This window comes from Lampetra fluviatilis, chromosome 25, assembly GCF_964198595.1.
Source record: "Lampetra fluviatilis chromosome 25, kcLamFluv1.1, whole genome shotgun sequence".
Taxonomy (NCBI): domain Eukaryota; kingdom Metazoa; phylum Chordata; class Hyperoartia; order Petromyzontiformes; family Petromyzontidae; genus Lampetra; species Lampetra fluviatilis.
Window position 1 is genome coordinate 12004752 of NC_136299.1, and position 60948 is coordinate 12065699.

General features: G+C 44.8%; 2 protein-coding genes across 2 annotated transcripts; one reads left to right on the top strand and one right to left on the bottom strand.

The window, feature by feature from the left end:
• The first annotated feature begins 13851 nt into the window (after positions 1–13851).
• Positions 13852–28290, top strand: CRNKL1 (crooked neck pre-mRNA splicing factor 1). The gene is made up of 14 exons (XM_078868283.1): positions 13852–14090; positions 14717–14869; positions 15500–15591; positions 15760–15918; positions 16392–16558; positions 17442–17620; positions 18073–18243; positions 18973–19164; positions 19810–19869; positions 19964–20044; positions 20556–20795; positions 23368–23469; positions 26056–26304; positions 27316–28290. Exons 1-14 carry the CDS (start codon positions 14043–14045, stop codon positions 27838–27840), a joined length of 2418 nt encoding a protein of 805 aa, XP_078724409.1. The 5' UTR covers positions 13852–14042; the 3' UTR covers positions 27841–28290.
• Positions 28291–29335: 1045 nt separating this feature from the next.
• LOC144941914 (ras and Rab interactor 2-like) lies at positions 29336–59112 on the bottom strand. The gene is made up of 13 exons (XM_078868416.1): positions 59102–59112; positions 45468–45647; positions 42645–42733; positions 40695–40899; positions 39000–39114; positions 37180–37252; positions 36695–36786; positions 35393–35962; positions 34036–34353; positions 32835–33149; positions 31767–31889; positions 30673–30836; positions 29336–29833 (listed from the first exon to the last, which is right to left on the bottom strand). The coding sequence occupies exons 1-13, from the start codon at positions 59102–59104 to the stop codon at positions 29336–29338; spliced, it is 2745 nt and encodes a 914-aa protein (XP_078724542.1). The 5' UTR covers positions 59105–59112.
• Between the last annotated feature and the right edge of the window lie 1836 nt (positions 59113–60948).

The window sequence follows — 60948 nt, forward strand, 5'->3', positions numbered from 1 at the left end:
TACCGCTGCTCCCCGCGTGTTTGGGGAGGCGCGTCTCGGGAGGCCTCCTGCTGTGCTTTCAAGCTGTCGGTGGCCAGCTTCTTCTCGCAACGTTTTGCCGTTTGCACATTGCAACGGGGTTAACCCAAAGGTTAAGAGCGTAAACTTGCAACGGCGTTTTTTTGGGAAATCCAGTGTGTAATATAACGTAAGACAGGGCAGCACCCCAACATTTCAGCGTGGGCATTTGGAATCCCATATCTCTGCGGCTCTCACCCCAGGGATTGTGAGCCTAACGAGGCCATGTTTTGTATCATGTAAAAAAACACGCAGAGATGCTTACGTACCACTTTTCGGCACATTTAACAGACTTTGTGCGTACCGCACCAACTCGTGCTCTGTAGTATTTTCTATTGATCCCTTTTCAGGTGCCACTTTTATTTTTCATGTTTTGGTCTCCGGAGCAAAGCGGTTGCGATTATACACTTGGTCAGACAGGGGAAATAAACAGCCTGGTGTCGAATGGCTCCAACTTCTCCCCAATAACCACTGCCAACCGAGCTACCGCCCACTTTCCCACACCCCTTCCAATTCTATATTCAGCCGATCTACAATGCGTATGTTAACCAAATTAGGTCACTCATCCAGCTCACAGATAGCCTCTTCGCAGCTGTGCTGTACAGCTCTCTGTTTTCCTGTTGTGCGGCATTAAGTTCGACGTTTCGCTTCACATGCTGAGAGCCTCAGGGACTGAACAATGCCGTTCAGAAAATCATGGAGCCCAATGTTCAAGAATAACCAAACCAAGGTGTGCCGTTTCCTGGATATGTTTTGCAAAGTAATACATACCAACCAACGTTACAGCTTGCCTCGTCTCCTTTATTATGCATTCTTGATAATTTGTTTCGATATTCTAGATAATACGGTAGTTCAGCGTATGTAGGTCTACTTTTAGATACATTGAGCACTTTAAAATTAACTGCTGGTCAAATGATTGTATAGTTGTGGGGTAATACACTTTCCTTCACACAAAGTTTAATGAATGTACTGAGAATTCAGTGCTTGAAACACGTACAGAAGTGTAATTACTTCATGTATTGCCCCCTTATTTATCTGAGTCTGATTAATAAATGGGCAAATACATTTTATTTTTTATATTCTAAGCCCATACTTTATAAAATACACTTGCCACACGAATATTCTTAATACGATGCCGAACTGCAGCAAAACAATTCACGGTACAAAGATCCAGTTGTTGTTGACAACGAATTCAGTATACCTTGTAATGCTGTCAGGAATAAGGGGATTCAGAGGAACTGCCTGAGGCTTAGAGGGACAAACCAAGGCACCCTAACAAGACAAAATGACAACACTCCATGATGCAATAAAACAGATCACAAAGTTCAAATGCATCCGAACAAATATTGTGCCACTGCCTACAGGTCTATTGCTCACATACGGCATAGACGATATAATCTATGTATATGTGCTCATATAGTTACTATATATACAGGCACTTTATATGCGCTTGTATAGGTATATAAAAAATAAAAATTGCCAGAGGCACGTGCCAAGCCACGTACAAACTCCACACGCAGAAACTATAAAGCAGCCAGCAGTGATGCGCCTTTTGTATTCGGCATACCGGAGGTTGCCTAGAGCTAAGGATTTGTGGTGAGTTGTTCTGTTTAAAAACATGTCGGAAGTAGATGAGAGCTTAAGGGAAATATTAAAAAGGAGGAGAGACAGGTGTGACAGGGTGTGGTAAGTCTCAGAAATGTCAGGTAGGGTGAGCGTTGCGTGGAATAATGATTGTTCTGAAATGTCAAAACACATTTTTGGTTGTCATGCGCAGTTTGTGTCACGTTGACACTGCTTCTGGCGTCCGTTATTTTTATACTTTTTACACTTTTTAGATTATGTTTTTTTTGTTAGAATGGTACCGTGGCCATATTAAGTTAGGGTAGGAAGAAGTGGTGCAATGCACTGCGCTATCAGCCGAGGAATCCAAGATCGGTTCCTGGCCACGTCTGAGATCAGTGGCGAGCGAGATCTGAAACAATCCTCCCATTCCCTTCACTTAACTGAACCTGCACTGATCACACCATGTGTGGAGGCCTTCATCCAGCAGTGGATTGACAGAGAGCTATAAGTGTGTATTCACATGACATACGCACAATACCGCCTTCACCAAAAATTGAGGCCATCGTTTGATGTCATGCGGTTTGCATCTGCTGCAGGGAATGTGAGCTATAATTTCAAATAAACGTTGGCCCTTCTTTACGGGCCTGGAAATTGCTGACACTGACACTAGACTGGTGAGGTGGATGTGTTACTGTTCTTTTCCTTTGGGAAGCCATGCGATGCTGAAACAAGTTTCCGTCCCTGGTATGAGTCCACCCATATGGAGCCAGAAAATGTATCACTATCCACCATAAAACCGTCCAATCAAATTTATGCGTACTGCAGGGTGCAGCATTAAAATTAGGTGCGAAAACAACTAATTCTGGGGCATGCGGTGCCATTTTATGAGACAGTAACACGAGACAGAATGCCAAAGGACAGCCATCCCCGCACAGAAATAAAACAAAGAATGAACGTGCCTTGCTTCACTTTGTAATGCCTGCGCATTTTATGTGGACGCTGTCCCATGACCTCACACGTGCTGGCTCATATGTGTGAGATTAACTCTTTCACTTCCAGACAAAACATGTGGCTCAGGGAAAGAAAAAAATCTATCCATCCATCAAATTAATTCTTAGACCGTTTCACATTGCAACATTCCCACAAACACTCGCGTCCTTTTGTGCGTTTTTATGCCAGTTATTTGTACCGAAAAAACGTGATTTTTATCTGAGCAGTGCATGCCATATGGGTTTTGATTTACATTTGAAAAAACTGCATGCATTTAGAATAGTACGAGTTTGCCCAGAGGGACAGCAGCAGGAAAGTAAAAATACGTTTTCAGTGAGCGAAAAATAATTATTACGCTTACAAAAATGTATTGTTTACTGTGGAAGGCTTTTTACACAAATAGTTTCCAAAACGCGTTGTGTACAGTACATTAAAGACCGTTTGGTTTCTTTGAACTCGTTCACAATGGACGGGAAAGTGACGGTCAACAACTCGTATGAAATGTCCCTCGTGGTAATACAACACTAATGTTGAGAAGGTGCTAACTTGCCAGTGTATAAACATTGACTTTTCTGGGAGCTTACAGCTGGCCACGCTTTCTTGACTCAGCAAGCTACACGGACCCGTTTGGCCATTGTCACAATTATTGGTAAGAAGATGTAAAGGTGCAGCCCTGGAATTGCCTGCTGACGCCACTGCTGGGAGCCGCGGTGGCGAGCTGTTTACCCCCTCGCCTGGTATGCAGGAGGTCGTGGGTTCGATCCCGACCCCGGCGGCTGTATATTTGAAATTTGCATGTTCTCCTCGTGGTGGTGTAGATATTTTCTCCGGGTCCTTCGGTTTTTCCCCCACATTTAGAAAAATGATATTAAAGTATTTGACTGATACACATTTCCACACGATTCGCCACGTATTTGAGCTATCATTTGCGGTCCGGTCGCTTCTGAAAAAGAGCTATATAGCTCAGTGAGCCGCTGATCATAGGAGTTTTAACCGACCCTACAACTCCCGAGAGAAATAGTCGCGTGAGTAATATGGCAAGAGATAAGAACAGTTCTGTACAGAACCAAGATCGAAAAACGAGCAGCTGGCATGTTTATAATAGAGCAAATAAATATATAGATGTGGGTTTTGGTGGGAACAAAAATCTACCCTTTAATGTGTTCTGCTTTGTGGTGAATGGGCTCAAAACTGTACAACACATCTTACATTGGTAGAATGGACCATAACAAAAACATCTTGAAGAAACATGTAAATTGTGACAAATAAATTGCTGAATTATGTATCGAACAGCCATTGACACACAATGAACTTCCCCATGGCACAATGTAGGCTCTTCCGACATGTCTTGTTTCAAAGAATATGTAAGTTCGAATTATCCTGACCTGTGATCACTTTTTGTTATTGCATTTTTATTACAGCCATTTTTACGATGCCACCAGACAATGCTCCACTGTCGATGGAAGCAATCAACCGAACAAACTCGAGATGCATGAGCGCTTGCATGCCACAAATGTCGTGTTTCCAGAGCACTATCATCTCCGGCAGTCGCACAGCGGAAACTCTTTTGCCTTTTACGAAGATGGCTGCCAGCCATGGAGTGAGCAGCACTGTTTTGTTATGGCCAATAGGGAACCATTTTTTTCTTCAATATGGAAAAAAAGCATCCTTTATAAATGCTCTCACCACCTGCAATGTGTCCGCAGCACAAAGCGGCTTAGGAAATCCACCAATTGCCCAGCGTACATCTTAAAAACAACCACGTAAATCAGCTCACAGTAGGTCCACTCATGTTCACGGGGTGCTTCCAGCGGTGTACTCGGGAAGCTGCCATCGTGTAATGGTTCGCGTACCAGTTATCCTATCCCGGAGTTGCCAATTTGGTTTCCTGGTGCAGCAGTTAAATTAATGGGCAAAGGTTTTTTTTTATTAAATTCCCACACCTCTGTCCACCAAACATTAAAAGGTCATGCGTGGTGGGATGAAGTGTGGGTATTCCTCCAACTTAATCCAAGACATCTTGCCAGCATGGAAGAGCTATAGGGGTTCTCTGGAGCTCGCTCTAGTGGCGGTCCTTCTGCCAGCAGTGGCGTGAGCAAGAATTGCAGGAGTGGGAAAAGCAATAACAACATTTTCCACGTCAATTCATTTTGCCATTTGAATGTCATTCAGTAGCATGCGTACTTTGCTGTTTTTGAATATATATACTGTATACAGACATATAAGGCACGATGCTTGAATGTTATTCACAGATTGCAGGCAAACTCGGAATTGGTGATAATATATTGGCATTTAATTGTTGATGAAAACATGATTATGCTTCCTTTGGCGATCATTCAAAATTAAACTGCACAATTAGTTCTTACCCTACTTTTCAAGATATTCCCCCTGCTGTAGGCACACATTTGTCCAATCAGCGTTGCATGCATCAATGCCAGAAGCATAGAAGTGTTAAGGACTTCCACAGCCATGTCAAGAAATCACACAATTAGCTCATGTAAAGTGTATCTGGAGTGACGCTTCTCTTCACCGTAAACGTCTTTACACAATGCGCCACCATCTTGGATATATCCCAGACTCCTCCTTGCGGCCATGATATCACTTCGCACTTTCTGCCATCTGTCATTCTATTACAATTCTCGAGAATGATAATGGTAGGTTAACCTTGAAGCACCTTTGCAGTTACACTTTGCATCCAGTTAAAATGTGTAATCGCTGTATAATTTTTCGTAACATTTTCAGTTTTTTTTAATGTTCTATGGCGAATGAATTTAAATATATTCATACAGACAGCAATCATGCAGAGATGAACAGGCATGATTACTGGACATGCATTAGCATCTATAATAATAAACAAAACACATTCGCAAAGACGTCACACATGTGCTATGAAGGACTGTTTCCTGAAACATTACCTGTTATATATATGTATGTGTCATTTTACAGTAGGTTTGTTGATAAACGTGGTGAGTTTTGTGCCCTTTTATGATTGTCCACCACTGCCAATGCAGTTTCACCAAATATTTTGCATGCAGGAGGATATCCAATCGAACTCATAGGATGACAAACATTCAAGCCTATAGCTGTGCCGTGTCTTATCAGGTTATAACGCATGTTGTTCGACACAGTGTCCGACGTTTCACTCTATGTCCTGGGATCTTCTTCAACGTGCCCGGAGCAAAACGTCGAACATGCCCAACAACTATACAGTACAACCGCGAAAGCCTACTCAGGTTAGCAAAGTAGTGAAAGACATCATTCCACATGGACGCTCACAGAGGATATATTGTGTGATGCACACACAAGAACTAAATTATAATAGCCCAGCAGAATATTTCACGTACAGATTATACAAAAGACCACATTGTGGGGTAAAACCCTATGGAAAATATTCAAATTCGCGACGATGGTAGTGAGACCTTCAAACAACCATGCTAAATGATGACAAGTGCCAAATTGTTTATAGACTGCAGCAATAAGAGATGTTTTTAAATTGCTATTTGTTTTTATAACCTTTGCTGGATGGAAAGTAAGGTGTCATTTTTTTCCCTGCATTATTTAAGAGCAATGCAAGGCATTTTTAGAGGCCAAATATTTGAAATAGAGGGCATGAAAAATATCAGGTGATGCCACAGCCACAGCCTATCATTCAAAATGCAAAACCAAATTGCAGGCTGTTAAGAAGCGCTGCTCTCCTATGTTATTTTTCACCACATTAAACCCGATCTGTCTACTTACCCCACAAAGTTTATTTTTTATTATTTATTTCTGCCTTGGCTATGTTCAGATCGTCTATCCAATTGAGCTCAGTTCAATCTGATAAAGAATGCAACAAATTGCCATTGTGCTCTATAATGTCCCACCGTGAGTAGGATGGAAAAACCCTTGCAGGTGACAGCAGAGTACAGTCTTTTTTTTAAGAGGGATAATCACAACTGCTTTTGTGCTGATTCCTTGGGCAAAATATGTCATTGCCAGCATGTCGCCAATTGATTATATCAAGCGGAATTCCACGTGGGAATTAATATCAAAGTGCCTCATTATAAGACTATAGGTAGTCATTTCATCCTTTTTCTCTCAATTGTTGCAGCATATGTTAATGTAAACATATTGACACTGCGGTATTTTGGGGAGGGGGTGGGTTTCTGCAATCTGGTGAACAAAGCAAAGTGAATTAGGTTGACTCGCATCTGAAGTGATATAATGTAGTTTGATCATGATTTTCTTTCAAGGTTTGCGGTGTATTGTCAAGGTAATGCATGTAATTGAATGTGAATTTTTGCTGTTTTAAATTAATTAGCAATGTGAGCATTGCATGCAGTTATTTTGAGGCAATTCAAAATAATCAAAAGTTAACATTAAACATGAATAGATTTACTATATTCGCATCTGTGTTCAAGATTTGGCAGTTGAGACTGCCATCGTGGCTCCCGTGATATCGAGGTGGGCTTATTACCAAACAGGCATTCTGTTTGCGGATGGACGTTCAAAGATTCCACGTTCGCTCTTAGCAAGAGGGATTTAAAAAAAATCTGTTTCAATGGCCAAGTTGGCGAACCCTATTCAGAAATGTTTTTTTTCTCTCTCCAAAGCAAACGACACACTGAATAAGGATATTACACGATTCGCAGTTCACCAGCAATTGTCCAAGCATGCCAAACGCCTGCTGATCAGACACCGCATGTTGGAATCGGTCTAGGGTTTGCTAGTGTTGAACCAATGCTGCTGAAAATTTGCACTTCCTTTTATTATCTATGTGGAGGGACAGATATGCGAAGGAGATAATGTATCTGCTTGCTTATTTTGTTACCTATATTCTCTGCAACCCCACTAATTGTTATGTTGTGTTACACGATTGGGTTGGACGGACAACCAAGCCAGAATCTGTGGTTGGATACTCTGACATGACGGTGATTAGTGGCTGCATCATACCTTTATAGAGCTATCATGGCTCATGCATTTGGCATATGCAGCATATCGTGCTCTTGCGGCGATAGTGCGAAAGCTCGTGCATTTCTGGAGCATGTGTAGGAGTTGTTTTGACCATACTTCACCATGTTAGTCCATTGGGTTGGGGGTGGAGGGGCTGGAACCCAGGACCTGTTCAGATATTGATCATCACTAATGGTAGCCGTTTCTATTAATCAACTTCACGTCGTTGGATTAAGTAATGCAGTGCGCTATTCACTGCACCACTGCTCCATACGGACTATGTAAATCGTAATAAATGGCAAACACCTGCATTTCTATATGCCCGAGTTTTAAACTCCTTCAATTTCAGCCCACTGATGGTGAAATCACTCTCTTCCACCACTGGCACTGTTCGATCAAATGGATGTCACGCAGAGGTTGCTGGCCCGTTGGCAAACTTCATGCATCGCATCTTCACGTCTGAGAGCTCTGGGGTAGTCACATGACTTCTACATTTCATACATTTGTCTATAACACTGCCCAAAAGAGGAAAATGTATATCATAGGTGGCATTTCTGTCATTGGCCATTAGTCATAGCAAAGAGTTTCCAACAATACAGGATATTGAGAAGTATAAAAAGAAGGGCCCATTGCCCATAACGTCGCCGATTATAATATATTATTCCCTCTTTAGTAATAGGCAACGTTTCGGGCAATGGCACTTCTTCATAGTAATTCGTTGCTAAGAAGAAGGGCCGCTAATCGAAATGTCTCTTATTATATAACTCTTCCGCTTATGGACAGTGCAATTGACAAATGTGTTGAGGATCGTTATTTTGCTCTTGTGCACCACTGCCAAATGTGATCGCAGTTTTTTTTCTACTTTCACATTGTTCGGCGAACCCAGCAGATTATTATGTGGAGCTGCCACCTAGTGGAGACAATCCATGGCACAATTGCTGTTCGACTTAGGACTGAACCGTTGGCCTAATTAAGTACAAGCACACGACACATTCATGATGCAGCACAGTTATGATACCGTCAAATAATATTTTTTTCACTTCTAACAGTGATCAATCGTGTACTTTGCATCGACTCGTACTTGATAGTTGTGGTATGCCAAGTAACCTCAGACCAAATATGTGTCATTTTTAAACCTCCACCGCTAAAACATTACGTGTACAAGTGTTAGGTGTACAATAACTTCATCTCACAGGAAAAAAAGTTGGAAGATTAATTATCAGAGCCAAAGTAGCAGTTTGATATTATTTTTTCTTTGAAATTATGTCAAATATCATCAGGACAATATCCAAGAAGTTGCAATAACAATTCACAAAGTCAGTACGTATGGTTATTCTGATCCTGTCCTGATGATGTTTGCTGTAGTTTTCAATGAAACGTCATGTCTAAGTGCTGAACTTGGTTGTGATAATTGTTCTTTTAATTTACGTTTGTACACGTAACAATTAAATGTTGCTGTTTCCAGTGGTGGAGGATGTTGATGACACAAACTTGGTCAGATCTTACGTGGCCTACCCAAAAATATAATTATAATTCATAATACAGTATTGGGTGTATAAACCAACATGTTCAGTTATTTTCATTGCTAAAAATGTATTTAGTTTTAGTATGAATATTAATTGCAAATGAGTAAATTAAAGCACCGAAGCTCTCAGTGCAACATTAGTTATCCTCTCAATGATGAACACAAAGCAGAATTAAACAATTCAAGACAACTTTCAATCGTAATTACTGTTCCTCTTCACATAATCTGCAGTTTTATTCCAATAAAATATTTAACAATAAAGATTCAGTACTTGTAAAGAGTGCTTTGTCCTTTAGGTTTGTAATCGTGTTCGAGCGTATGACCTTGGAAGCACAGTCGGTGATTCAGACATCATTATTCTGAAGAGAAAAATGCATCCATGGGGTGGGATTTTCTTCCTGATTTCTGAGCTGGTATTTACCCAACAAGTCTGTGTTTAGTGTGGACACTGCTAATGCAACCCCGTGCACTTTTTCACATATTGGCAAAGAGTCGCAGCGGTGTAGTTACAATCTGGAGGGCGAAATCCCACCTAATCCTTCCAAGTCCCCACTTTTAATTAAGTCAGGTGTGTGTTTCCAGGAATTATGGGACTTTCGGGTGTGTATGTCTGGATTAGTCCTTTGTTTCAGCTGTGACCAACTTCACATGCCTAAAAATAAGCCGCGTAAATTAAAATCAGCTTGCCTTTTCAGTCGTAACGTTGGCCCATTTTTATTCAGCTCATGTGTACTTCTTGTAACATTGCACAAACATTTTAAATGAGTTTTAGTAAGATGGTAAATACTGTATTTAAGATATTTATTCGGCTTGGCTTCATTTTACAATCGCAGTGCTGCCCTGTATTACAAATTTTAGACAGGTGACAATCATTACATTAGAATACATACATTTGTATACTGTAATTCATGCAAATGATCAGATTCAGAGAGTGCTATGCTGCCTTCATAATGCAATGTCATAACTTATGTTTCATCAAATTGTAAATTGCTTACTCAAAGATAACCTAATTGTTATCCAGTGTACTGCTTTTTAGTTTGGTATTTAACACAGCACTGTGTTGTATTTGGATGGTTTAACCATGACTTTCACAGTGGAGCAGTTTCACAAATCTCACTTGGGTTTTTTTTTATCTACAAATATGACAGTATTCATCATATCACTCAAGATTGACAGCACTTGATTCTTTTGGCACTATGCTCACAATCTGGCAACAAGACAGAGATTAGATGTAGAAAATCTGATGATCTTGGACTAGACGGCACGGGTCCCACCTGCAGAAGGAAGAACGTGTTTGTCACATACCCTGCTGTGTGTGTGTGTGCACATGTGAGGTTCCATTGAATTTGGAAAGGGTGTCCTCTTTCAGCCGCTGAGGTGGCCCGCTTCCCAGCATCCATGCCCCTGCTCTAAACTAACAAAAAAGCTTCTTTTATTTCTGCATACTCCACCCCCACGTAAGATCCCCCACATCTGCTCTCCAGCTCCAGCCCTAAGACAAAGGGAAACTAGAAAATGAATCTGCGAATGAATTCCAATGCTCTGACCATCCTAGGATAAGCATAATCTGTATTTGTGGAAATGTGAGAATGCATTGTCAAGTTACAAGGGGTTACCCGGGGCAGGAAATGTCACTGGCCATGGCCATCCCTTGTGACAGTGAACATTTTTCCTTGACAACGTGCTCAATTCTGCAGGAGTCTAAGTATGCATTGAGCTCCAATGATTTATGAAGAGCGAGACACAGTGGCACTGATCGTGCCCTTGATTGCTGCTGAATAGCAGATACTCGCTCAGTGTATTGAACTTAAAGTTTGATGAAACGTTGATTACTCGATCGATTTTGAAGTTTAAAATATATGCATCGAATCACGTTTGTAAGCAAACAATCTATTAATTCGTATGTTGTATTAAGAGTTCTTGGATGAGTGTAAGAACAATGCTTTTGTATGGGTTAACATAACCCCTCCAGACACTAGAGGCCGCTACATTCACCACAACATATAACTAAATAAATCTAAACAAAAACCTCGAATCACAACATGTCAAGTGCGCGCTTCTGCGCGTCATATCACCACCGATGCTCGCATCAGTTGCACTCAACACTATGTCCTGAATAAACACCGTCGCCTAACGGACATCCTGTCGCACACAAATCGCCATCGAGCTTTCAACGAGCAGTGTAAAATGTAATCCTAACACTGCGCATGACTCGACTCCCGGCGAGAGCAATGTGTCACTCCTTCAACATTCTACTCACGAGCACAGGACCCTTCAGTGCACATTTCAACCTCAATTTCCAGCCATGATTATGACCCAAGAAAACCCCCACCCGATCACTGCTAATGCATTATGCACTGTATAATGACAGTACTTATGAAAATTACTATTATTTTGTAACTAAGTATGACTTTCTCGTGTTGAAATGTGATGGGCCTGTAATGGAAGTTGCAAAGAAAGTGATGCCTCAGGGTTGATGAACAATGCCCACCTATGGGCCTGAGCTCTGGGTGAATCAAGTTCAAGCTGGATCAACTGTGAGATGCATTTTTCCTTCAGAGATGTATTCGCATCGTATAGCTTGATTTCCATGCCAAGAAAAAAAATATCATGAATAATAATAAAAAAACTCAACACATTCATCAGATTATATAATAGGTGACGTTTTGGGCAATTGCCGCTCCTTGGTAGCACAGTGAGACGAGACAACTAGAGTGGATGAGAATTGGACGCTGCGCTTTCCACCAAGGGGCCTGGTACGAATAAAATAAAAGTTTCCTAATGATTATATTTTTTTATTGACATGCTATCCGCTATTTTTTTTATGATTCAGTTAGCCAAGCATTTGAGCACCCTCATGTACCTGAGTGAAATGTAATTCAGCAATGGACAGCATGCATTAGGTCTGGTTTCATGACATAAAACAGTAAACCTTTAAGGCATGCATACAAATTTCTGTTAATTTACAACATTATTTCAATCTCGATTTAAAGCTTTCGTGACTGCAGGGATTCATCTTCTTGGTTCTTTCGGTAAAGTCACGTAGAAGGGAAGTAATAAAATAATAAAAAATAAAACATAATAAAATAATTCTCACGAAGTTTCGGCCACAACGCAAGCAGCCGTCCTCAAGGGAAGACCAGGTCTGTCGGGGAGACAGCGTCTGCATTTCATTCAGACGTGACTTTACCGAAAGAACCAAGAAGATTATTTCAATCGTCAATGATCGATCATTCGGTATTTGGACATCCACTTTGTGCAGTGAAATCAGTTTTTACTATACTACAACGTCGCATATCCGCACAACACATATCGGCCCTTACCAATTGCCCACACTCAGTGCAGTATTTTTTTCCCAATCAGATATGCGACGTTGTAATGTACATGCACATCCGTTTGTCAATTACTGTTGGATGAGGACTTCTCATGGATAGCATGCACTGCGGGTCACGGGTGTTATTTGACCATACTTCACCACGGTGGTCATTGCAGCTTGTTGAACACAGAGGATTGAGCGTAGTTCAGACTACTAATGAGTTATGCGGCACTGCCCTTTGCTCGCAACAAGCTGGAACTAATGCCCCTATCTACTGACATAATCAATTGGTGAAGCCTATGACAGAATATGGAACGCTCTTGCCAATAATGTCTGCTCAATCATATTGGTCCGGACAGCCAATATGCTGATGAGACTTAGAATGGGGTCTTATATTCGTACAGCTGGTGGTACAGCAAATTCTAAAAGCATAATCTTAATAATGACCAGCCATGCTGGATGAATGCCTGTCCGTGATGTCTCAACCTCTCACAATCCTGCCGTGGAATAACAACCGCCGTTCTCACAATCCTGGCGGCGACGTCACCACGGCGCTTGTGCCAAGCTCGGTGCACTTTCAGGCCACGTGAAGTGTCGAAGGTTCGCTGACAAGTCACGGAACAGACCCCATGTGCCATGGGTTGACTGAGATGACCATAGCGGTCAACCCATGAAGGTTTACCCGTTTTCTTGTACAGGGAAATTGAGTTGTCAGCTCCATACGGCGTACAGCCGTTTCAATACGGGCAATACATGTTTATTTGTTTGTGTTTCTCCCTTGTGATTGGACTTTGTATGATGCACGTTGAGATGTATAAGGGCACGGGGCAACCAACGAGTTCTGAATTGGTCTGTAATGAGGTAGGAGGGACTGATAAGGGGTTGACAAGTATGGATGACTGGCAGATGCACCAGCTTTGCAATTGGTGAACGTCTGCAATTTGAAATTACAGTATATACCTAATCATTTTTTTTTATTTTAGTGATTTACTTAGCTTTCCTATGATTTGCAACTTTCTGACCCACCTCTACTGGAAAGCTGTGAAAAAGAGCTTCATAGCTCATCAGATTTCTCCAGGATACATGAAGGTGCTGATACACTCTGGAAACAGCGACTTATGTCGCTCTTGAAGTATCTACCCCAGGTCTCATTCACTCGCAAAGAAACAGAGGTCGCGGTCCACTCTGATAACAATGACTTATGTCTCACTTGAAGTCTCTTCCACAGGTCTCATTCACTCGCAAAGAAACAGAGGTCGCGGTCCACTCTGAAAACAGCGGCTTATGTCTCTCTTGAAGTATCTTCACCATGTCTCTTTCACTCGCAGAGAAACAGAGGTCGCGGTCCACTCTGAAAACAATGACTTATGTCTCACTTGAAGTCTCTTCCCCGAGGTCTCATTCACTCGAAGAGAGACGTAGGTCGCGGTCCACTGCCAACCCAACCCGCCGGCGCTGTGCACGCCGGGAAGGGAGGAGGGGGGCGTGGTCACGTGGTGGTGAGGCCTGGTGCTTTCGCGTTATTTGGGGCCTGTCCGCGCTTTTTGAGATCGGAGGATTTTTTTCTTTAAATTATCTCAAACACACGGCAACTCGGACGTTCAGGAGGCGCGCGCATCAAATTTCCGCGTGCGGTAGTCAAACGACAACGCAAACATGGCTTCGACGGCCGCAGGGAAGCAGCGAATCCCGAAGGTTGCGAAGGTGAGCGTCATACGGGGCCTCCTCGGCTAGACGGAGCCTTCGGCTTGAAGGAGCTCATCGTGTTGAGACGTATAACTCGTTCATCATTATAATAACAATAATAACAACGTTAAAATGTAGTATAGTATATGACGAGATGAGGTCGTGCGCAGATGCTAGATACGTTGCATCGCAGGACCGTGTTATGGGTGGTAACGGCTTGAGAAGGCCTTGAGTGATCATGGGTGATGATAGTATTTGTACAATAATAACGACGATAGTCGAATGTGAATAATAGTCTAAAGGGTGAGTGTGAAACATAACCAAGTTATGTTGTTGTACGGCTGGTCTGTTATTGGGCGAGTGTGTGGGCTGTATGAGGCAACTCTTAAGATGTTGTAGGGCACGGCATGGGGAGGCACTCATCCAGCAGTGGATTGACAATCACCACGGCGCTTGTGCCAGGCTATGTGCACGTTGAGGCCACGTGAAGTGTCAAACGCCCACTGGCAGGACGGTCACGGGGCAGACCCAGGTGTCCATGGGTCGACTGACTGAGATGACTGACCAATGCACCACCTGGGCCCCTATACACACATCCACAGTACCTGCCGCTGACCAGCTGTTGACGCATGTGACGTTTGCAGGTGAAGAACAAAGCACCGGCCGACCTGCAGATCACAGCGGAGCAGCTGCTTCGCGAGGCCAAGGAGCGAGAGCTTGAGCTCCTGCCGCCACCGCCGCGCCAGAAGATATCCGACGAAGAGGAGCTTGCAGATTACAAGCTGCGCAAGCGCAAGGTTTGGCACTGCTTTGAGGCCTCAGGGTTTGCAGGATCCTGCGGAATAAGCGCTTGTCAACGCGTAATCATTGGTGGCAGTCGTCTTCGCTCATTTTTAGGGGGAGGCCAGCTTTCGCCGATAAGACGTCAGTCTGAGGGCCGCCACACACTTGAAACCATTGGGGTTTGACATCACGATTGGGGGTTTTTCACATTGTGTATTGTCGGGGGCCGCAATCAGGGGCCGCACTAAAGGCGACCAGGGGCCTCCCGTGGCCCACGAGCCTTGCAATGAGAACACTGGTTTACGCCGACAGTATCACGCGTATCCAATTGTCTCCAGTTTATGCATGTGTGTACTGTCAAAAATTGTAAACTGTTTAGAAGTAGTTTTTTTTCCTATTGACACATCCATTCTTAAAATACACCGTTTAATGTAGGTATATATTTTTGTAGCATCCCACATTTCACGTTAGCCTTCCATAATATACAGTTTGTCTCAAAATAACCCATTAAAGAGCATCATCATTTTAAAATGCAAGTTGTGAAACATTTCTAACTTGTGTGTTAATGACCGTACCTTTTTGTAAATATATTTTGATATGATTTTTGGCAATTATATAAGCTGTTTGTATGAATGTGTGTGCAGACATTTGAGGATAATATCAGGAAGAATCGGACAGTGGTCACAAATTGGATAAAGTACGCACAATGGGAGGAGAGCTTGAAAGAAATCCAAAGGTAAAAGTGCATAAAATACCACAATCTACCAAAATGATACACTCCACATAACAATTCAGACTGTGATTTTAATGCATTTTCGCAATGCTTCAAAACCTGTTAAATAAGCTTTTGAAAGTATCCATCCGTATGAACATGGGTTTGTGGGGTTGTGTGTTTGTGTTAAAGAGCACGCTCTTTATACGAGCGTGCCCTGGATGTGGATCACCGCAACGTGACACTCTGGCTGAAGTATGCCGAGATGGAGATGAAGAACCGGCAAGTGAACCATGCGCGCAACATCTGGGATCGTGCGGTCACCATCCTGCCACGAATCAACGCATTCTGGTAGGTGGCTACTGTGGTTTATCACTGGTTACATAGGTTTTTTTTCCACAAGATCCAGCAATCTGCCTCCAAGCACCAGGAATCACCAGTATATGTCCTCGTTACATCTCATGTCCTGCAAATACTTTATGATAATGTTCCTTGAGAACACCATTGAACCTGGGTACCCATGTCAGATTTGTATCCACTCCGTTAAGAACAAAATTTTAATAATCAAACTATATGCTGAAGATAAGTGTTTGTTCTGTAACTTCTTATTTCTTTGTAATATCAATTAAATGACTGCATCTCTTGGACCTTTTGCTAACATTTATGGTGGTAATTTTGTATTCTCCATGTAGTCTATATTTCAAGGACCTATATCCACTCTGAGGCTGCAACAGATTCAAATAATATATGATATGCGCTTAATAAAATTACATTTATTATAACCATTATAAATCAATGTGCATGCGTTGTCTTGCTCCTGTTAGGTACAAGTACACATACATGGAGGAGATGCTGAGTAACGTGGCAGGCTGCCGGCAAGTGTTTGAACGCTGGATGGAGTGGGAGCCGGAGGAACAGGCCTGGCATTCTTACATCAACTTTGAGCTCCGCTACAAGGAGGTGGACGCAGCCCGTGCTGTCTACGAGAAATATATCCTTGGCGCCAGCGTAACTTCCAGAAAAGCGATGGATGCATTTTCAAATCATAGTCTAGATAACTTGGGCATTCAACTTAAGTGACTTGTATAGGAAAAACAACGTTGAGTATGTATGTATCTATGTTGAACCTCTTTCGCACTATACATAGACAACCGTGATAATCGGAGGTGAGTACTCCACACCCTCATGCAAGACCCTCCTAAAAACGATTCTTGAAACTCATTCAGGCTTTCCTGGTTAAGTAAATGACAATTTTGTTGCATGGACTTGTTCACTAAACTACTTTAGTGTTTTGTGTGAGCACCATTTTACTTAACAGCTATATGTAACAATTGCAGCATGAGAGCTGCATTCATAAGTTTTTTGTAGATACATTTTATAATTATGATTGCATTCATTAATACATGTGTCTTGACAACATAATATATTTTAACAGATCGTTAAAATAGATTTTTCCTTTGACTGCCACTTCATTGTAATTTTAGACGACAGGTCGCCATCCCTTCTAAGCAACGTGTCCAGCACAAGCCAATTTTTATTGAGTTTATGATGTCTTTAACTTCCATATATTCTCTAATCCTTGTCATCCTCTTTACGTCCCATCGTAATTCCAAGCATGTTCCACTCATTGCTTCTTTGTGCACATTTCAGCTTTTTAAAAAAAAAATTTGGTCAATGTCTAAGTTACCGATCCATTTTCTCAGCAGATGAGGAGTTTTACATTTTTACTTTAGACATGACCTCTGTCGTCTAGATCGAATGTGATGACGTAGACTTTTAGCCCAGTATAGGCGTGATTGCAAATACAAAAATAAAGTTGGTGCTGTACACCCGCAGCCACTCCCTTTCCTTGACAGCTCGCTCTCTCGATGCACTTGTCATGGTGCATCCCGAGATAAAGAACTGGATCAAGTATGCCCGTTTCGAGGACCGGCACGGCTACACGGCACACGCACGCCGCGTGTACGAGCGGGCCGTCGAGTTCTACGGCGAGGAGCACATGAAGGAGCCGCTTTTTGTTGCCTTCGCCCGCTTCGAAGAAGCCCAGAAAGAGGTAGCGCCGCAAAGAAATACGAGTCGAACAATCTTCTTTTTACCCGCCGTTTCACATTCTGTGGATGCTGCATTTATTTTATTCTGGTAAAACTTGTTGCTTTATATAGTGTTGCAGTTCTGTTCAGTCTTATGCACATGAGTGCAAGTATTTGGCCAGCAAATGCAATCTGATAATATTTAATTGATATCTATCCCTAAACAAATTTGGTTAAGCTTAGAAATGTTTTTTTCTGTATATGCCAATGATCCTTTAACCACGTTCAGTACACGGCAGTGTTATCACTTGAATCTGCCTACTCTTGCCTGCTAATATTTTGGTTACTGCCATAAGGAATTACTGGAGATGATGGCTACCACATATAGTACGTGGTTTTGTTATATCTTCTGTTATTTTCGCGCGGAATTTTTTTACATAATTTTGACAATACTACATTTATTTTTCTCTTGCAGTTTGATCGCGTGCGCGTGATATACAAGTATGCCTTGGATCGTATACCGAAGCAGTCATCTCAGGAGCTCTTCAAGAACTACACCATGTTTGAGAAGAAGTACGGCGACCGCCGCGGTATTGAGGACGTCATCGTCAGCAAGCGCCGCTTCCAGTACGAAGAGGAGGTCAAGGTAAGGTCAGGTCATGCGCGTCAGTGCATTTGATTGGTTTTGAGAGCCTCCTTGTCTGCTTTGATTGTGCTAAACAGTTCCAGAGTTGCATGCAACATAAGATTTATATTGACTTTTATACATTTTACAAACTGCACGTCTGGTTAAATGAAAGGCAATGTGTTTTCATATGGCTGTTGATATTAAGGGTATCAATGGTGTGTATATTTTTACAGTTAAGTTTGAATCTAACACAACCTCATTGCTTAAGGTAATTTGGTTTAAGTGGACCAAATTGCCAATGTCTCTTTGGAATAAAGTTTACTATATGCATTATATTGAGCTCTAATTGTCTAGTTATCGATAAGATTGTATTCAACTAATTTCCCTTCTAGGTTATGTTAGGTTCTGATATCCCTTCACATTGCTCTCTAGTGTTTGGCCACAAGCTTTCCAACATTTCACATAAATCTAGCAAGCCCTTAATTGTTAGTGGATCGTCATCATTGTTTTGCCTTTCCACGTGAAGAATCCACATATAACATAACAAAGAACACGCACAAAAATGTATTAATATCAAAACAACTTGAACCACCTCCATAAAATATCACCAAATATCCATGTGAATGCAATGAATGTTAAATTTCGATTTTAATTTCGATTTAAAGCTTTCGTGACTGCAGGGATTCATCTTCTTGGTTCTTTCGGTAAAGTCACGTAGAATGTTGTCGTCGCTTCTGGCATCATCAGGCAAACCCGCACAACTACGACGCCTGGTTTGACTACCTGCGCCTGGTGGAGAGCGACTGCGAGGCGGAGTCCGTGCGCGAGGTGTACGAGCGAGCCATCGCCAACGTCCCTCTGCTGCCAGAGAAGCGCCACTGGCGCCGCTACATTTACCTGTGGATCAACTTCGCGCTGTTCGAGGAGCTGGAGATGAAGGCAAGCCAGCTGCCCTCATGGAAACGCACTCACGAATGGCAGCACTTTACACGCCTCTCATGTGCGCAGTGGATTGTTTTGGATGTTTAATGTGAGTGGATGTTTTTGTATGTTTTACTCCCAAATATTAAACGTGAGCTATTTGAGCGTTACAAATTTTTTTATGGCTAATGTGCGATGCCAGCAAAGCTCCAACATCGCCATGGAGAATTTGAAGCAAATTGTAGGCATGAACAAGATGGTATACATAAAAAAATGTAGCTCAGCTGGTAGGGGACTTTAAACTTGTTTTAAGCAACAGATTAAACTCCCTTGTGAAGCAAAATAATGAATGCATGTAACCAATTTATATAATGAGAACTTGCATTTAAGATGTGCAGTGTAGTGATAGTGGGGGCATACATTTATAAAAGAACAGGTCGTATTCTTGGTTCTTTTGGTAAAGTAATGTAAATAGAAAAAAAAAAAAATAATAATAATAAATTTCTAATTATAAAACCAAAAAACCCACGACGTTTCGATCGCAGCACAATATGAAACCAGTTGAGGGTCATAGTTCATGATGATTAATCTTTTATGCCCATTGGGTGAGTGATTTGAATGGGCTGACAGTTGTCCGCATGTGCATTGTCTTTTTGTCTTAAGGATCCAGATAGAACAAGACAAGTTTACCAAGGCTGTCTAGAGCTTATTCCACACAAAAAGGTAAATAAATTGAGTTTGGCATAACTATCATAATTATACTTGCGTGTGTTTATCATTGCAAACCCACTCACGTCAAATATTCTTCATTCTCTAGTTCACCTTCAGCAAGATCTGGCTGCTGTTTGCACAGTTCGAGATTCGGCAAAAGAACCTCACAGCTGCTCGCAAAGTCCTCGTAAGTATCTGTTGTATACCATTCATGTGGAACTACACTCATACCTCGCAATTAATATCCACGCTTGCTGTTCAGCTAAATTTGAGAGAGCTTTTAAGGGCACACCAAAAATCCATTATTTGCTCATAGCCACATACATTATAATCATCTTCAGCCATGATGAATCTACTTAGCTGGATAAAGCCCCCTCCTCAAGCCGCCACCATGCATTATTGTCCTGCTATCCAACAATCCAGGATGGCCGGAAACATAAAAAAAAATTGCATTTACAATCACATATATACGTTTAAAATTAGTGTTTAAAAAAACATTTTATCGAAAAAAACCCATCAATATTGAAAATAATGATTCCATTTATAAAATCAAAGGATTACTGAGTTTTAAAACTGTTTATTTACTTTTTGTGCGAAACTCAAAAATGTCTTTGCCATCGTTAATTTATAAACCAACACAATTTAATCCACAAATCTCGAGTCTTGCGGTTGTCCCCCTGTTGTCGTTCCTCCGGCAGGGCATGTCGATTGGCAAGTGCCCCAAGAACAAGCTGTTTAAGGGCTACATTGAGCTGGAACTGCAACTGCGGGAGTTTGACCGTTGCCGAAAGCTCTACGAGAAGTTCTTGGAGTTTGCACCGGAGAACTGCACGACGTGGATGAAGTTCGCGGAGCTGGAGACCATCCTGGGAGACGTGGAGCGCTCACGAGCAATCTATGAGCTGGCAGTCGGGCAGCCACGCCTCGACATGCCCGAGGTGAGCGTTGTGCAGATCATCATCATTGTCGTCGTCACTCAATATTCATACTGCACCTCAATGCAGCGCATCTCCTGTCCCCGTGAGGCGTAATGTGACGGGCCCTGGCCGAAAAATTTTGCATCACTTTACCTGCGGTATCAGCCAGGGTGGCCTCCGAGCGCAAAGCATGAATCTGTGCAAAAAGCTGCAAATGTGGGACTGCTGGGTCATATGTCTAGACCGTCTGGCATGGGGATAAATAAATCAGTTAATATGTGATTGAGCGATAAATAAAACCAATAGCTATTGGTTTTATTTATCGCTCATTCACGTATTCGCTTCATAAATTCAAATTAATATTTTTCAAATAATTTACATGATACTTTGTGTTCCAAAATGTTGTAATGACTGCAACACTTGAGTTCCCCCCCGCAGTTCCATGTAATTTGACTGCAGTTTTCCATGGGCGGCCATAGTTGGTGAGCATTTTTTTTCTCAAACCTTGGCCATGCACTGCAGAGTTGAAATGCCCGCAGTTGAACTCGCCTCCTGCAGGTGGCTGCAGCAGCGCGTGTCAAAGCTTGAAAGAAAAAAGATGTTCAATGCGCAACCCTACCCGGAAAACCACGCTTGAAGTTAAGCTGAACTTTAAAGTTCCGTGACTGCGCCCACATGTGCAATGCCCAGAGGTCATTGGCTTGATCAGTCCACACAAAATTGGTCAATTCATCATGACAACCCAGCTGCTCACGGCAAGTCTTTAACATCAAACACATCTTTTTTTTACTACGGTTATAATTTTGCATAATCGTGGCTGAAATCTCCATTACACTGCTCCCATTACTTACAACTTCAGAAACTAGGTTTGTGCTTTTTTGTGCCTATTGTGTGTAGTCAAGCATAACAGTGTTTTTCACAAAGACATTATCTTACCTATAAACGTAATTTTTTGTCTGTCTGTCTGCATGTGTGTGGACGCAGTTTGTAACGCTTTTAACTCGCAAACTGTGGGTTGTACGTTTTAACAAAGTACCCATATACCACATGATAAGCCCCGGGGTGAGCCAGCACTATTCGTATTTCACATCTGTCAACTTTAAAGTAGTTAAATTAACAATTGATTACTATTAATTATATTACTAAGCTGAGCACGCATCTGCACATGTGGTAGAACGCTGACCCGTGGTTGCCCTAGCAACGCACACACGCGATCGGTGGGGAACGGGGAAAAATGATTATTCGCGTTTCAAAGAAAATACACAACCCTGAGGTAAATTCTTCAGTGTGATGTCCCCCCCCCCACCCTAATGTGTGCAGTTACTACTATAGAGTCGGTAGATGCTACTACTATAATCCGTAGATTCTACTGTAGAGCGGACGGGGGGATCGTGGGAGGGGGGTAGCAGCCTAGCCCCAGCCTGCCAAGGTGCCACCTCGGCCAGCTGGGAAATCTTGGCGAGGCCGAGGGCTCCGCACGGGACTAGGCCTCACCACGGCACTGTTAAGTTAGTAGTTAACTGCTATAGAGTAGATAGATACTATTATAGAGTCGGTATATACGACTATAGAGTAGGTAGATACTACTGTAGAGTCGGGAGAGACTACTGCAGAGTCGGTAGATGCTACTGTAGAGTCAGTGGATACTGCTATAGAGTAAGCAGATACTGCAATAGAGTAAGCAGATGCTATAGAGTTAGTAGTTACTACTACAGTCACTAGATACTACTATAGAGTCTGTATATAATACTGAAGTCAGTAGATACCACTATAGTCAGTATATACTGGTGCAGAGTCAGCAGATACAGCTATAATCAGCAGATACTGCTATAGTCAACAGATACTACTATAAAGTCAGCAGAAACTACTATAGAGCTAGTAGTTACTACTATACAGTCAGTAGCATCTACTGAGCTCAGTATATGCTACTGTACAGTCAGATAAAACTACAGAGTCAGTAGATACTACTGTAGAGCCACAAAATACCACTCTATTGTATGTAGGGTGTGTAGGTATATATGCCTATGTGGAGGTAAAAACATTTTTGGAGGATGGGGGGGTTGTAGTCGACAATTTTTTTGAAACCTTTTAGATCAACTATTTACCCCCCACTTTCTCTAGCTATTTGGACTTCTGCAAGCCTCTTATCATTTTGTTGATTGACGAATGGACAAAAGGCATGCGGGGCTTTAACATTAGCTTGTATTTTTTAGAGAAGTTTTTAAATATATTTTTCCCCCGGGCAACGCCGGGTACTTCCGCGAGTGTGCTATAAATGTAATGTTACAATATATTAATATACCCTTTTGCCATGCAATGCTAAATTTAAACTCTTATCCTGCATTTCCATGAATAGTTCACTTTAAAAATGTGACTTTATCTTTCATATGCATGAATTGGCAACTTTCTAGGGGGGAGAGTTGGCGAGTCACATTTAATTAATGCACCTTCAATTTTCTGACGAATAGCCCCTGGATATTCCCGTGATTCTTACATAAGCACCACGCCAGAGCCACGGGTCGCCAGCTTTGAACGACAGAAGCTGTGAGCGCGTGTGCGCACGCGTGTTTTTTTTTTTCTCTCCCGTTCCCAGGTGCTGTGGAAGTCCTACATCGACTTTGAGATCGAACAAGAGGAGTGTTCCAGGACACGGAATCTGTACCGCCGCCTCTTGCAGCGCACGCAGCACGTCAAGGCGAGCCTTGTCCCCCGCACCTCTCGCCAGTCCCTTTGCTTGAATCGTCAAATGTCCTCGAGCCAGACCTGGATTCGACGAGTTGTAATCGTGTAATTGTGTAATGAATTCCAGTCGTGATGTTAATGTCCGTGAACAATGATTGCTGAAATCTTAATTATTATTGACCCCCAGGTCTGCTTTAAAATAGCAATTACTTCCATGCATTCTTTGTTACCCAATTTGATTAATATAGTTTAGATTTTATAATAACAAGTTCATATCAGCTCGAATAATGTAACTCTTTTCACAATATTACCAATCTCCATGTCCAGTAACCTGCCTGTGGTAGTCACCCTTAGCAGATATTTCTACAATCTTTGAAGACATTTTAACATGCCTTCAAGTGCAGAATTACTGGGGGGGGGGTTGTTTATTCATACATTCAACCACGGTTTTTCCAGTCTCTATTTTTTAAAATTGTCTCTCTTTCGCAACCGAACTTTTCAAAATTCTATATTTAGCCCTGTGAGCCGTTCAACTGCTTGCAGATTAATAATGGCAAACATTGTTATTCTTGAGTTCCAAAGAATACCCAGTGAATATTTACTGATATTGATGTGAGCTATTAGTTTATGAAAGCTCAATAGCGCCTCAATATAACTCTGCTCGTGAGAATCCATATTGGGAATTTGGGCCAATTTCTTACTGAATATAAATTTTTGGAATAAACCCAAATACCCACAGGAAACCCCATGCACTTGAAGGGGGATAACACCAAACATCCATAAAGATAAATAGTAAAGCAACCTGCTTGCTCTATTGTCACACACTTGGTCACCTTGTAGCTCATGATTTGATTTCAGCCTGTGACAAGACGTAGATTGTATGATTTTAAAAAGTCCAATGCAGCTAGGCTTTTCCCTCCAAGAGGCAGGCTGTTGTTGCATGTATTTCAATGCGTGCTGAAGAAACTCGGTTGCTGGAGGTGGATTGTTCCGTTGAAGAGTCACGGGAAATTGACACGGCACAGTTGTGAACAGGAATCATGCCTGGTTCCAAGGTGACTCCAATTTCCTTGTGGTGATCTTCTAAATAAGGTTACTTAGCTCATCAACTGCAATCTTCAGCTGTGCCGCTGCAGGCAATAGGCGGGGCTGTGTCGAGTCCCTCGGCGTAGGCAGGCAAGTGATTGATGTAGGGCACATTGCTTCAGAAATCACAAGACATGCCTCGTTTATCTTGACGTCAACCTTTGGCTGTGTGCCGGATTTTGCGCAGGGCCCCAGGCTACTGGTGGCCCCTGGTAGCCTTTAGTGCGGCCTCTGACGTGCGTCCCCCGACAATACACAAATGTGAATAATCCCCTGGCAGGCGGAGTGGCGGCACTCCACACTGATGTCGTATCGGTAAAAGAGGCACGCCTCTGAAAATGAGTGAAGAACACTGCACTAGTCCATGCATAGTGCTCTGATGTAGGGTTAGACAATGCAAATGTTTGTATTGTTGAGATTTTCTTGAAGGCGTTCGCAGATATTAACAACAAGATAGCTAACTTACCCACTTGGCAGTTAATGATGCTAATGTTGGGCTTAACTTTCCAGTCTTAACTAGTTTAATCTCTCGACTATTAATCTGGCATTGTATGTTTATTTGCAGTCGAAAACTCAATGTTCTGTAGTTGGCTGCATTTTCTCTTTAACCTACACGTGTTTTTTTTTTCCATCGTATGGAGTTCGTATTGCATAATCTTGCATCAAATGGTTATTGATGTAAACAAAAACACGACATACAGCATGAAAACGTTTATAAAAAATGCTCATATTGTCAGAGGTATTGTTTTATGAAGGACCATCATTTGATAACATATTTATTCTGACAATGTGGCTGGGTGTTAAAAAAAATCTGGTTGCAAGTAAAAATTCTCGTCTTAAGTCAGCTCAGCCCCATCATTCCTTCGGGGTTGATAAAACAAGTACACGTACATACATGTACAGTCCTTTTTGTAAGTCCACTGATGAGTGCCTTCCCACACAGTTAGAGAAGTGGGGGCTATTTCACTTCCACATGCAGGTCGGGGGCGTGTGCTGATCAAGGTGGGGAATTACATTGGGAGCACAATGGATTTTGCAGCACTGCCCTCTGCTGAAACATGGCCCCATAGCAGCCTGCACGCTTGTCGTGCATCCACTTATCCAGCCTCAACTCTGCTCGCTTCCAAGATCTGACATAATTGAGCACATTCCTGGAGATGTTTATTTTGTTTTTTTTTTAGATTCATTTATATCAGCACCAAGGGCCCAATGAGCTGATAGGCTCCATTTCATGATCACCGTCAGCCTTCCCCCGCACCTCTGATTAGCACAGTTGGCCACGTACGATGCGAAAGAAGTCCATGATGCAAACGTACCACTGTGCAAATTCAACGTTGGTTACTCTGTGTAGGGACTGGTTTCTTGTTTATCGCTGGAATTTCCACCACTGGCTCAGTGCCACCTCACAGAGATGGATGCTGCTCCAGTGCTCGTTTGAGCGTGGAGACACGGGCTTTTTGAATTACATTTACGATGTTTTATATTGATTACCTTGGCTTGTCCATCTTTCCAGGTATGGATAAGCTTCGCCAAGTTTGAGCTGTCGGTGGAGGGCAAAGAACGCGTCTCGCGTTGCCGGCGTGTGTACGAGGAAGGCAACCGCTCGCTGCGCAGCTGCGAGGAGAAGGAAGAGCGAGTGATGCTGCTGGAGGCATGGCGCGACTTCGAAGATCCGTTCGGCAATGAAGACAGCCGCGAGCGGGTGCAGAAGCTGATGCCCAGCCGTGTCAAGAAACGCAGAAAGGTTCAGACGGATGACGGGGTATGTACTCTTGGCTTCCCGAGGCTCCAGCCGCTGGCTTTCCCTTGGACTGCTCCATTGTCGCTGACTTTGAACTTTAGTTTCATGAATTTGCATTCAATACGAAAACTTTTTTTTTTGGGCTTAAAAGTTTCAAGTTATTGCTTTTCAACTACAGTTGAAAGCGTTAATAAAAATACATCAGCTATTTCTATATGTGAAATAAATCTCCATATATTTCAACGGCAAAGTTGTGAATATGTGTGTCTGTTCAAAATGTTTAGCGTACTTCCCGACATGCAACAAACTGGAAATTTGCCATATGGGTACTTTCCAGACTGTACACCATGCAAAAATTATAAAAATACACTTTTGGTTGTTTTCTTTGGTGGGGGGAGCTCAATAATGCAGATATTTTTTGCACGGCAAGTGAGCTGTGACGTCAAATCTGTCACGTGACCCGCGCATGTGGAAGTGTGACGCATTGTAGTGTAGCGGTTAGCGCACTGCGCTACGAACCCGGCGAGCCGAGTTAGATTCCCGCTCATGGCCACCACCGGTGACGATTATTTTAACCGGTCCTGGGCCTCCCCTAGGTCGACTCAGCCTCAAACAATTAACTGGTTTGGTGTGTGAACATCGCCACTGGGGGGACAAAGGCGGCCGGGCGTAGTGAATCCAAGTCCCGGGCGAAGCCGGGTAGTACAGCTAGTATTAGTATAAAGTTGTGTTGCTAAAAAGGACTTCCCTACCAAATTGATGAAAGGGTTGCCACAAACTTGACGACAGTGTAAATAGGGTTGTCCATGCTGGACAGTGTGGTAACGGCACACGTAATGCGCTGTGTTACTTAATTGTGTGATTTGGGACGTAACAACATTATTGTTTAGAAATGACTGAGGATAATTGGCGTGTTACGGAAGCCATGCAAATGCATGCTTCATATGAAGACATTGCTTTAATGAGCTCTAAGTTACTGGATGCAAAGTGAAAGTTTATGCCCAGGCATAATGTTGTCTTGTCTCTTTGCAGTCGGATGCTGGCTGGGAGGAGTATTACGACTACATCTTCCCTGAAGACTCGGCCAACCAGCCCAATCTTAAGCTGTTGTCCATGGCCAAGATGTGGAAGCAACAGCAGTACATGGAGGCTCATGGCATAGCATCTACTGCCCAGGGGGCACCACAGTGGGTAGATGAACCAATGGAAGAGGATGAGCAACGAGAGAGCGATGCGCAGACAAGTGTCCAACGACAGCCAGGAAATGAGAAAGGTACCGTGACAGCTCGGGATAAAAGTGACGACGATGATGGTGGTGATGGTCGTGAAGAAAGGGGAGAAGGCGTTGCCACTGGTGAAGGAGACTCTGGTAGCGTCAACGAAGGGGAAGGCGAGTCCTCAGGAGAGACGAGCAAGAAAACGCCAGTCGAGATGGAAGTGGGTGGTGGTGGTGGCGGTGATGATGAATTGGTCTCCACAAAAGCAATAAAGAAGGAGCAGGAGAACATTGGTGGCAGAGACCCAGACAAAGACCGGGATGAGACGGAGGACTCGTGATAAGGCTGCCTCCTCCTCTTTGCTGCCATTCATCTGTTTTACCCACAGTCTTAAGTGGGTTCTAGGCAGCCACTATATGGATGGATATCTTCAATTTGTAGTAAAAAAAAGGCCATTAGCAGTGGGGGGATGTACAAGGAAATGTATTTTTAAAAACGTACCATATTTGTCATTAACACCTACATATAACTGAAAAGATATAGCAGACTAATTTTTTGGTAATGTAGAATTTTTGATACTATTAATGGCAAAGGTGGTGAAGTTTTGATTTCCTGGCCAAATGGCAAAGCTTGGAGTTAGATCAGCCCTTTGAAAATAATTATTAGAATTGTGTGATGTATTGTGTACTTCGCACCGACAAACACCAATAAATCCAAACATTTGTAATTAGGTCTTACTGCTGATGGGTTACATCGTTTTATTTTGGTTAATAAAAAAAATGTGACACTGTCCAATGTCTGGCTCTTATGTAATTATGACATTCCTAAACCGCATCCGTACAAACCATGGCAGATGCAGATACCTGATACACAAATGCAATATAAAAAAACTCTCCAGTGTGCAACTGTGGTCATCCAGAACAGACCATACAACATAAAACGCAATGCCCGATACACAAATACGAAGGAGACATCAGCGATACACTCTGCTACTGCCCCTGACGCGGTTGTTATCTGGTTATTGCTCTGCATCTACATCAGCAGCCATACGAAAGAAGATTACATGAGTATAAATGGCATCATTTATGTAAGCGAACTGCTGAATTTGCAATAGATTTTATTACAAATAAAACCTGAAAAGTTTAGATGTCTGATTGTTTTGTGAGTTCCTACTGTCTTAATACAACTTGATATTAGCACGATTATACACTCGTAACAATAAATAATGAAAGTATGTACTTATATTATTTTCAGGATTATTCATAGCTGGAGGGGCAAAAATGCTAATATGTACAACTGCTTAAAATACATTTTTTCTACTTTTTAACAGCTAAAATAGAACTTCAAATGTTGTTCGATACAAACACATTAATACTCGACGCAAACTTATAACATCTGTAATAAATATGTACATTGAATACTGGCATGACATAACATAAATAAAACGTATTAACATCTGCACAAATGCAGCTACTTTATTTAAGCTGTCTTTCTAACAGCTTTATACTTGTACTGTAACTCCAAGCTACATACTTTTAAACATTCAATGAAAGGACAACTAGAGGATGCAAATTATTTATTGCGGACGTTTGCAACTTTAATATTACTTGACCAGAAAAAACGGCAAAAAATATCTGCTTTCGATTTTTTGCCATGATGCAGCACGCTTGTGTTGTGCCCGAAACGTGATCTATTTTATTTTCTACCCACGTGACTACAGAAAAAAACAAAGTATGGATTCCTGCAGTCACGAAAGCTTAAAATCAATGATGCAGCAAGTACATTTTTATTGCATTTCTTAAGTGCGCATTGCACTTTCGGTTGTGCAATGCGAGTTAAAGCTTGGTGCGGTGATCCTGTGTGTTGGCGCGTTGAAAAGTGCTCTCATTCGCGGATAATGTCATGAGATTAATTGCAGGGACATCTTGGCTTAAGGTGTTTCCATCGGCACTGTCTCTGTTTGGAGGCGTGAAGCCAGCGCTGGTGTCGGGTTCTTGCATGAAGAGGTTTTCGGAATCTCGGCATTGCCTGTCGATGTTGTCCAGCGGTTTGTAGACAAAGTAGCAAACCAATTGATTGGAGGTGGAATTGTTGCCGGTGAGCTTGGCCCACACGCTGTGCGGACAATCGCTGTCTTTGAGGAAGTGCCACTCACTGTGGCCCGAGCTGGAGATTGTGACCGCGTAGAGGCCAAATGACTCCGCTTCGTCGGCAGTGACCTCGAAGTGGGTTGCGCAATTCTGGCACACCTCTTTTGCCGTGACCGTCTCCCGGGTGGAGAAGGGTTTTGTCATGCTGCCGCATTTCCGAAAGGACACCATTAACGGAAAGTTCTACAAAAACAAGCCAAAGTCGTCAATGAACAAATGAGTCGTCACTTTGAAAAATATCTTTAACTGGAGCGTAAACTGACATTTCTCAGGGCAACAACAACAGCCGCCATTCGCCACTGAGTGGCCGTCACGTCATCACAGCACCTGTGCCAGGCCAGGTGCACTTTGAGGCCACGTCAAGTGTCGAAGGGTCACTGACGGAGGGTTACGGGACAGACCCAGGTACTATGGGTTGACTGAGATGACTGGCAGATGCGCCGCTTGTGCCCCCTACTGTGTCCTATGTCTCACACTGTCAACGGCTAACACGGTATTTAAAAATGGAAGTTATTTTATACCGACTGATTTAACAGATGTATGCAGTGTGCGATTTCACAACTGGAAACGCATAATTTTCTGCGTAAATTTAATGTCATGTATGTTAAGACGTTATACCCATTCAATGGGTGTTATCCAATTTGGATCTCAATTTAGCACACAATTGAAACCACAACGACACGGTGTCTTATGCTCAATGTTGATCAACATTTAATGATCAAAGGCTCAATCAGCCGAGGTGCAGAGTCTAGTTCTCGGCACATTGAGCAGATGTAAATCAGCGGATTGCAGAGGTCGTGACGGTGCGTGCACGTGTATCGGTTGTTGAACGTTAAATAGTGCAAGGCCGTGCAAGGCCCTTTTATATTATCAGCAACACGTTAAATTGCACCCAAAATTTCATCGGAAGCCAATGCAGAGATTTCATTCTCGGCGTACTGGTGCTCACGGGAGCACATCGCGAAACCTGTCGTGTCTACCAACTCCCGTCAGTCGGAGGGACCCCAAGTGGCAGTGCCCACCTGGCTGCGCCTGCTGTGCTGTGGTGCTGCGCTGGTCATCCGGCTTCTGCGCCACTCTCGCAGCGACTGCTGTGTGTTGGCTGCGAGCTCTGGCGTCGCCTGCTCTTCTTGCAGGCTGCCGACCATCAGCAGGGCTGCGTACACGCTCGTCAGGTAGTATCCGCCTGCAGCAGGGAGTTGGGCGAACGATTAAGAGGGCACCCGACTGACTGGGAGATCGCACGGTGGACAAAGAAGTGCACGGGCATTTGGATGTAGCCGTGAGATCCGCACATTTGGCCACGGGCAACGTGCATCTGACTCGGTAACAAGAGGTCAGGAGTGCAGGGAATAGGCGTGGAGGGGGCAAACCGTATAGAAGATGGAGTGATGATATTTTATTTTCAGTAATTTAACGGAGCTGTTTTGGACAAAATGTCCAAGCTTTGTAATAGCATTTATAGAGTCGGTTATATGTAAGAGCCATTTAGATTGAACAACTGCTGGAGGAGGGCCTCCCCATGCCATTACTAGTCGAGAGTATTATTTGACCATACATCACCGCATTGGTCAACGCGAGTTGAAGCCGGGTAACGTGGAAGTTGGGAGCGCAGTACGGTGCGGCGGATTTTACCGCACTGCTCCCTGCTGGCAACGTAGCAGCCGAACAACGCCTGTGCATGCATTGTGGTGGATCGCCCATCCGAGCACTGCACAGGATCAAACCTAGATTTGAAGCTTTCGTGACTGCAAGGATTCATACTCTAAGGTTTTTTCGGTAAAGTCACGTAGGTAAAAATAAATAATAAACAATTGAAATAATAGAAATAAAATAATATTATTAATAATATTAATACTTTATAATAATAGACATTAAATAATATTAATAATATTATTCTTTTATTTATATTATTATTTCTATAGGATCAAACCTACTTAACTTTCGAGATCCAACGAAGATTGGGTGCATTTGCCAAGCAGCGTTTTTGTCGATAAATTAACCGATTAAAAAAACACACAATCGTCTGCATCCATCGGCTATCTACATCCATTACTGGCTAAACAGTGTGGTTTTCGTGGTGCGCAACTGCGGCTCCAGTGGTGTAGGTACGCACTTTCTCCGCTCATGAGGTCCGGATTGAGCAACTCCATAATGTAGTCCACTTGTATGGCCAGCTGGGGGCAATCGCAGTTCAGCAGGCTGTACGTGAGCACTGGGAAGAAGTCGTCGGCACCCCCTGCAAGAAGACATCGCGAGCAGCAATGTCAACTTTCAAACTCCATTTTTCTCAAATGTCATTTTCAAAATATGTTGCGGCTTCCACTGAATCAGACACGTGGCCAAAATATGTACAGTTGTTTAGCAAACATTTTACTTTATAAAGTTGCTTCTTAAAATGTTATTAGGGTCATGTCTTTCTCGAATTTCTCAACTGTAGGTATTTTGCGAAGTGCCGATAAAAACATGTTGAAACGTGATAGTAAACTGCTATGCTTGAGACAAACAAATAAATACTAAGTTTTCACTATTTACAAACTTTTACAGCGACGTAAAAAGTATGCTTTGTTTTTCTTCCTGACTAAGGCAGTGTTGGCATTTTAAGATATTTATATTGAAAATAACTTACACGTGTACATCGGTAGTTTTTTTGCAATGTACATATAATCCATGAACTGCGCTATATGAATGTTCTGATTATGCCCTCTATGTTACTGCTGCTTCCATCTTCACCTTTCCGGCTCTCCCACGTGTTTCTGGGTCGTCAAACATCAACACGCGGCACAACTAGACACGTGCCCCCATATTCATTTTGAGAAACGTGGACTGCCTGTTGAGGTGGTTCGGGCACCTGGTAAGGAATGCCCCCCGGTAGACTCCCCCTGGAAGTCTATCGGGCAGCACGTCCCACAGGGCGAAGACCCCGGGGCCGGCCCAGGACCACGCTGCTAGCGGGACCATGTCGCTCGGCTGGCCTGGGAACGCCTGAGAATTCCCCAGGAAGAGCTAGAGTCTCTCGCCAGGGAAAGGGAAGTCTGGGCCGTGCCTCTACTCAACATGCTGCTACCGCCGCGGCCATCGCCAGGACAAGCGGATTGAGAAACGAGCGAACGAACGACTGCATTCTAAAACTCTCGGGAGCCTGGCACTCCATCGGTATCCGGAGGCTTCCATCTCATCGTACCTTCACCGGAAGACCCCATCGCATCGTAGACCATCTTGCAGACCTTGAGCAGGGAGTCCACCTTGACCTTGGGCGAGTAGGAGGCTGCCAAATCGCTCAGCTTCGCCCTGATCCTCTCCTGTGTCGCCGGGTCGGGAATGTTCACGCTCGGAGAGACACCCAGCTCCGTGGGCAGCTGCGAGCGTCCCCAGAAGCAGTTGCTCTGGAGGCGTTTCACAAGACCCTCCTTGCTGTGCGTAGCCATCAGAGTCTTCTCCAGCGTGGCCTTCAGCGGCTTCAGGATGCACTTGTACAGAGCCTTCTCCACTACGTCGTCTGGTGAAGACACGGGAAGCAGACGCATGACCCCCTCGATATGTAAGAATCGTTCACGTGTATTTGTCGTCTTCATTCACTCTTGGGAATGAGACTATCCCGGTTTCTTGAGCTGCCACCAGCTTAAGCAAATCAAAATAAACTTTACTATTCCACTATTAGCAGCAGCAATGGAGTCGATATTTGTTCACGTCTAAGAGACTGAGTGGAAATGTACACTTTTCCATTGGCTGTAAGTTTACTTTATTGTGCTGTGAGGTGTTTACCGTGATTTTCTATCAGTGCACTTTGTCACAGGCGGATTGGACACAACTACCATCTAAGACCCGAGCCTTATGGGGATCTTGCGTAAAGCTTCCTGTTCACAAGGATTCGTGCGCCTTTTGGCGTCATCTGGTCCAACACCATGTGAGACTAGGCTCTAAAGAAAGCTGTCTCGGGTGTGGACCAATCAATTTCATGGACAGTGCATACATAATCAGAGTTGTCTTTTTGTTTGCATTCCGACTGCAGGTATTGTGGTCAATGCAAACATGACTCCTTGTAAAAAAAGGTGTCAGTTTTGTTGCCAGATAAAAGGGTAAAAAAACAATTATCAAGGATTCTAAAATTTTAGTTCACACATTTCCGTCTAGATTTATGAAATCATTCATGTTATTGTGCACGTGCAAATGAACTGTTCGTGTAAAATGCGCCACCTGAACATAGTTTATTATAGTATTTCACTAACAACTATTTCAAAGGATTCACACGTAGGACGTCCCACGTGATCGGTATTGCGAGGTTCTACGCGTGAGAACAAAACGAATGCGATCATCAAATCAGATCGCGAGCACGTTTGACGACATTTGCGCTATTCTCGTATGGGGAAGGAAGTGGTCGTTACCTATCCGGTGCTCGGAGATCATGGCCTCGAGTGGCGGCTCTATCTCGTTGCACTGGATCAGGTACATCTTGAACTGCGTCATGGTCTGCCGCACGGATCTCAGCAGCTCCCTGCCGTCGCCGCAGGCCTGCGTGGGGTCCGCGAAGCCGTTCTTCACCAGGGTCACGTAGTCCTGGACCAGGCACCCGAAGTAGGCATTGCGGGAGGACGCCAGCTCCTTGATGCGGCGTGTCACGCGCCGCTCGGGCATCTGCAGGGTGTTGCTGATGATGCCGAGGGCATTGCGAAAGCCTGGCAACAACCCCCTGAGCCGCATTCCTGTGAAATGACAGCACAGTTGAGACGTCGTCATCAGCATCGTCGTCGTCGTCGCTGTCCAACGCAGGCAAACACATCGTTCACATTGAGGCGCAACTTCGTTGCGTTGCCTCTTCACGGTTTCGCTGCCGTGAGGCTCTCCTGTGTTTTCGGGCTGCACCGCGTATTGCTCGGCACGGTGTCCGACGTTTCGCTCCACGTGCTGGAGCTGCGCTTATCGTCATCGTCATTAGCCGTGGTCAATTCACTGCTGAATCGAGCCATCACCATTCCTCGTGGTCCCACCATGCAAGAATCCATGAGCCAATTTCGTCGAAACCATCTCTGCGATGAGCAACACTCTTGGGCACGGTCCTTCCTTTGGCTGACACTCGGCTTATGCACGTGGTCGACAAATCTCAGTGTCCCAGACACACAGGCGTTGTTGGGTGGTGATAATCTCCACTGCTGCTACCGAGTCGGTAGTGGAAATTGCACATTCCTGTGGCCAGGACCAGTCTACCATACAACAATGACCATTGAATTTCGACAAGATGGTACTAATTTATCAACCCTGTAAATATGACGTGCTTAGTTGACAGCCCTAGGCCAGGATTTGAACGTATTTCCCTCCAGCTGCAAGTTAGGTGGTTTCCCACAGGACCATCAAGCGAACTTTTATAGCTCACAAGTCACAATCGATGTCAAGCCACGAATCGTTGATTTTACAACACACAAGGGAATTACATAATTAATCTCAACATCACTTGACGTCAGTGGACTTGACATCAAGCACCAATGCATAACAAACAAGGTGAAAGTGTTCTCCTTCTCCAACGTGTGTTTACGGCTTGCACCGCGCGTTGTACGGCACGATGCTCGACGGTTTTGTTCCTTAAGAACCCAACTGAAGAAGCCTCCCCCCCTAACCTCCGGCACGTGGAGCAAAAACGTCGGACATCATGCTGAACGACCTTGGCGTGGTTACGACCCGAAAAAACTCATCGTCAGAGCCTTGCAGCAGCGCAAGCGCGCAAACCCGCGCGGTAAATGGTTCTACCTCGTGCGCTGTTGAAGCCAGACTGGCTGTTCCAATGGGACGTCGAGTGGGCAGACTCCACATCCAAGTCCGACTCCAGCTCGGACGACGAGGTGGACAGGCGGTTATCGCCCGGCGAGCTGCTGCTGGCGCTCATCGCGTTGGAGCCACTGCTGCTGCTGCTGACGCCTGAAGACGTTCGCCTCAACGTGCCGCGCCAGTAGTCTATCACGGGCTTTGAACGCTGCCGTGGGATAGAGTCGGCTGGAAGCCAGTCACTCGCCTCGGGATGCGGCCCATCGACTGTGACCTCCTTCTGGCCCGCGGATGCAGTCTTGCCAGGAAGCGAGAGCGAATTCTTTGCTTTGCCTCGTTGGCTGAGCATCTGCCCAAGCTGCGCCTTGCCATCCACTAAGCAAGCGGGTTGTTCCTGAATAAACAGCGGGTCGACGAAGCACAGCCCGCTGTCTTCATTTTCCCCCACACGCTCGTTCTTGAGCTGCCCTGCTGGATCCAGCTTCACGTACACGCTGTCGTCCGAGCTGATTGAATATCTCTGATGATCCTTGTGCAGCGATGAGCACCAGAACTCTGCACAAGAGATTATTGAAAGATTATTTCACAAATAGAGTCATTCATGGAAGCAATTATAAGGGTGGGGGCATCAGTGGTGAAGTGGTTCTCGCACTATGCTATAAAACTGTTGACTACGGTTAGATTCCTGGCTAAGGCTAATTATTTGTTAACCAGATCTGGGGTGCCCTCTTCACCAACCGCCACTGAGCAGCGTGGTGAAAGTTGCTCTGGCAACTCCCATCACTGACATGGTGTGCGGAAGCCTTCATCCAGAAATGTGCGCCACGGTGGCGAGATGTTAGCTACATCACCCGCTATACAAGAGGTCGTGGGCTCGATCCCGACCCAAACGCCTGTATATTTGAAGTTTGCATATTTTCACTGTGGTCGTGTGGGTGTTTTCTCTGGGTCCTCCGGTTTTTCCCTCCATGTTTAGTAACATGAGTATTTGGCTGCTATAAATGTCAACATGATAAGCCACTTCGTTGAACTATCATTTGTGGCCGAGTCGCTTCTGACAAAGAGCTATGCAGCTCAATTGGCCTTACCTGGTAAAATAAAAAAAATAGTTTAGTTTAATGGATTGGTAAAGGGCTACACCTTACTTTGTTGTTGTTGTTAGCATTACTATTATAATATAAGGCGACGCAGGCCTGAACATAGGTGGACAATCTCTAATGAGGGCGTGTGAAGCAGGCGGATCGATCCGTCCGTGTCGAAGTGAAGCTGCTCAGCGAGTCGTCGTACCAATCCCCATCTTGGCGATGGACTCCAGCTGATGTTGCGTGGAGGCTGCCTGGATCACTGGAGGCAGAATGAGATTGAAGTCCAGGATGTCTCTGTGGAGGAAGCAGGGAAACCAACACGAGTTAAAATTGAAACAGTCGTCAAGTATAATAAAACGTTTGTTGTTATTTTACATTGTTGTTGAAAACAGATCTCATGGTGGATGTCAAGGGGGCCCCAACTCGTAGCTTTGGCCAACATGGGGGGTGGGGGGGGCAAGGCACCCCCTGCCTGCCCCCCACGCTCGCTACGCTACTGGACACGGCATTTTGAAGTCGTGGAAATTTCAGAAAAGTTTTCCAAGCTGTGAGCAACACAGCTGCTCCTTCTCTCCCTTAACCCCCCCCACTGCCCCCCCCCCCACTGCCCCCCCCACTTCCCCCCCCCCACTGCCCCCCCCCACTGCCCCCCCCCACTGCCCCCCCCCCCTCCTGTGTGGGACTCACCGGCTGGTGGTGTAGAAGGCGACGAGTTTGCACAAATCTGGAAAGGTGAGCTTGGAACCATCCAGAGAAAATCCTGCAAAAGTAAATGAAGACGTTAAGTTAACAATGCTCCTTTTTATTGCTGTTGCGCACAAGAATGTGGTTCAACAGCTAGCATGTGGGTCGGTCCAAGGTCCGTTTGTGCTTACGGCCTCTTCGTGCGACTGATAAAAGTTTAATTGAAGACTGTACTGAGGGGCAATGGGCGAGCTTGTAGCATGAATGCCGACAAAATCATCCGTGGAACTGCGCAACAGGTTGGGCAAGGAGTGACAGCATCCCGCCAAATTGATGGCCTGTATTTGATACGTGGAAACATGACTTTATGCACCTGCCCATTTGTGTAATTTTAAAAAAATCACCATATTGTCAAAGTCTGTCATGTGCTGTTTTTTATTCTTAAGATCATGTTACTTATTTCACAAAAGTGGCCCTTTGTACACATGTCCATGAACTGAATATTGTATATTTACCCAAGAATGTCAGTGTGTTACGCGCGTGACGTCACTCCACGTCGACCAGCCCCCCTCATTAATAATCATGAATAGGTTACATCCTCCACACGGACCCCCCCCCCCCCCTCATTAATAATCATGCGCAGGTGACGGCACGCCAGATCGAACAGCCCCTCTCATTAATAATCATGACCAGGTGACGTCCTCCAAATGCCCCCCTCATTAATAACCATGAGCGGGTGACGTCACTCGACATGGGGGTAGGGGGGGGCGCCTCCTCCCCTCCCCTCGGCGTCAACTCACAAGCCTCACTACAAAGGCAGAACCCTCACGTTACGCGATCTACGTCACGCTGTTGAGACATCAAAGTAAAAAGGACGTCATGATGAACAAGGGATTATAACCTTTAAATGAAATCAGTCTGTGTCACCGCGCCCTTACAAATTGCACACACATTGATGCAATGAATATCACGTCGGGCTCTGATTTTCGCTTGCAAGTTTCATATTACTGCAATACACCCGTCCTTGGACGGGCAAAAGGCGAGTACATTTATAGTTTTTCAGAGGCTGAAAACCCGTAGCACAAAATATGCATGCAGTAGAACAAAATTTGCATACACAATGATTTTATATGTATATGTAGAGAAAGAATGACCCTGTGTTGTAAATATTTCAGTATTTTTTTCTGAAAATATTAGAACTTAGGGGATGCTGCCATGATCTAATGGCTAGCGAACTGGACTTGCTAAAACTAAACTATTTTTATTTTACTATGTAAGGCCCACTGAGCTATATAGCTCTTGTTCAGAAGCGACCTCACCATCACAAATGATAGCCCAACGAAGCGGCTTATGTGGGCATTTATAGCAGCCACATAATCTAAACGCATGTTTCTCAATGTGGAGGGAAAAACCAGAGAACCCGGAAAAAACGCCACGCGACGACAATGCAAACTCCAAATATACAGGCTTCGGGGTCGGGATCGGACCCACGACCTCCTGTATACCAGGTGAGTTGGTTAATATCTCACCACCGCGGTGCCATAATAATAACTTAACGGTTGACCTTTTGCAATGCAGAGGTCACCCGTTCAGTCTCCCGGCACGGCAGTTGAAATCAACACAACGCGTTTCTTGAATGCCTGCCTCCATTCACCCGGCAGGACAAATGGGTACACCACAATAGGCCAAACCACCCTCTCTCGAGCTCCCTTTAGTGGTAAGCAATTGCAGGGGCCGCATTTTTTCCCTTAGCCCCTTTACGAGAGAGAACATACCGTTCTGACTTAACCGTTCCGGTGTTCGCTGGAGTCGTCGCATCATACCTGACTGTGTCTCGAGAATGGGGTAATCGCGCACAAAGAGGCAGCCTTCCCTCTTTGTCCAGCGCACGCTGATCACTTTCTGCTGGGTCTTCTTTGAGCGCCGCACAATGAACGTCTGCACAGAGAGTGGAATTGAATAAATGTAAGGAGTCGTCGGGTTGCATTGCATTCATCCCTCCCGCAGCAGCCCTCCTTCAAGCCCACGATGAGGGCCATTCGTGCCTGGAGGTTGACGACAGCAGGGGCAGGGGGTGTCGGCTTACTGTGGGGAGGAAATCTCCCGGCTAAATTAAGCCGAGTGGCAAAATGTGTGCGGGTGGTGGCGCTACAATGTTTTTTCTTTGGTGCCAAATGTATGAGTAAAGCCAATTTTTATGTAATGTCTTCGAAAATGTGACGACGGCAGTGTTGACTGTCTGTGTTTTAGCCAATATATTTATTGGCAGGACTAGATTGAAGATTTTAGAGCTATTTCACAGACGTGTAAGAATGTGTCATGAGCCTCGTGGTCGACATCCATTCATCGAACGTGTCGGCAGAAGGTGGTGTCTGGCCTCTTTGACGGGAAAAAGTTAGGAGAGTTTGTTGGCCCCCGTCAGCGGAGAAAATTGCCCCGTGGTCATGGCTAACGATAGAGAGGCGAGCCAAGGGAGAGAACGCGGTCGAGAGGACGCCCGCCCACCGTGGAGATAGAGCGTCGAAATTGCTCGCGTGCAGGAGCTCTCCGTGGGATTGTCATGTTGAAGATATAGATGTTGGGAATATCTCAAAAGGAAGGAAGAATGGAAAATGTTGAGCCTCAGTGGGGCAGGTTGCCAATATTCTCACGAGTGTAAAATATAATAATAATAATAATTTACATTTGCAAGGTGCATTTCAGCAAAGGATCCCAATTGACTGCGTGTATGGAAAGCAGGGAAATAAGGTGGAGGCAGCGATGTAAACGACTCAAACTATGGGGGAAATGCCATTTTTAAGAGTGAGTTTTCAGGGGCAGATTTAAATAGCACTTAAGATTCCGATTGTCTTATTATCTCGAGGCAACGCATTCCATCGTCTTGGAGCTGCACTGGCAAAAGACCGAGCACCTCCAGGAATGGAGCCTTGACCTCGGACTACTAAAGACTAAGGAGATCTACTTAAGAGCAGGCGAGACTGCGGTGGTCCGAGCACGTGTTGAGAAGAGAGAAAAACAAAAGATGCAATGAGAGGGGTTATGGAAGAAGCCGCAAAGGGACACCAAGGCTGAGAGCGATGGACAACGGTGGAACAGGAAAAACAGGGCAGGGGGTGGATGGATGGCATTCGAGAATAGGCACAGAGCAGAGGAGACGTGAAGAAACCAAATCCGAATAAGGTCCGTTAGAGATGGCAATTCCTTGGGGAGGCCTTCATCCAGCAGTGTATTGATTGAGGCTAATAGCTAAATGGCCTTTACCTGGGAGAATAAAAAATAATTTAGTATAATATGTTTTGTGATTTGCTTACCTTCCCTATACTTTGCACCCCTGTCGTGTTTTGTGTTACCGTTTGCTGCTACAACGTTCTGACCCCGTGCCCCTACAAGGACGTCCGCGAAAAACAGGGCCTTCACGGCTCAACGGATTCCCCCAGCATGAATGAAACATTCCGATTCCGACGGCCGCGGCTGAATGGGAGCGACGATGCAATGGGCCCTCTCTCTCTCTCTCTCACCCCCGGCTTTTCGCCCTGCAGCGTGTGCAGGACCGCCGCCTCGTCCACCCCGAGCAGGAGCCAGACGGGGCAGGTGAGGCTGAGGCGCTCGAGGACGCTGACGCTGGGCAGCGCGCGCACGTGCTGCCGTGCCGCGACGCTGCGGCGCGGTCCGCCCGCCTCCCACTCGTCACCTTCCGCTTCGTCCGCGTCGCTCTGCGCGTCACTGCACGGGGAGGCACAGCGGCATCACGACACCGCCGCTCGACGCGCCCTCGCCGCGGCTCGCCGTGGTCACAATTTGTCACAATTGGCGACTTTCGGTGCGCTGGCTGTGGCCCAAAATCTCTGGGGAGTTTGAGGCTGGATGGCACTTGGGTCGTCATGGGTGGCTGGTGCGCTTTGTGGTGGTCAGCAGAGAGCAGTGTGGCAAAAGTCATTTTTGTACTGTACTTCTATGCCCCCCACGTCTATGCTCGCCGCTTTCACGAAACCTGCACTGGCCAGCGTGGTGAAGTATGGTCAAACTCCCACCATACTCTTTTCGGTAAAGTCACGTAGGTAAAAAAAAATTTAATTAATTATTTTCTTTATTTCTACTATTACTTTTATTAATTTTATTATTTTTTTACCTACGTGAATTTACCGAAAAAACCTAAGAGTATGAATCCTTGCAGTCACGAAAGCTTCAAATCTAAAACTCCCACCACCAGCACAGCAGGCGTTGTTTGACACGTGCACGGTATATGAATGCTGCTATGAGGCGGCTTGCTATATGAAGGTTGTTATGAGGCTGGTGCCATTCGTTTCTAAGCAGGTGTATTAAATTACAGCCACGTATGTGCCACTAATTTCATCATTCCATCTCCGCTTCAGTACCCCCATGCACGTGTATTCCCTTCGCCCCATTCCATTTTCTTCATTCCATTATTACTCTTTACCTTACACTTGCTGCACATTGACAAACACGTATACCTCGCCGTTACAATTAATTTGTAATCATTATTCATCATCATCTTTTCGTATATGTGTGGTTTTCAACTGTGTTATTTTTCTTTAGTTTTCTCTAGAGAAAAGGAATGCATTTATGCGAACACATTCTTTCCCGGAGAAAGCCACTCGTATTTGAAATTGTTAATTGAAGTTTACGTGTGCTTGCATGTCTGCGTTTGTTTTGATTTGGGTTGTCACAATTTGGTGAGACTATGATACGTCAAACGATGTAAGGTTTGCGATAATCGTATTGACCGTTTTGTTTATGAAATACTATGTATCCTGCGTTTTCGTTGCTCGTTTTCTGCTCATTCACATCGCGCTGCCTGACAAAATATGTATTATGAAATAGCAAAAGCACAAATAATTACATTTCTAAAGAAATGTCGCTATTACCCATCAAATGAGTGCTTTCCAAAATGTTTCACGGAATAATTGATGCAATGGCAGGTAGAAGAGACTCATCATTTGTGCAGTTCATTTCAGGATGTCATTCTATCTAGCGCAACCGACAGTATGCTCGCTACACGTATCACAGACGATAACGCTGCGATGATTAGCAAACTTATTGCAGGCCTGTGATGACTGAAACGCAAAGAACATTGAGGTACTCTTTACTTGTGCTGGACTTACACCAAAGTACACAAACGACACAAGAACATTTTGAAATACGAGTACACTGCAGAGTTTTGGGAAAGTGACATCGTAAAAAATCGTGTTGTGTTAAAAAATAAATATAGTATCATGTCGCAAAGATTGTTTATCACGGCACCCCCAGTTTTGATGTTGCTGAATGTGGACTGCTAACAAGCGTCCTGTATCAAATGTCGAGTGCGGTGGGCCGTGCAAAGGAGTGATTTACTCGTAGAGCTTTGCCAAAATAACTCAAAAACGCAGCGATGGCGTTGCTGGGTCAACAGGGTTATGATCATTTATTGTCGAACATCGTGATCCTGTGGGTGGTGGCACGCTACTTACTTCACGGTCTCACAATCGTGTTGCCCCTCAACATATTCAGCAATTTCTTGCCTCATGTAGCGCAGCTCCTTTGAAAACGTCCTCATCAACTGTAAAAAGCGAGAGAAATACGCTAACGATGCCATCGCATTCAGACCAGTTCATTTTGCATATATATACACACATTATTCACAATTACAGATACCTGGTAGAATTACTTTTCATGCGAAAACAAATAAATGCTCATATTCTTGGTTCTGTCGGTAAAGTCACGTAGAAGGGAAATAATAAAATAATAAAAATATAAAACAATTAAATTCTCACGACGTTTCAACTGCAACACAAGCAATCATCATCAGGTGTGAAATCCACAGCAAGCAATTTCAAAAATAAATAAATGCTCGTTTCTTTGTTCAGAGCCGATGTGCCCACAGCCATTCAATGCTTTGTTTAAATATGAACGCTTGGAATGAACGAGAGCACGGTGTGTCATACATGTCTACAGCCCCTTGGTCAATCCACTGCTGGATGAGGGCCTGCCCACACCGTGAAGGCCGTGACTATGTTTAACCGAACTGGTTGGTGAGGGTTCGCGAAGGCGGGGAGCATTGATGGAGGACTATTAGATTGCACAGTACAGTACAACAATGGATTGTGTCTTACATTAACCACAATGTAACATCGTAGCCTACATCACCCATTATGCATGGTTGTCGCCCAACCCAAGCCCAACCCTGGTTAGCGTCTGAGATGTGAAGCAATCTGGCACATTCTGGCCGACTTGCTCAAATGAATTGAGTGCGTCACAGGTGGAATTTACCCAGTGATTAAAGACATATTTGAAAGACAGTTCAGACTCATGATTTAGACTGGAGGAATCCGATGAACTATGAAGCTTTTTTTCACACATGTCCAACTGAGGAGGGGACAGTAAGATACGATACAAAAACAGATAGGAATACAAAACCCGATGTTCTGAGTGCACTAGTCGCAACCTGAATTACAAACGGCACAGTCGCTCTCCCACACACAAAGTGATGCAACTGAACTCGAGTAAAGTCACATAGATAGGTTCAAAGAACCTATTTACGTGACTTCAACGAAATACCCAAAGAATATGAATTCCTGCAGTGGCAAAAGCTTTAAGTCAAGATGTAAACTCGGGTAGAGGTGGTAGTGGTGGGCATAATTTATGGGAAGGAGTGTTTCCCCAGTCAAGGTGAAGCTGATTGGAATGTGGTCAAACGTGAATGTCAGAATGCTTTTCTGCTTTGTCTTGGGTATGCGGCAGGGCACGAAAGAATGCCAAGAACGCGGTTCAGAGGGTGCAACGCTGGTTTACAGGGCGCATTGATAATTAACATAGAGTGGGATTGTGGTCGAGGCTAATGCTGGAGTTGCAGCCGAAGGAGGGAACGCGCCCGAGTCGCGATGAACTCATCCCGTGTGCAGGTGCACCTCCGATGAGGACGGTTGGCTACGTACGGTGCGAAAGAAGTTCAACATACGTGCATACAGAAAACGGCCTATGGTCAATGTGATGGCGCTGCAGCTGGCTAACTACTGCGTCACCTCTCGACAGGTCTACTACGTACGATGTGCAAGATGTTCAGCATACACACATACATGGAGGAGGATTGTTACACCACAGGCTCGCTTGGGGAGGCCTCGATCCAGCAGTGGATTAACAATGACTGATGACAACTATTAAGTCTGCGTTGAAGTTAGCTAGTGATACTAAATTTTAGAATTGAGAGAATGATAAAGGAAAGCGTTTAAAGTGTGGGAGTTGCAATATTTGTCTAAGTTATCATATTCTTGTTAGTAAAATAGAACCCCTATTTGTTTGCATTCCTATTGAGGTAACAAGTAACACCGCGTACTGGAATCGGTTGTCGGCTCTTAAAACGACTACTAATGCATACCTGTTAACCCACACGGTTTAGCCCGTATTCTTGTGCAGGGAAACTGAGCTTTCAGGTCCAAATGACGTACAGCCGTTTCAATGCGGGCAAAATAAAATGTCCGTTTCTCCCTCGTGGTGATGGGACTTTGTAGGATGAACGTTGATATATAAGGGGTACAAGGTGACCAATAAGATCTGAATTTGTCTGTAATAAGGTAGCCACTGATAAGGGGTTGACAGGTATGCTAATGACTCCGGACAACGCAGCAAAATCCATCGAGTTTGTGTCACGCGGCGCAGTCGAGTTAAATATTTCCTCCGTGTGGAACGCACTCCGCAGCGAGCGCAATGTCCCAGGCACGACACCTCTTACGAGTACCAAAGATCGCGGGGGAAAGGTGTCACACTGCACGATGAACCCGGCCACCTGAGGTTCATGTCCAGCCATGGCCAACAGCAGCGACGAGGCGGTGAAATCTGAACCGGTCTTTGACCCCCTCCCCCTGCCCCCCTCTGCCCCCCAGTTCACAAACCCTTACCTGAACAGGGTTGTGGTCAAACGATCCACAAGACCAATGATGAGTACGACACGAGTACACCTTAATCCAGTGGAAGATCAGCACTGGGCTGTAAATACTATAGTTGTTATTTTTTGAAAAATCGTATCAGCTTGCTGATGCCATCAATCAGGAGCAGCATGTGTATTTATACGAAGGGAATCCGATGAGCTATCGAGCTCTTTTTCACAGATGTCCGGTAGAAGCAGCAGCCGGACAACTTCACGAAAATAATCGAGTGAGACAACGAGAGCTTACTCCCTTTCAGTTCCCGACAGAGCTCGCAGCACGCGGCGCGGAACGTTGGACATCATGCTCGCAGCACGCGGCGAAGCTGGCGCGGCATCGCTGCGGAGGCTGTGGATGAGGTGCGGGGCTCACCACGAGGGAAGGCTTGGAGAGGATTTCAGCCGGAGTCCGCGAACGCTGCGTCATCTTTGCGCTCCCAGCAGCTGTAGCTGCAGCAGCAGATGTCCCGCTTGAGTCCGCCGAGTGCTGTGACCCCTTGGATGGCCCAGGTGAGCGGTTTTCTCTGCTCGTGTCTTCAGGCCACGCCCTCACCTGCGGCAGGTGAGTTGTTAGCGCGATGACGCGAGGGGAGCAGCGAGTGCCTTGAAGAACATTGTTGGTGAAGCGTCACCTCATCCACGGCTTATATACAGCTTGATGAAGGGCGTCGCCATTCATGCATGATATTAGCATTCATTGACGAAGGTACATACAGTTCAGTTTAACACGTAGGAGGCTTTCGTGATCCATAGCATCCATAATTTTTTTTAAGTTAAATCGCGTAAACATATAAATGTGTCGTTAAACCCGCCACCACCCGACACAGCCAATTAGTAAGGTTTGTCACGTAATCAGAACGTGCCAAATCGTTACTAGTGCAGCACACCGGTGTGTTGGAGAGCAAATCCACAACGTTTATAATCTGAGCCCGACGTTTCGCCAGTAATCACAAGGAGCTTCATCAGGCGGCAGCCAGACTTGTGGAGAAATCCTGTTGTTGTTTAGCAGCGAGTCAACTGCGACATGTGCTCGTTTACAGTAATTTTTGATCATCATACTTTCCAAAGATATTTCCCCCGAATTAAGTGCAGTAATATACCGTCATGAGGATGTTTTTATTCCGTTTGTACCAAAGAGGTTTCAACTTACATCACTTGCCATGATAGTGGACCACAAATAGCAGCGAACACTTCCCACTTACAACGCGTGGTCCCTGACAATAAGAATCCGACTTCCCTTTACCCACACGGAGCCGCTAGCCACTGGCCACAACTTCCGTCACCCACATAAATTGTAAATAAAAAAATAATCTACACAGCCTCTAAACGTTCCATTTCTAAATGCAATTGTAATTGTACACTATGTGCCAATTGCAAATCTTTTATTGGTTGGCTTTTATTTGTTTAAGATTGTAATGTTTCGCAGTTGCTGCGTAGGATGCAATACGGTAATCATCACCCTTGAACATGTCTTCGGCTTTCGCTATAAACATTGTGGTTCTTAATTTATTTTTGGGTCAGATCGCGACACACATTATACTTACGCGATCTGATCAAACACTCGATTATGAATCATCATCTTCATTGTCAGACAATCTCAATCCACTGCTGTATAAAGGCTGTCTCCGTGTCTAACAATCCTGCGATATAATGAATCTATCCAGAATCTGCACCCAACGCTCCACCGGCCCAGTGGATGTATTCTCGGATGCGTTCCACTGCTTTGCATCTATATTCATGCCCATGTAGCGACGCGTGTTGTGACACTCAAACTACTCCATTACTTTCTTTAACGGTTTGTAAGCAGGGAATCGGTAAAAAGTTAAAGTCTAGCATTCTGTAATATTGCATCATTTTGCAAAATGTCTCAATTGAATAAGAGACGTGTGGCCTCAATGCATTCTTAACTGACAATAAATAATCCGTCTCATATGCACATGGTAATAATTAATTAATTAATTTCTTATTACAACCACCATCTCAAATGTGTGGGTATTTTTTTTCACCTTTACTTTGTCTTTACAACACTGTGCGTGCACGCTGAACTTGTACGTAGCCGACCATGTCCAGTGGAGGTGCGGGGAAGGACAACAAACTAAACCCAGTGTTGTTATTACATTCCAAGTTCATGTGTTTCGTATCTGCATTCCGAGCACGTAAATGTGCAGGTGACGTGCTACAAAATATAATTATGGTGCTGTAAAAATGCCACAGGCTGCAAATGGGTAAATATACCACTTTAAGTAAAACAAGCTGAATATAATAACGTCACTTTTTTTAATTATCTTTGTGGTAAATGCCTATGCAGTATTGTCACGGTCTCTAAAGTAACCACATTTAACACTTACCAGCTTTTTGCAAGTCGCTCACTAGAAGCCACGGTACAGATGATCAGCAATAGCAGACACTTCAAGTGCATGTCATGGTGTTGTCCTTGCTTGGGTGGACAGTTGCGATGGTTGCCCGATTGGCTGCCTCGGTGCTATGAACAGAAGTTTTGAGTGGGTGCACGTTTATAGCAATCGACTTGTGCCTGAGGCACATTCCAGGAAGTGCTGGGTTTTCCCCCAGCATGTTTCTATGGTGCTGAACGACAACACCGATTCAATCTCGCGTGCTCATGTGGTCCAGCTGAGAAATAAAAAAAAATATGTTTGTGGCCGGCACAGATTCCTTTGCCGCGTATGTACGCATGTTTGAACGTATTTCGCATCGCACATTGCCAAGTGTGCTAATTGGAGGTGCGCAGGTAATGCCTTCGACGTGCGCGCGTTAAAGAGCAGCGGACACATCAGTGGGAAAACCCACACGCGTTCAAAATGTGCAATGAGCGGGGTTGTGATGCACATACAGAGGGATTATTTAAGGAGCAGCACGCAGGAGTGAAAGGAGAGCTGAGTGCGTCAGCACCCCGTGAAGATATAATGTCAGTACTGTGTGTATGGGTGGGTCGGCTACAATAAACACAGTTGAGTTTTAAAAAAAACTAAACTTCTTTTTTATTCTACCAGGCAAAGCCCACTGAGCTATGTAGCTCTTTTTGGAAGCGACCTGGCCACAAATGATAGCCCAACGAAGTGGTGTATCATGTGCTAATTTATATCAGCCAAATACTCTAAACGCACGTTACTAAATGTGGAGGGAAAAAACCAGAGGGCCCAGAGAAAAATCCACGCGACCACGGGGAGAACATGTAAATCCCAAATATAGAGCAGGTGCAGGATCAAACCCACGACCTCCTGTATATCAGTCGAGCGAGATAACTCACTATCTCGGCGCCCTTTGACCCATTGCGCATCTAGCCCTACTGGTGTAGTGAACCAAGCATTATTACAGGTTCATCATTGCATACACCCATAGAGATATAGGCGCATTGTCGTGGCCGAGTGGGTGAGCGTTTTCCGCTTGTTGCAGAGGTTTGTGACTTGAAGCAGGTGGCCACCCCAGTTAATACTGGCGGGTTAATAAACCGATAATATGCGCCGTCTGCTTCGCAGTGGATGTCAAAGAGCTTGCGATGTTATTAGAAACAAGTGTTAACCAAGCGTTGCCGGTGTCAAGGTCCAAATTGGCCAGATTAAAAAAATCATTCGAAAATTATCAATTGGGAAAACCCACACAGTAACATCAACATCGACCTGCAGAATATTCTCGTCTGTGAAATATGTGCCTTGCACGAAAAGAATTGAACGAATAACAAAATATTTAATTTAACCCATGTTATGCATGTTTTCACCCTAAGAAGTGGCTCAAACCACATCCTGGTGCAATGCCAAATAACAAAGGCAGGTTAAATTATCTCTGAGCTGTCAGATAAACAGCTGGTACCATTGCCACGTTGGCTTAGCATACGGGTAGCTGAAGTATTGTGAGTAGATCAATGCGACCAGATCACCAATGACTGCACAAAACCCCCTAACAATATTCAAATAATTGTTTTTCGCATATTTCCCCCCATTTTAAAGAGTCAACAATATGACTTCGACTCTTATGCGACAGACACCAGCAGAGTGTGCCGCTGTTGTGTAGCGAGCCATTGGCCACTTGATGGATATCTTTTTTTTTATACAAATTCTGCAGAGAAAAAACATTGCGCAGCCACAACATCGGACCTTTTTTGCCAGTATCAAAGTGTGAAAAAATAAGAATAATTTTTACCCTTTCTGGCAATAATTGCGCAGCCATTCACGCGCACTTTGGATTTACATCGCCCTGAGAGATTTGCCCAAAAAGTGTTTTTTTTGTCGTCTCGTGAAATGACGCTGTTCACACACAGGGATAACGTACCTTTTTTACATTGGCTTTGCAGACAAATGCTGTATCATTGTTCAGGAAGAAGTGTTTAATTGAAAAGAGGTAGAATGCCGCGGGATGAAGTCATATTTTAGGAACAAGGCAACTGCCCAGCAACGGCTTGGGACGTTTCCATCGCTCTTCCGAGGATGCCCGATTCGTTCCTTTGCCTTGGTTGTGAAAGTCCCTGACATTTTACACTCAATTGTCGTAAGAATCCTGAGCATGGCTCGGTGTGACTTTGGCAACTTGCAGCAACTAAACTTTTAATCCAGCAATTGTTTCTTGCTGTGGTTGTCCCACCTGATGACGGACGCTTGTGTTGCGCCCGAAACGTCGTGATTTAATTTATTTTATGTTATACCTGCGTGACTTTACCGAAAGAACCAAAGAGTAACTAAACTTCTATTTCTGTGGACGTGATTTTAGTTTCTGCACGTCACAACACAGCTAACAGGAGTGGCGATATCTGAATTGGTCCCGGACCGGCGTGGTGAAGTTTGCCCAAACAAAAAGTGCCGTGACCGACATCGCATCGGGAGACCTTCGCCAGTAAATCGACAAAGGATTGCGAAGAAACATCGTCATTAAAGTAGATCGATACGGTATATACAATGCATCCTATTCCAACATATTATACGGTGATGAGAATGGCGACAGAACAGCAGACAATGGAGGGAAGGAATAACATTCTCGAAAAGCGAACCACTGTGAAGATGGAGCGATGAGATCGACTCGTGGCCAGGAGTGATGTGGATTACAGCATCACAGGAGATAGGTGGTGACGGCCGTGTTGATGTCTTCGCTGAGCGGTGGATAGATAACGGATGATGGTTTTATCTTGTTTTATTGTTTTGTGTGCGCAAAGTTACGAAGCAGTTTTCCTGTAAACTCGTTTCAGATAAGGAGATGGCTCGTGAAGTTATAATCTGGGGGGGCAACACAAGAGCATGTAAATTGCCATCTAAGCAAATCTGGCGAGAAACAGGAAAAACCGGAACGAAGACAGTTGAGTGCAAACGGAAGGATCAGAAAATAGATAAGAAGGACCGTAAATAAGACAACGCAGTTCCATTTAGGAAGTAACACCGATGTAGATTGTTTTTCTTACTGAAATTTACCTACGAAATATTTGAGGTGGTTGGTGGCTCAGATGTTAGAGCACTGTGCGAAGACGACTTGAAATATGGGCATCCAGCCGTGATGAAAGTGCTTTGTCAAGCGCAGAGTTGATGATGAAATCGGGCGTGTCACCAGTGCCGCCAACCACGCATCGTGTGTTTTTAAATCCTTCATATTAAGTTCACTTGCTTGCTTGCTTGCGCGCTTACGACCGTGCAAATCTTTCGGTCGTTTTTTAACCCACTTCCTGTGATCCAATCGAGCTGATATTTTCCACAGACTCGTTGTGCGTGACAATTAATTTTCGTGAAAATTTTTTTCCAAAATTTTACACTTTTTAGGGGAAAAAAAATGATATTTAATTACCAATTGCTTAATGGTGGCAGGCAATCATCTGACCCATAGGTGGCAGCCATCTCAAGCCAGAGGAGGAGAGGACTCTAGCCGCCACGCATATAAAGGATTTATAGTGAAAAACTTTGTTTTTACGGGTTAATGTCTTCCCTCCTACAACACCACGTGAATAGGGCACTGTGTAGCATGACTGCAGAAGTTCATGAACGGTTGCGGTTGTGCCTGTATTATGTAGGTAACTGCAAGCACGAAATTAATGTAGACGTTATCTGTTATAATTTAGCGGATTTGGAATGACTGATTTTACTTATTTATCCAGGAAAGCCACATTGGGCCGTATGATTAGTTTTCAGGAGACTCTTGCATTGTTTACTGTTGTATATGTTCGCAGCCATTTCGTGAGTGTTTACACGAAATTCAAAATTGATTTAATTTGACCAGGTACGGCCCACTGAGCTTGCACAGCTCTTTTTCAAGTGGGAGGAAGGAACCGGCAGCACCAAGAGAAACCCCCACACGTGTGAGGGCGCAACACGCTATCCCCGTACAGATAAACACTGCATGTTGAACTTCTTTCGCACCGTACGTAACCAAATGTGCTAATCGGAGCAGGGTAACAGTAGATGGCACCTCAACGCCCTGGGGAAGACAGTTTCAAGTTCATGCAATGCGTCAAACCCAGTGCTGGGTCACAGCCGTGCGCCACCACCACCACCACCAAAAACAGAGTAACTATTTCTGTCGCAGTTAACTGCTTTAGTTACACGTTCATTTATTTATTCAAGTCCGGGATTTTTGCACACAGTGTTGGTGTACGGTGTTTTTTTCTGCAATATTTTGCTGTCTTTTCTTGGATTTTCTGTTTGCACTCAGTCACATATTCACCTTAAGATGTTTTTTTGTTCATGTTTTTGTGTTTTGTTTGTTGCGGTTGCACCCGATTCAAGAGCCGAATGGCGCACAGGACTATACCTAATAAGTGAACTTGAACTTGAAGTCCCATTCGATTGTTCGGCAACATTGATGGGTAAGATTGAAATCCCTCCATCGCTGTCCGTTGTGTATAACAATCTCACGGCTCCGTTCGTCGACTACGCATGTATGTTGAACATCGTTTGCATTGAACGTAGCCAACCGCGCGAATCGAATGTGCGGGAAATCCCCTTTGTCAACACAACCCATGCTTTGTCTGCTTTTACTCCTGCAGCCACCTATTGTGGCGGGCATCTGTATATATACGTAGTTTAAAAAAACCCAGAACAAAGTGCAGAAATCCACTAACTTCACAACCAACGGCATGTAACAAAAATAAACAACGGTCCGAGTCACACCACCACAGCCTGTTTAATATTAGTAAGATTGCGTGTAAATCCCAAAGGCAACATCCGAACTTAAGTAACCTTTTCCTGAGGTATCTATAAAAAACCAGCCCAAGCTGTCTTGCGAGATTGACCTCTAAACTTGGTTTCTTCCAGTCGCCGTCGCGTTTTATCATGTCAGCAACATTTTTTTCGATGCACTTTTGATGCAAACATTAAATCTGTCTAAGGTTTCGCGTGGTTATGTAGTTTACGCCTTTGGCTGTAATTGTATTCAAAATTGCCAGGAACGTGTTTTTTTTTGGCTTGCAGAGGAGATAGAGCTGAAATAAATAAATACGTATACCCACTACCGATATTTTTTTATTGAAGGTGTTTTCCACTTGCGTGAGAACGCACAACCGCCAGCCATGCACACCCATTCAGCGAGAACGCATCTGCGGGTGGCGGGAAAAACCCCAACCGCCGAGGAAGACAGAGCCAGCCAAGCCTTAGTTCAATATGCCAGGCAATGTACACTCACTATTACTGTAATGTACACCCTCTTTGTAAGCAAGTAGTGCCATTGCGAATGGTTTTTCCTGTGCGATAATCCATCATCGCAAATCTGGAGAGTGCAAACTTCCCCTGTTCCACAGTTGACTGAACTCAAATGTGTTGTGTGCCCCGACCACGCGGTTTGCCACCTGTGCTGTTTCTTTTTCCAGGGCGGTCCTCTTGTTGAGACAACTGCTGTCCTGAGAAAATCTGAGTTTTCCCGGGACATTAAAAGGCTCGGTTGTTATCGGTTGGGGAGTAATACCGCCACATCAGCAGTTCTCCCCACTTCCAATCCTGTGAGATATTCTTCGTACAACGATCTGACCGCAGTTGTTTTGTACCTCAAAGGTGGCAAACCCGAGCACTCAGAGTGCATATTTCTCTATGGGATTTGCCAAATGATGGGTGCAGTTTGCGGTGAGCTCATTTGCGTTTGAATACAGCAGAATGTGGAACGGTGAACTCTGGTGGAGATTTGGGAAACCTTTTGCCATAACCCCGTAAGTATTTGTACACCGTGTGCTGAATGCACATTGGGCGTGTCATGGTACATTCACTCATCGATCAGATTTTTCTCGACCCCCGTGCTTAGGATACGTACATTAAATCATGCGATTTGATGAAACAATACATTTCGACGCGAACTCGTGGGGAACCCATTGTTCATACGCTTCTTGCAATCCTCTATTCGGAACACGAAAAGTCATCCGATTTTTTATGCAATAAAATACCAAGATAATATGTATTGTGAGGATTTTTTTTTATATATGACATTCTCTCTGATAAAAAAATAATATGACCTTTATATGGGCGCAAATTGAAAAGTTGGAGTCATTTTAAATGAACCGTGTCAGTCTGCTGTATCCATTACTCCCACCTCTTCAGTGTCGCTATCTATAATAATAATTATAATTATTATTATAATTATTATGACGTCATGGTGGCAATGTCCCGCAGCAGCCAACACCACCATCAACAACATCAACAGAGTTATTGCGGAGGTAAAGAGAAGCCCAGCCAGCAGCCAGCGAGAAAACTCTAGGAATAAATTGTTTTATTGCTATTTGAATACATTGCATGCCACGCGACCCCACCAGCCACTACTTTCATCACAACCACAAAAATATATAAAACTTTATCGAGCTAAATCGTGACCTCGAATTGAGCCAATTACATCTCTGAGTTGTTTGTAAAGTGCTCGCTCGCACCAACTGCTCTGGAGAGCCCCTCGAGAGGACATCTTTGGCCTACTCTTCCACACTCTCTAAACACCGCACGCGCCCTGCCGATCGACTGACTGTGGTATGTCCTTGTAAACTGCGCAGTTGACAGAGCTGAGGAGTAATAAACTTGCCGTTGTTCTTCACTGCCGCGTGAATAACTCGAACAGGGGCCGGATGGACCGGTTCGACAATTGGATTCCAGGTGGAGCGTGCCACCCATTACAGGCAGCCTATTCATGTGCCCAGCCTACGTTAAAATATGCTCCAAACTTACAAAAAAAACCACATGTAACTTAAAATGAGTTCGTTGACTGTAGTATCCCCCTGTATTGTACGTGTTGGACTTTGTCGTGTCCTCTTTTTTATTTACTCTACTATAATCTGGAGATAAGGGGCCGTCCATAAATGACGCCACGCGAGTTTGGAGATTTTTGACCCCCCTCAAATATGACGTCACAAAGCTCTGCCCCCCCCCCCCCAAAACCATATTTCCATTTTGAAAATAAAACATGATTAAAATCGCTTTAAACTATTGTCATTGTAGTGCGTGAGTGTTGTTATAACAATTCTATATTTATTTAAAATTGTGCATTTTGATGTGACGTCACATTTCTCACCCCCCCCCTCATCACACATCGTCACAAATGTCTGACCCCCCCCCCCCCCAGGTGCGTGACATAATTATGGACGACCCCTAAGAACTGAGACTCTGTAACACTCTAACTGCCCGTTCTCACATACGAATGCCACAAGGCATGTCCACTATAATCATTGCAGGTGAAGGTTGATGTCTTAACTCGTGTGCTTTGTTTAACGACTTCCCGACAATGAACACGACAGTAGAACGTGCCTGTGTGGGGGTCTCGCCGGGCAGGTGGGCGGCTACGTCCGTCCCCTCCACTCCCTCCTCCACCGCATGACTCAGCTCCTAGCGCCCTCTTGGAGAGACACGGTCTGCCGGCACCGGGAAACCGCGGGACTTACCACCTAGGGGCCCTTGGGATGAAAACCCCGTGGTGCCAGGCGATATGTGCGTGTGTGCTGCGTGCGTGTGCTGCGTGCGTGTGCTGCGTGCGTGTGCTGCGTGCGTGTGCTGCGTGCGTGTGCTGCGTGCGTGTGCTGCGTGCGTGTGCTGCGTGCGTGTGCTGCGTGCGTGTGCTGCGTGCGTGTGCTGCGTGCGTGTGCTGCGTGCGTGTGCTGCGTGCGTGTGCTGCGTGCGTGTGCTGCGTGCGTGTGCTGCGTGCGTGTGCTGCGTGCGTGTGCTGCGTGCGTGTGCTGCGTGCGTGTGCTGCGTGCGTGTGCTGCGTGCGTGTGCTGCGTGCGTGTGCTGCGTGCGTGTGCTGCGTGCGTGTGCTGCGTGCGCGCGCGTGTTGCGCGCGCGCGTGCTGCGTGTGTGTGCTGCGTGTGTGTGTGCGTGCTGCGTGTGCGTGCTGCGTGTGCGTGCTGCGTGTGCGTGCTGCGTGTGCGTGCTGCGTGTGCGTGCTGCGTGTGCGTGCTGCGTGCGTGTGTGCTGCGTGCGTTTGTGCTGCGTGCGTGTGTGCTGCGTGCGTGTGTGCTGCGTGCGTGTGTGCTGCGTGCGTGTGTGCTGCGTGCGTGTGTGCTGCGTGCGTGTGTGCTGCGTGCGTGTGTGCTGCGTGTGTGTGCTGCGTGCGTATATGAACTTCACTCATCGATAGTCCTCCAGCCGTGTCGAGGACTCAGAACTACGGGGCTCTGACTCTGCTTAGTCTCAGCCACACGGTGCCTCAACCGCCGCATGCACCGCAGGTCACAACTTTTACCTCTCCGCTCCGTTCCCCTTCACACCGCTCCACTTTGCAAAATTCTCTCGCGTCGTCTCCATCACCCACGTTCGTGCGACCGTGCTCAGATCTAGGGACGTGGTTCGACTCTTGTCTATGACACCTTAGATAGTGCTGAGTGTTGCTGGCCCGTTGGCGTTTTGAGTCATTGCATCTGTACTCCAGCAAACGTTATAACTTAAACACAAAGTTAGATTTTGCCTAATGGTTAAACATTGTTTTATAAAACAGACGTAAAAAGATACATAAGCCAGATAATATGGTATATATTTTTAAGGATTAAAAATGTAATTATTGACATTCGTGGCAAATTATTATTGTTCGGGGGTGAGGAAGGTGGAGGCGAGTGAACTGCCACACTCATTAACAGACACTCCGGCCAATTACAAATAACCTTTTTTTTTACATTTTTAGCTGTCTCAGGTAACAAACTTGAACAAGACATCCATGAATATTGTCTCCATTGCAGCTCAATACGTATTTGCTCAAATATCATATGTCACTTCCATTGTTGACAATATGACAGCAACCTGTTATAAATTGCGCCCCGAAACGTTAGCATGAGCGCACGCGTGGCGATTTTTTTTAAATTTGAAGATTCTTTGCCACGACAGTTCGGCGATCAACGTCATGGGGAATTACCCGCTGTTGCGCGATATTCTGCAACTCCTGTGACGTAACAAGAGATTCGCGTATGAAACGTATGACTGTATACACAACTAAGCAGTCAGGGTATCTATCATATAGCAACGGCGGTGTGAAAATATACATTAAGAATACTATTTATTATTGTAACCCTTCACTTTGTTTACGAGAGTACACTGATGACCGCACGGAGTCTTTGTGCGGTGGTGGCAGTGGTTAGCGCGCTGCGCTACGAACCCCGCTGATCTTGAGTTTGACTCCCGACCACGGATGACATCAGTGTCGAGTGATATCCGAATCGGTTCCACGACCCCTTCTCTACCAACGTGCACTGACCAGTGTGGTGAAGTATGGTCAAACAACCCCCATGGCCGACATGGCATGGCAAGATCTTAATCGGCAGTGGATTGACAAAGGGCTTTAAATCAATGAGTATGCCAACATGGCAATAAGACAAAAAACAACAACAAGGAAAACCTCAATAATATAATAGGTTTTACCCTATATGGCAATAAAACGCGTTTCATCATTGGACCTCCTTTGTCAGTACTTGAAACTGATTGGTCCACACCAAGGGACGTCCCTTGCTGTGGACCAGTCAGTTTCAAGGACAATGCATATATTATCATCGTGTGTGTTTTTGTTTGTATTTGACTGCAGGTATCGTGGTTAATGCAGTTACATGAATCCTTGTAAAAAAAGGTTTTAGTTTTTCTGCCAGAAAAAAGGGGGAAAACCCTATTATTATAATTCTAATAAAACAGGTGTGTTAAGATGTTAAAACACCAAACAGACACCTTTTGCAAGGAGTCATGTCTGCATTAGCCACTCGTGCTTGTGGAATTAACGGTACGGCGAATATCCACACTTGTTCAAATGAATGTGATCATCATTAACCATGTTCCATCCACTGCTGGGTGAAGGCCTCCCGACACCGTCGCCTGTGCAAGAGATGTTCGTCTTTGGGGCGCATTCTCTCCTCTCACCGTTGTTTCATCACCAGCGCTGTCCGTCGGTTATCATTTCTTCCAGCGATGTTATAGTCCCTCCAACAAGGTGCCTTCAATCGGCATTCGTTCTCTGATCCCCTCTCTCTCTCTCAGTTTAACTCCCTGTGTGATTATCTCCACAACTCTCTGGGTAATTTTCAGCTTTTGTTTCATGTTCTTTGTCAGTGGCTGTGTTTCCACTCCACGTGTCATGGCAGGTGATATGCACCGATTGCAAACTTTTCTTTTTGAAGATAAACATCGCTGCCTTTCGTCACTGTTGCCTCTTTATTTCATTGTTTTGATACTAATCCACTTTCAATAATAGCCGTATAAATACATACCCTGTTGTGTTTTGCAATCGTATCCCTGCAACAATCCTTTCATTTTGCTCAGTGAAGTTATTGAGCATTACTATCGTTTCGTTTATATTTCGTTGGGTAGATGGGTTTTACCATTGTGCTGCAAAGATACAACAGCATGCAATTATATGAGGTAACTGCAGATACCCAATATATTGTGTCCCATCTTATCTGTCTCAAAGTAGTTTTCTTTTACCCCAGAAAAACATTATCTCTTTTCATCTTAACACATTCCTGCGGAGGGAGCTGGTAGGAACGTCAATGGCCAGGGTCAACGGCGGCGTGGTGTATTTCGCAAATATGCCCGACTGTGAGGGCGGGCACAAGCCGGCGTGAGTAGGTTAAACGTTGAGTTTTCTAAGAGCACTACGGGGTGACCAGCCCCTCCCCACCCAGCCCCACCCCTCTCACCCCCCACCCAGCCCCACCCTCCCCACCCAGCCCCTCTCCACCCTCCCCACCCAGCCCCTCAACACCCACCCCTCCCCACCCTCCCCACCCTCCCCACCCAGCCCCTCCCCACCCTCCCCTCCCCTCCCCTCCCCACCCAGCCCCTCAACACCCACCCCTCCCCACCCTCCCCACCCTCCCCACCCAGCCCCTCCCCACCCTCCTCTCCCCTCCCCACCCAGCCCCTCCCCACCCTCCCCTCTCCACCCAGCCCCACCCCTCCCATTTTTCGATACACGACGGATGGACGGACACAATAATCCCCTATGGGCTGGTGGAACCAGGAGGTTCCTACCAGTGTTATTGCCTCAATATCTACACCCTTTAATGTACAATATATAGCCACACGGTAATTTTATTATTTTAAAACAGTAAAAAAAATTCTGAAATCATACTTAATTTACATGCATAAATTGACTACAATATCCATCAGTGAAGTTACCATTTAAATACACATTTTTACAACTAATTTTCGAGTAAATTTTTATTTTATGTTTTAATGCAGGTTCAAAATAAAAATTAAACAGGCTTGCAATTGTGAAAACAAATAGAGTTAAAAAAAACATTATTAACCCATTGTCTGAACACTGAAATTTGACAGCACCCTCAGCTGACACAAATGTCATTGTGAAAACAAACCCAGGTAAAGGCGCAACCACGCAACTACTAAGCTCACGCCGCTGCTGTTGAAAAGGCTTCCACCCGATAAAGCACGGAGAGCCCTCTCCAGGGCATTTGGCCTACTCTATCCCACCACACGTGGCCTGCCAAGAGACTGCATCAATTCCTCCGGCTAGGCGGTCAGGGGAGACGAGGGAATGTAAGAAAGCTGGCGTATTGTGTCAGCTGCCATGCCGGGAGATCGAATCGAACGAGCGACCCCCGGATTGTGATGTCCGCGTGCTCACCATTACACCGTGTCGACTTCACGTTCACTGTGAAAACAGATTGTGCTTTCGACAAATATTGACCCGGTATCCGTGAACTGAAATGGGACAGTGCCCTCTGCTGAGGCAAAGTTATTATTTGTTTGTCGAGCAACAGAAATACGCTGCGGTTTAAACGTTGTTGTAAATCAACCCGTTCTTTGAAATGGTTTAAGTGATAGCTATAGAAACAGACGTATAGCACCTCCATACCACCGGACATGGGCTACCTAAACCTACCATGCATCCCACCAATTTTGCACCTCCGATTAGCATTGTTGACTACGTACTGTGCAAAAGAAGTCCAATATACATACAGACTCTATGTTTATGAAACATCCTATATTTCATAGCAGGTAATCTTCATTGATTGTAAGATGTCCTCTTTATACAGACTGGTATGTTGCTTTTCTTTATCAAAATCTATTTTCCAAAGCAACACCTCCTTGCTGCTATTTATTTATTTATTTTATTTTTTATCCTGGTCCACCTTCAATCGTGCGCTCTAAGACGTGCTCTTGCGGCCGTCTGGAACGCTCTTCCTTTCGATATTAGGAAGCCACTGGAGCTATGCACTTTCAAATCTAAATGGAAAACTCATTTCTTTAGAATTGCTTTTTGTGTTTCGTTTGTTGTCCTTCCCCCACACCTTCGATTTGCGCGGTTGGCTACGTACGGTGCGAAAGAAGTTCAACAAACAAAAATTGCCCTAAAATCCACACCGTGATTTCTTTTCCAGTTGTGTTACGCCTCCAAGAAATATTTCCTTTTGTTCAGAAAACTTTATTTTATTTTATTTTGCTCATAGCAGTCTTTCACCCCACTTTGCAGTACAATGTAGGCTCCCGGACCCAATGGATTAACTGTGGACTGTGGATGTCATCAAATACTCGGTAGGCGTTGACCCAACGTAGCTGGTACGTGATTGGAACCATTGGATCAACATTCGCGCGACCTTGCCGGTTTACTGGGCAAGCAGTACCAGCTTTTGAATACAAGTTATTGAACATGTACTGTACTCAATGTTTCAAGGGTGGCACAGTCGGGTTTTTTACAATCGGGTTTAATTGTATTAAAGAAAAAACCCGATGCCTGCCGCTGGAAAAATCGGGTTTTTTCCACCCATGCAATGTTTACATGCGTGTAGAGGTGATCGCCACTCACCATTCAGTAACCTGCAGTACCACTGAGTGTCAACGGGGTGCGGCAGTGTTACCTCCCTGGGGAAAATGCCGGGGGTCAAACAGAGGTGAGAGCGGATCCGAACGTCGGATTGGGAAGGACCAATCAGAAGTTTTCCAAGAAGAGCGTGGCTTGAACGGATCCAACCACGAAGCTGTATGAAAGCCAGAGCGCTGAGAGCTCTGGCTAAGTTATCTCCACACGAAGAACGCAGCCCGGGCTGAAGATAGACAGGACCCTGGAACCGAGCCTTGCAGCCCTTCTAAGGGCTGAGGCTCAGTGTAACCAGTGATCGGACCCACAGACCCAGTGGTCGGGTCAGTTAGCCTCCCTTAGGTCCCAGCCGGAGGCCGTTAGGTTAGCGGGTAACCCGTGAGTAGGTCCCGCCGAGTCGGGAGGCCATACCTCCCTAGGTATCGGGTACGGGGACCGTTATACCCCTTGTGTGTGTTAGGGACCGTGTCGGAAGAAAGACAAAAAACAGAGTGTGCCTCTTTCGATTTAAAGCTTTCGTGAGTGCAGGGATTCATCTTCTTGGTTCTTTCAGTAAAGTCACGTAGAAGGGAAATAATAAAATAACAAAAATAAAACAATAAAATACAATTCTCACGACGTTTCGGCCACAACGCAAGCAGCCGTCCTCAGGT

Coding starts and splice junctions, on each gene's coding strand:
- CRNKL1 (XM_078868283.1), top strand. CDS start 14,043: ATGGCTTCGACGGCCGCAGGGAAGCAGCGAATCCCGAAGGTTGCGAAG. Junction 19,165..19,809: donor TCGAGGAGCTGGAGATGAAG/GCAAGCCAGCTG, acceptor TTTTGTCTTAAG/GATCCAGATAGAACAAGACA. Junction 19,870..19,963: donor AGCTTATTCCACACAAAAAG/GTAAATAAATTG, acceptor TTCATTCTCTAG/TTCACCTTCAGCAAGATCTG.
- LOC144941914 (XM_078868416.1), bottom strand. Junction 34,354..35,392: donor TGGCTTCAACAGCGCACGAG/GTAGAACCATTT, acceptor GTCATTTCACAG/GAATGCGGCTCAGGGGGTTG. Junction 33,150..34,035: donor GATCTCCGAGCACCGGATAG/GTAACGACCACT, acceptor TGTCTTCACCAG/ACGACGTAGTGGAGAAGGCT.